The 72,089-nt window shown below is 43.4% G+C and overlaps 4 long non-coding RNA genes across 5 annotated transcripts in view; 2 read left to right on the top strand and 2 right to left on the bottom strand.

Moving 5' to 3' along the window:
- The window catches only part of LOC120396571, a 12,839-nt gene extending 4,840 nt beyond the window's left edge, over window positions 1-7,999 (bottom strand). Inside the window, exon 1 of the long non-coding RNA XR_005593233.1 lies at window positions 7,867-7,999. This is a non-coding gene — a long non-coding RNA (uncharacterized LOC120396571). The remainder of the gene's footprint in view (window positions 1-7,866) is intronic.
- A 20,006-nt stretch (window positions 8,000-28,005) lies between these two features.
- LOC120396572 lies at window positions 28,006-36,551 on the top strand. Its single transcript, XR_005593234.1, has 2 exons — window positions 28,006-28,205; window positions 36,328-36,551. It is a non-coding gene; the product is annotated as an uncharacterized LOC120396572 (long non-coding RNA).
- Window positions 32,417-56,693, bottom strand: LOC120396574. Its single transcript, XR_005593237.1, has 3 exons — window positions 56,388-56,693; window positions 47,145-47,258; window positions 32,417-32,877 (listed from the first exon to the last, which is right to left on the bottom strand). It is a non-coding gene; the product is annotated as an uncharacterized LOC120396574 (long non-coding RNA).
- LOC120396573 lies at window positions 50,762-59,227 on the top strand. Of its 2 annotated transcripts, none has more exons than XR_005593235.1 (4): window positions 50,762-50,895; window positions 56,446-56,570; window positions 57,763-57,847; window positions 58,298-59,227. It is a non-coding gene; the product is annotated as an uncharacterized LOC120396573 (long non-coding RNA). The 2 variants fall into 2 exon arrangements; XR_005593236.1 differs by lacking the exon at window positions 50,762-50,895 and adding an exon at window positions 55,721-55,830.
- The last annotated feature ends 12,862 nt before the right edge of the window (window positions 59,228-72,089 follow it).

Below are 72,089 nucleotides of genomic sequence, written 5' to 3'. Positions count from 1 at the left end.
AGTAAGCATGTTGAAATCTGTCTGTAAATGTTTTTCTTGTCAGAGAAAGAAATACTGCAATAGATAACAAACAGTGCTGAAATGGGAAGCAGAATGTGAAATTTACAGCTGTGAAATAGAGGTGAGCGGCCATTTTCTTTGTTGTGATGGTGCCTTCAGACTGAATGCACTTAATGAACAATACAAGCTGTGCCTAAATTAACTGAAAAGACCACATTATATGAACTGAGAGCCTTTTAATCCTTGCAGCAGTGCATGTAATTCAAAGAAGAGTCTTGAAGAGCCATGATAAATGGCGCAAGAAGATGGATATCTAGATCTTATATTATTTGTGTGCCTCAAAGGATGAACAGCAGGAGGAAAAATGTGGACTATAAAAATAAATTACTTTTTTCAAAGAAGCGGACAATTAAGAAAATTAGCCAGAGCTTGAGGAAAATATGATTTAAAAATTATTTTGCATTATGTTTTTCTTTTAAAGTCTACATTGTCCTAAAGATAATTTTATGGTAGATATTGTGGGCTCTGGATTAACATAAGCGACTGACTGAAAATCTTTGTTAGTTTAAGGACACAGTTCTGAAGTTCAGAAAATGCAAAAATAGTTTCAAAGAAATGGCGTGATGAGAACGGGTGACAAAGAAACAAAAGGATTTTCATCTCAACCTTTTTTTTTCCCTAACAGCCAAGAGAGAGGCAAAGGGATGAGGAGGTTTGATCCTGTCATCTGGTTTTAAAAGGATGTAAAACTTTTTGGTTTGGGTTTTTAAAAGATTTGGGGAAAAAATGATAAAAGGATAAAAAGAGTCGTCTGAAAGTAGAGCCAGGGTCCAAATTTATTGCCGGTGTAACTTCATTGACTTAAGTGGAGCTACACCAGGGATGATGTTGGTTCCATGGATTTTATGATGCATTTTGGATCCATATCAAAGATAGAAAGTGAAAGATCTGAACTAGTGGCTAGAGAGCCTGGTATCATGCAGTCAGGATACCAGAAAAGTTATGAGGAGATGGCTAGGTTTGAAGATAAAGCTATTCTATAGAAAACTGAGCCACAGTAACAGGAAAGGGCCAAACTTGGGGACACTCAAAGCCAGTGACAATACAAGAAATTGGGATGGAAGAAATACATCCCAAACTCTCTCAGCCCTACTCCTGCATGAGCTACTTTAACATAACTTGCCTCCTTTCCTTGGAGTCAAAACTCACAGGCCACAAGCATGTTATGAGGAATCCTCTTCATTATCATTAGTGTGTGTTGCGTGCTGCTTTGGGGCTGGAGGCAATAGAGATGTAATCCCTCCAAGAAAGCCAGTAAATGTATGGGGGTGACATTTGTTGAGGTATAGACCACAAACACACACACGTACATGCTGGCGCATAGAACCTAAGCTACAATATACCATGCACTTTAATCCAAATGGAGAGAAATGTAACTAACATCCACTCAGCTGCAGCAGTACCTGTAAATCAAGGATACCAACCATCAGGGCTCACTGAGGTGAAAAGTAATCAGATATTAAAGCCTTGTAAAAGCAGAAGACAAGTTGAAAGGACAAACTGAGTTGATTCACAGCTATGTAATAAAATAACTCCAAATATTACTTGAGATGATTCATAGCTACATAACAAAAAATTCCAAAAGTTACTGTTTGTTATATGTTAAGTTTATGGCCATCTTGAAGAGAAAAATGGCAAATGGACAAATGAACACTTTCATTCTGATGAGTTTGCTAAAAAACACATACTAATGCTCCCTTTAGCCCATTGGTAATTTATTTTGAAATGACATGGCTATTGTTTTAGACAGGTTAAGGCATAGGCATTATAGGCCTGTGTTAAAGCCCCTGATCCTGGAGTCATGTGATTACATCAGAATCTCTTTTCTTTTAAAGAAAAAATATTTCTAGTCCTCATGGTTGGTTGAGAAGAAAAGTTTGAAAATGTGACCCAAGTACAGCTGATGCAAGGGTGACTGCCTGAGTCTGCAGCCAACCTGAAACAATAGCTCTGTCACATTCTTCTCAATGGCACATTAACTCCAAATCCAACTACCCTGGAGGTCACTGCCAACACCACCCTAGTAAAGAACTGCGTGTGTAGTAAAATAAGAGTGCACCAACCAACTCACCTAGGCACACACATTCTGAGTGCTGCGCTAAGTACTATGAGGCCCTGTCCTGCTACTCCTGCCTCTCCAAGAGTGAAAGGGCCCTCTACTGCTATTCCTGATGCTCCTGGAAGTAGAAGGGTGTCTATGTTGCTGCCTCTACTGCCAGGTAGGCTGCCATCACCTCTCTAATTGGGGAGTAGGTCTTTGACTCAGGGATGAGTGCAGGGTCACAGCCCAAGGTTGGGGCCAGAGTCACAGAGGGCTCCATGTTATCGTGTGCCCCAGTCCTCTTTCTCCCGCCTTGCTCCCACTGCAAGAAACCCTTTCTGTGCTTGGCTTCTAGGCACCAACCCTGCAAACACTACAGCATGTCCATGACTTTACTCATGAGAATAAAGATACACACATGCTGGAGTGTTTTGAGGATTAGGGCCATAGTTGTAAATTCCTTCAGGAATGTCCAATCTCCATGTTGTGTTTTATACCAGGCCATTTATTTATAACAGTGAATCACCCCATCAACCAGGAGACTGATCTAACTTCCCAAGAAATCAGTAGGAATCCTTCCACTGTCTTCAGTGGAGCGGGATAAGATCCTGGAAGCAGAATTATTGAAATTCTATTACAAGAGCTGGCCTTGTATTTCTAGTCCAGGGGTAGGCAACCTATGGCACACGTGCCAAAGGCAGCATGCGAGCTGATTTCCAGTGGCACTCACACTGCCTGGGTCCTGGCCACTGGTCCGGGGGGCTCTGCATTTTAATTTAATTTTAAATGAAGCTTCTTAAACATTTTTAAAAACTTATTTATTTTACATACAACAATAGTTTAGTTACTGGTATATATTATAGACTTATAGAAAGAGACCTTCTAAAAACATTTAAATGTATTACGGGCACACGAAACTTTAAATTAGAGTGAATAAATGAAGACTCGGCACACCACTTCTGAAAGGTTGCCAACCCCTGTTCAAGTCTATCTAGAAGCAGGAAAGACCAAAACACTTTGGGAGAGAACCTATTCCCATGCTATTTCCAGCCCAGTTTTGTAGACTCAGGAGGATCAGATGGTCCAGATAAGCATCCTGACTTTTGGATATCCATGTGTACCAAGCCAGAACTCTTTGGACCTTTTGGGAGGTTGACTATTCTGTCTTATACAAGTTATAACAACACTTTTAATGATCAATGTTAAAAATCAATCAGATTCCAAGGCCAGAAGTGATCATCTAGTCTGACCTCCTGTATAGTACAGGCCATAGAACTTCCCCACAATAATCCCTAGAGCAGATCTTTTAGAAAAATATCCCATCTTGATTTTAAAATGACTGGTGATGGAGAGTCTACCATAAACCTTGGTAAGTTGTTCCAAAAGTCAGTTACCCTCACCGTTAAAAATGTGTGTCTTATTTCCCATCTGAATTTGTCTAGCTTTCAACTTCCAGCCACTGGATTGTGTTATGCTTTTGCTAGATTGAAGAGCCCATTATCAAATATTTATTCCCCATGTAGATACTTATAAACCATAATCAAGTCATCCCTTAGCCTTCTCTTTGTTAAGCTGCTCAAATTGAGCTCCTTAAATCTATCACTATAAGACATAAGGGGATGGTTACTGGTTCCAGGTGGCTATTGGGTTCTGGCAAATAAGACCCAGTTAGTGAGGGCTCTTAATAATCTCTGCATGTGTATCACAGAGAACCTTTCACACATTGTATTAAATAATTCAAAACGCTGCATATTTTGTATTAAATAATTCAGGTACAGGACAGGCTCAGTGATTAATGATCCGTATCTGATATTTTTGCAAATATAGCAAGGAGTCAAAGGATGCTCCAGATGCAAGTATAAATAGGCCCTGGGGCAGATACTGTTAGCCAAAGGAATAGTGTACCAGAAAATTGGAAAAGCACCTCCTACTCAATGGAAAACTGACTTAGGTTAATGTTAATGTGGCAGCTCTTGTAAGAACTGGTTCTGTACACTGGCCAATACTAATTTAGCTGAGCGCCTGTATTATATTATGACTCCCACACTTAATCTTTGTGAATAACCCTCTTGCTTGTATAGTGCCTGGTGTGAGAATTAAATAGAGGGATGAGGATTCGTCCTGGTATTCTACCAGCATTGGAGCCAGTGAATGGAAATGAGCTCCTCTTTAGAAAAGTGAGTGAATGAGTTTTGCACATTAACTTAACCCTAAAGATTTTCTGAATTTTCTTGACGCGTCGCTGTGTCAGAAAACCCAGCCAATGTATCTATTGCTCAAACACTGCCTGTCTAAGGAGTGTGGTAGAGTGTTACATCCAGTCAGTCGCTCTTAGAACTCCTGGGTTCTCTTCCCTTATCTGCCATTGACACTAAGTGCCTTAGTTTCCTTTTCGGTAAAGTAGGGATAATACCTACATTACGTGGGGGAGGCGGGCCCTATTTAGTGTCTAGAAAGCAATCTGAGATTCTCTGATGAATGGCACTTTATAGCCCAAAATATGTTTTAGTTTTCACAACGGCTGCCTTGAAGTTGGAATAAAATAGGCAAAAAGTGTTAAAAAACAAGTTCTGAAATAAAAGGCACTGGGAAAAGGCTAATGTAGTGCCCATCTTTAAAAAAGGGAAGAAGGAGGATCTAGGGAACTACAGGCCAGTCAGCCTCACCTCAGTCCCTGGAAAAATCATGGAGCAGGTCCTCAAGGAATCAATTCTGAAGCACTTAGAGGAGAGGAAAGTGATCAGGAACAGTCAGCATGGATTCACCAAGGGCAAGTCATGCCTGACTAACCTAATTGCCTTCTATGATCCTTCTCTGTGGATGAGGGAAAAGCAGTGGATTCCTTGACTTTTTGATACGGTCTCCCACAGTATTCTTGCTGTCAAGTTAAAGATGTACGGGCTGGATGAATGGACTGTAAGGTGGATAGAAAGCTGGCTAGATTGTTGGGCTCAATGGGTAGTGATCAATGGCTCCATGTCTAGTTGGCAGCCGATATCAAGCAGAGTGCCCCAAGGGTTGGTCCTGGGGCTGGTTTTGTTTAATATCTTCACTAATGATCTGGAGGATGGCATGGACTGCACCCTCAGCAAGTTTGCAGATGACACTAAACTGGGAGGAGTGGTAGATACGCTGGAAGGTAGGGATAGGATACAGAGGGACCTAGACAAATTAGAGGATCGGGCCAAAAGAAATCTGATGAGGTTCAACAAGGACAAGTGCAGAGTCCTGCACTTAGGACAGAAGAATCCCATGCACTGCTACAGACTAGGGACCGAATGGCTAGGAAGCAGTTCTGCAGAAAAGGACCTAGGGATTACAATGGACAAGAAGCTGGATATGAGTCAACAGTGTGCCCTTGTTGCCAAGAAGGCTAACAGCATTTTGGGCTGTATAAGTAGGGGCATTGCCAGCAGATCGAGGGACGTGATCATTCCTCTCTATTCGACGTTGGTGAGACCTCATCTGGAGTACTGTGTCCAATTTTGGTCCCCACACTACAAGAAGGATGTGAAAAAATTGGAAAGAGTCCAGCAGAGGGCAACAAAAATGATTAGGGGTCTGGAGCACATGACTTATGAGGAGAGGTTGAGGGAACTGGGATTGTTTAGTCTGCAGAAGAGAAGAATGAGGGGGGATTTGATAGCTGCTTTCAACTACCTGAAAGGGGGTTCCAAAGAGGATGGATCTAGACTGTTCTGAGTGGTAGCAGATGACAGAACAAGGAGTAATGGTCTCAAGTTGCAGTGGGGAAGGTTTAGGTTGGATATTAGGAAAAACTTTTTCACTAAGAGGGTGGTGAAGCACTGGAATGGGTTACCTAGGGAGATGGTGGAATCTCCTTCCTTAGAGGTTTTTAAGGTCAGGCTTGATGAAGCCCTGGCTGGGATGATTTAGTTGGGAATTAGTCCTGCTTTGATCAGGGGCTTGGACTAGATACCTCCAGAGGTCCCTTCCAACCCTGATATTCTATGGATTCTATGGGGCGTAATGTCACAGGGGTGAAGAAGCATGTGAACAAGGGCGATCCGGTGGATATAGTGTACCTGAACTTTCAGAAAGCCTTTAACAAGATCCCTCATCAAAGGTTCTTAAGCAAAGTAAGTTGTCATGGGATAAGAGGGAAGGTCTTCACATGGACCAGTAAGTGGTTTAAAGATAGGAAACCAAAGGTAGGAATAAATGGTGAGTTTATGAAGAGAGATAAATAGCAAGGTCCCCCAAGGATCTGTACTGGGACCAGAGTTGTTCAACATCTTCATAAATGATCTAGAAAAGGGGGGAAACAGTGAAGTGGCCAGATTTGCAGATGATACAAAACTAAAGATCGTTAAATCCAAAGCTGAATAGGCCCTCCTTGTTCCCAGATGTATAACTCTGTGTTGGGCTATGTGAAAATGCATTTTGTTTGAATGGGCCCCATTTGCCAAACAAACTCTCCAGAACTCTCTGCATGACTGCCCAGTCCTCATCGTTATTTACCATTCTGCCAATCTTCGTGTCATCAGCACATTTTTATCAGCAGCAAATTTGTATTTACTTCCAAGTCATTGAAAAAATATTGAATAGCATCAGACCTAGTACTGATCCCTGCAGAGCCCCATTAGAAACACCCACATTCGATGAGCCCTTTGACAATTACTTTTTGAGATCTGTCAGTTAGCCATTAGCCTGTTCTCAATCCGTTTAACCTGTGCTCCATTGATATTGGATAGTGCTAATTTTTAATCCAAATGTCCTGCGGTACTTGGATGCATAAACAGGGAAATCTCAAATTGGAGGAGAGAGGTTATTTTACCTCTGTATTTGGCACTGGTGCAACCACTGCTGCAATCCTGTGTCCAGTTCTGGTGTCTAACATTCAGGAAGGATGTTGATAAATTGCAGAGGGTTCAGAGAAGAGCCATAAGAATGATTAAAGGATTAGAAAACATGCCTTATAGTGATAGACTTTAGGAGCTCAGTCAATGTCGCTTAAAGAGGTTAAGGGTGGTTTGAAGAAAAGTCTATAAATACCTACATAGGGAAGAAATAATTACAAATGGGCTCTTCAATCTAGCAGAGAAAGGTCTCACATGGTCCAATGGCTGGAAGTTGAAACTAGACACATTCAGACTGGACAGAAGGCGTCCATTTTTAACAGTGAGAGGAATTAACCATTGGAACAAGTTACCAAGGTCATGGTGGATTGATTCTCCATCACTGGCAATTTTTAAATCAAGATTGGACATTTTAATTCAAGGTATGCACTAGGCATGATTGTGGGGAAGTTATTTGGCCTGTGCTAGACAGGAGGGTCAGACTAGAAGATCACAATGGGCCCATCTTGCCTTGGAATCTGTGAAAAACAACACCTTACAAAAGTCTAAGTTTGTCACATCTATGTTTGACATGGCCCATTTTCCATAAAACATTGTTAACCTGCTTTGAATATATTCCCGTCCTTTAATTCTTTATTGATTGAATCTCATATCAGTTTATCCATTATTTCAGGCTAACTGGCCTATAAGAAGCTCGGTCAACCTCCTGTACCTTTTTGAATATTGACAAAACATTAGCACACTTCCAGCCTTCTGGAATTCCCTCAGGAATCCTACATTTGTTAAAAAATTAATGTCCGTGGGCCAATAACCTCCTGAGCCAGCTCTTTGAGGACTCTTGGGTGGAGACCATCCGAGCCTGCTGATTGAAAACTACTTATGTTTGGTTCCTGCATTCAGCTGGCATCAATCCAGCCTTTCCATCTCTCTAGGAGTCTCACTTACCTCAGATCTGGCAAGCCTGATCACAGCATAATACACAAGAAAGAGCAGCAGGATCGTTAGGCAGGAGGCAGAGTTGAGATAGAGAAGGATTGAACTCATTTCGCCTGAGGGCAGGTTGCTGCTCTGGCATCAGGCAGGCGCTGATGTCGTCTCTAGGTCACAATGAGGCTGCCCTCCTGCAATCTCCCTCTAGCCTGTGAGGTGTCAATGCTGTACTTAGATCAGGAGATAGGATGGGGCAACCGCCCAAGGGGGCTGAGCTGCTGAGCTCAGAATAAGGCAGGAGAGAGGGCATCAGGTTTCCCAGGAAAACCCTGGGTCTTTTCCGAGCTCTATGACTCTCAAGCCCCTAGGCAAGGGACATTTTTTCCCTACTTGTGGGAACTCCTAAAACCCCTGTGACTGAGGCAGAATCTCCCAGCCTGAAGTGAGAAGCAGCCCTGAAGTGATTATCTAGTGCTACGAGGGCACAAAAACGTTCACAGTATCTCCAGCCCAAGCATTCCAAAACCTTGAGCTGGGCCCCACCAAAATCATGAGATTGGCTTCCAAATAATGAGATCTTCAAAAGACATTCATCTGGGGAACTCTTCATTTGCCTTCTGGTGTCTGAGCCGCTAGGGTGCACTCAGTTCATGTTCTCCAGCTTCTCTTTGCAACCACGAGGGATTAAAATTGGCTAACAAATAAAATAAAATAAAATAAAGAGCAGAGAGTCTCAAATAAATCACTTGACTCCAGCAGTGGGTGCTTTAAGAAAAGCACCCTATATCATAAGATAATAAAGAGCCCTACCTCTTATCTAACATCTTCAATCAGTAGATTTATATCAAAGCACTTTACAAAGGAGGTCTGTAGCATTAGCCCCCTTTTTGAGATGGGAAACTGAGGCACAGAGAAGAGCAGTGACTTGCCCAAGGTCACCCAGCAAGACAGTAGAATGTAGAGAGATAAATAGTGGTATCCCTGAGGGGTCGGTACTGGGACCATTACTGCTCAACATACTCATAAATGATCTGGAAAAATGGGTAAACAGTGAGGTGGCAAAATTTGCAGATGATACAAAACTATTCAAGGTAGTTAAGTCCCAGGCAGACTGGGAAGCGTTACAAAGGGATCTCACAAAACTGGGTGACTGGGCAACAAAAGTGGCAGATGAAATTCAATGTTGATCAATGCAAAGTGATGCACATTGGAAAACAATCTCAACTATATATACAAAATGATGGTGTCTAAATTAGCTGTTAACACGCAAGAAAGAGATCTTGGAGTCATTGTGGATAGTTCTCTGAAAACATCCACTCAATGTGCAGCGGCAGTCAATGATTCCCAACATTCTGTTTGCTTTTTTAAAAAGAACAGGAGTACTCGTGGCACCTTAGAGACTAACAAATTTATTTGAGCATAAGCTTTTCTGGGCTCCAGCCCACTTCATCGGACGTAGCCCACAAAAGCTTATTCTCAAATCAATTTGTTAGTCTCTAAGGTGCTACAAGTACTCCTGTTCTTTTTGAGGATACAGACTAACACGGCTGCTACTCTGAAACCGTTGCTTTTTTAAGAAAGGGATAGATAATAAGACAGAAAATATAAAATTCATGGTACTTGTACACCTTGAATACTGTGAGGAGATCTGATCACCTCATCCCAAAAAAGATATATTGGAAATGGAAAAGGTACAGAGATGGGCAACTAAAAATGATTAGGGGTATGAAATAGGAGGAGAAATTAAAAAGCCTGGGAATTTTCATCTTAGAAAAGAGACGACTAAGGGGGAATATGATAGCGGTCTATAAAATCTTGGCTGGTGTGAAGGAAGTGAATAAGGAAATGTTATTTAATCCTTCACATAACACAAGAACTAGCAGTCACCCAATGAAATTAATAGGCAGCAGGTTTTAAAAAAACAAAAGGAAGTACTTCTTCACACAACATAAAGTTTAACCCATGGAACTCTTTGCCAGGGGATGCTGTGAAGACCAAAACTATAACAGGATTAAAAAAAGAACTAGATAAATTCCTGGGGAATAGGTCCATCAGTGGCTATTAGCCAGGATGGGGAGGGATGCAACACCATGCTCTGACTATCCCTAGCCTGTTTGCCAGAAGCTGGGAATGGGCAAGAGGGGATGGATCACTTGATGATTCCCTGTTCTGTTCATTCCCTCTGACGCACCTGGCCTTGACCGCTGTCGGAAGACAGGATACTGGGCTATATGGACCATTGGTCTGACCCAGTATGACCATTCTTATGTAAAAATTAATTATAATAATACAAATGTTAAGTACAGAAACTCCCCAACATCATGACCTCTCAAGATAGCAACAATGTGAGATAACAACCTTGGCAAATACTGCATTTTAAAAATCTTGGCCTACTAGGAAACATATTTATATAAGTATCAGAGGGGTAGCCGTGTTAGTCTGGATCTGTAAAAGCAACAAAGAATCCTGTGGCACCTTAGAGACTAACAGACGTTTTGCAGCATGAGCTTTCGTGGGTGAATACCCACTTCTTCAGATGCAAGTGGTGGAAATTTCCAGGGGCAGGTTTATATATGCAAGTAAGAAGCAAGCTAGAGATAATGAGGTTAGTTCAATCAGGGAGGATGAGGCCCTGTTCTAGCAGTTGAGGTGTGAAAACCAAGGGAGGAGAAACTGGTTCTGTAATTGGCAAGCCATTCACAGTCTTTGTTTAATCCTGAGCTGATGGTGTCAAATTTGCAGATGAACTGGAGCTCAGCAGTTTCTCTTTGAAGTCTGGTCCTGAAGTTTTTTTGCTGCAGGATGGCCACCTTAAGATCTGCTATTGTGTGTCCAGGGAGGTTGAAGTGTTCTCCTACAGGTTTTTGTATATTGCCATTCCTAATATCTGATTTGTGTCCATTTATCCTTTTCCTTAGAGATTTATATAAGTTTCCATTCCCAGTCACAAATCTAGCATTCTGGAGCAAAGTCACTAAAATATAGTCCAACAAACAAATGTTTATTTAATGTGCCCCTTATTTAAGCCATCGGAGGTACTTTCACGTGAGTACACCTCCCAGGTGGGGGGCAAGAAGGCAGCTTGATCGTTCCTCCCGCTGCTCACTGTTCGCTCTGGCCATGGCTGTTCATTCACTCCACCACTCTGTTGCCAATGGTCCTGCACAGTCACCTTCTGCTGCCACCTGCCACTGTGACCTCTGCGAGTTGGTCTCTTGAGGTTCCACCCACTCTCAGTGATTTCAGCTGAACTTTCAGTGGGGGAACCTCTCTGCTAGTGCAGTCTGGGCCGTCTCTTCCACAGAAACACTGTCCCCACAGCAGGACTAAGCAGGTAGACCTGATTATCTGTGATTTCAGCTGCAGTGGTCACTTAACAGAACAAAAGACTATCTATGGAGCCTAATCAGCTCTGTCTTTAAACAGTGGAGAGGGACAGGTCCCCACCCTCTCTTCTGATGCCCTCAATCAGCACAGGCTAATACAGTTCTACTGCCTTTTACTCATACAATAAGAATAATAACATTTCATTCCCAACCCCACCCCCCGCATTCAAGTAATTTGTAACCCAACCCCAGCCAAAATCTATCACTTGGGCAACACAGCTCTGTTTGCTGGATAGATTAGGATTTGCTGGATTAGATTGGGCAACACAGCTCTGTTTGCTAGGTAGATTAGGTGTGAATGTAAATACAATCTGGTCCTGAAGCCTTTCCCTCCAGCCCCCAGCTCATCATTAGTTGTCAGGGAGAGCTCATTGAGACTTTGCTTACAAATCATCATTTGAAATTATTAGGTTGGCCAACATCATGGAAATGAATGCACTGACATTGTTATAAAAACAACAGCTGTATAAGGAAGCTAGTCTATGTTCATATTTTTCAAATCTATTATACTTTCAGATACACGTATTTTATCTTACACTGTATATGCTTTTAAAGTATGTATTAATGTTTCAATTTCAATTCAAATTTCCAAACAGTCACTAAATTGGCATGTTTCAGAAGAGCAGCCGTGTTAGTCTGTATCCGCAAAAAGAACAGGAGTATTTGTGGCACCTTAGAGACTAACAAATGTATTTGAGCATAAGCTTTCGTGGGTCCACTTCATCGGATGCATAGAATGGAACTTATAGTGAGGAGATATATACACATACAGAGAACATGAAAAGGTGGGAGTTGCCCAACCAACTCTAAGAGGTTAATTAATTAAGATGAGCTATTATCAGCAGGAGAAAAAAAAACTTTTGTAGTGATAATCAAGATAGCTCAAGGGATCATGTGGTATGTCCTGGATGGAAGCTGGAGGCATGTAGGTAAGTATAGCAGTCAGTAGGTTTCCGATATAGGGTGGTATTTATGTGACCATAGCTTATTAGCACAGTAGTGCCAAGGAAATGGACCACTTGTGTGGATTGGTCTAGGCTGAGGTTGATGGTGGGATGGAAATTGTTGAAATCATGGTGGAATTCCTCAAGGGCTTCTTTTCCATAGGTCCAGATGATGAAGATGTCATCAATGTAGCACAAGGAGAGTAGGGGCATTAGGGGATGAGAGCTAAGGAAGCGTTGTTCTAAATCAGCCATAAAAATGTTGGCATACTATGGTGCCAGGCGGGTACCCATAGCAGGGCCACTGATTTGAAGGTATATATTGTCCACAAATGTGAAATAGTTGTGGGTGAGGACAAAATCGCAAAGTTCAGCCACCAGGTTTGGCATGTAACTAGTTCACAAAACTGGGTGGGGGGGTGTTGGGGAAATTCAGGCGGGATGTAGGGAAATCCCTGGAGGCACCATTTGAAAACTAACAACTCTCTGGTCAATAAGATCATAATGCAACATTACATAGAAAGTTATGAGTTCCCCCTGGACAACATTACATGTTAAAACCCAACAGCCCCTCCTAGGCAAACGCTGTTAAAGAGGTCTGTCCTAAACAAAGGAATGAGGGTTTATATAAGCAGCAAACAGGGTCATCAAGACAGCAGGGGAAGGAGATGGTAGTGAACAGAGCAATTTACATTTCAGCAAACACAAGTGGGGAAGAGGGAGAGGAGCACATGTAACCTTGATAGACCCTGGTTGTTGGCAGGAAGGATCAAACCTGGGACTTCTGGAGCTTAGTGCATGCGCCTCTACTGCATGAGCTAAAAGCCAACTGGCTGTTAGCTAGGGCTGTAGAGCAGACTCATTTAACTGTCTCTAAATGGTCTCGGTGCCACTAGATAGGACAGAACACCACACCCAGGAGGTGTGTCCCTATCTGTTCTGACACCGCGCTGCGCCCCAGAAGCGGCCAGCAGCAGGTCCGGATAGTAGGCAGGGGGGCCATGGGGCTCCACACGCTGCCCCTGCCCCGAGCACAGGCCAATGGTTCCTGACCAATGGTAGCGGGGGAGAGAGGTGTGGTGCCTGCAGGCGAGAACCGCACGGAGCCGCTTGCGTGCCTCCGCCTAGGAGCCGGACCAGCTGCTGGTCGCTTCCAGGGTGCAGCACGGTCTGCAGTGCTAGGACAGGCAGGAAACCTGCCTCTGCACCCCGACTGCACTGCTGACTGAGAGCAGCTGGAGGTAAGCCCGCACTCCAATCCCCTGCCCTAGCCCTCAGCCCCCTCCAAACCCGGACCCCCCTCCTGAACCCCTACCCCCTCATCCCTGGCCCCACCCCACCCAGAGCCTGCCACCCCAACCTCTGCACAAAGGACTAACAGGTTTTGTTCTAAATGTACACTAAGAATTTGCATGAAGTCCATGGATGTGATCCCCTCACCCTCACTCCCCCCACCCCCCGCCAGACTCCATGACGATAATTTCAGCAATTTTCAGTATTAGAGAGAGTTGTTAGGGAAACAATCCCTGTGTACTGTGTATATTGAGCATTCAGGTGTGGCACCTGTGAGGCAATGCAATATACAGACAATAACCCGATTTCTGACACTTGGAGTAACTTTCAAGACTAATGATTTTCATCAGTCCACAAACACAGACCCTGCTGCTATAGAAGGTCAAACAGGCCCTTATTTTCCCACTAGCAATGCAAATTCTGATCATTGTGTAGTATACAAGACAATTCATGTCAAAGGTGAAAAAAGCAGCTTCATTTATTGATGTGTTATCGTTTCTAAGTTCATACTTTCTGTTCGTGTCTGTTCATGTAGGTAATAGCAAATGATGCCAGTGTCTTGCATACAGTTGCTCATCAGAGAGCTCATACCCCCTAACTCACAATGGTACAAGTTTGCCATATGGCCAAAAGTGTTTCTGTTTTCCGATCAACAAATTGCAACATTTTATGTAACTGTTTAGTGTATGCGGTGCTTATGAAAGATACCAGGATGGCAGCTGATGGGAGAGAAATTTTTTACTTGTCCACACAACAGGTCAGTAGCAATATAAGCTTCCAGCACACATTCAAGCCTTTCCTACCCTTCTGAGCCAGCTATTGTAACAAAGGTGCCAGTGCTTTTCTGATGAGGACACTACTGTCATAGTAATATCTGACAATGGCCTACACCTAATGCTTCAGAAGAATTCTAATGAAGGTCCTTGATCAATGTTAAGGGGGGTAAAGACCGTTTCTGTGATTCTTTACCCTTGTTGTATGACAGTTACAAGAAGTGCTGTGCTCAGAAGTGATCAGAACCTCCATTTTACATTTCATCCAAAAGCCAGCACTCTTAGCAGCCTGTTGCTACTTAACCCCATGCTAGGGTAGTAGTTCAGCACTGACGAGAAGATGGGTGAGTGCTACCTCCTGAATCAACAATTACAACACAGTTAGTGTTCCTCAGCGTCCCAGCCCAGGACTGACTCGGCCCAGCACTGTTTAGCTTGTGAGAACTGAGGGGCTCCCAGCATAGGATGACATTAGAACCTGAATCAAATCTCCCATCTTGTCTCAGGGTAAGATGGTCGCGGTAATTAAAGGTTGTTTCCGCATTTGACTCGCGTTTTTAACTCTGAGCCAAATGCAAAAGGCAAAAGGATTTCTTAGCAGATATCCCGTAAGATTTCAGTTGCTTACATGCTTGTCCTTACCCTGTCTCTTCCCCCTAGAACATCCAATACCCAGATTCTGAGGATGTTGTACTGGCCTAACATCTGAGGTATCATAGCTCGCTACCATCGCATTTTAGGCTTCAGTAGGCAACAAAGAGATTCTAACTGCACTAACACTAATGCTCAGTGAGCTGTGAGGCAGCCTTAGATGGAACAGGTACCTGCTGTATTTCAGGGGACTGGCAATTTGCTGTTTGCTGTCACCACTGCTTTGTCAGGAACATCAATTTCAGCTCAAAGTGCTCCTGCAAATGAGAGCACTTTTCACCTGCTCTGCCTGTGGAGGTGAAGGGAATCACCTCGGCCAATATTGCTTCACATTTCAAAAAAGAAAATGCCCCAAATGAAAATGTACAGTTCACCAACTCTACTCACAGTCACTCACAGGCCACCCCTGGAGTTTACAGTGGGATGGAGTGGTAATATCTCTTGATTATTGCTATCACAATCACAGGCCTCATGCAAAGGTGGCATAGGCCTTAAATGGGGAATTGCCAACATGCTTAGATCTTACTCCTTAAAAGTGGAAATGAGCCTGCAGCAAGCTCCCCAGATCTGAGTTTGCCAGAGTGCAGAGGAAGAGGGGAGGATGAAAATCCAGAGCCAGACTTTTATTCTGCAGCTGATGCCGGTTTATATCATGGGCCAATCCAAAGCCTCAGGTCAGAACAACCCTGAACTCTGGCATGTGGGGAGTCAGAGTCCAAATTGCACAGCTGGTTCTCTCTATTACAGACCAAAGACTCAGATCTGAATCCCCAACCATTGGTGTGTTGGACCTCTGAATCTGAACTCTGTAGCTGGCACCTGTGTAGACTGTTATGGGATGAACCAAATCCTGCATAGGACTTTCCTGAATCTCTGGGAGGCTCAAGATCTGGACACATCTCTACTTAAAAGTATGGCCTAGTGCACTAGATAGAGTATGGCCTAGATAGAGCACTGCACAGGGACTCGGGAAACCTGAGTACTCTTCCCAGCTCAGCTACTGGCTTATTGGGTGACCTTGGGCAAGTCACTTCCCTCTCAGGTCTCAGTTTCCCCATCTGTAAAATGGGGATAACAATGCTGATCTCCCTTATAAAGTGCTTTGAGATCTGCTGATGCAAAGTGCTAGATAAGAGTATCATACGGTAAATAAACCCTTATATAACGTGCATTTATACAGTGCATTTTTGACATAATGCGGTTTTCCTTTAGCGACCCATTTTTATATAGCATGCTCCCGGGAGGGAATTTGGGTGTGGGAGGGGGCTCGGGGTAGAGGGTTGGGGGAGGGGGCTCAGGGTGCCGGATCCAGGGGGGGCACTCACCTCAGGCAGATCCCCGCAAGTGGCTCCCCATGGCTGCTATTCCTGGAGGAGGTGGAGGTGTGGCTAGGCAGCTCTGTACGCTGCCTCCGCCTGCAGGTGCCGCTCCCGCAGTCAGCGCTCAGGGAGGGATGGGGGCAGTGCCTCCGTCAGGAACAGCAAGCACAGGGAGCCACTTGTGGGGAGCAACCATCGGATCTGGCACCCCAAGCTCCCTCCCATGCCCCAGCTCCCTGTCCTGAGCACCCAAACTCCCTCCCAGAGCCCACGCCCTGCACCCCATCCCACGCCCCCCAACATGTACAACTTTGTCATGTCTGGGAATGTAACCCTATTTTCCCCATTTATTCTTCAGTTTATATAACACATTTTTATATGACATGGTTTTCCAGGAACGTAACTACCAGGTTACATAAGGATTTATTCTATTATTATTACAATGATGAGGGCAGTATGGGACTCTATATAAAATAGAATAAAAAGATGCTAAAACTAATATAGTATCCCTGGGATATATAAGTGATTTCCCAAAGATGATGCACTCAGGATTTACCTTCAGCTTTAAGAAGAGAAACGTCAGGGCTCAAATAGGCTGTCATTCCCCCTTTATATGAAACATTGTTTCTCGATACACCTATTCTCAGTCTGACACCAGTGAGGTGAGTATGAGAATGCAATAGATTAACCTTTAAAATGTTTCAGATAAACAATTCACAAGTCCGTGTGTGCAGCACAGTAAGAACCAATAGTCCGGGGCCAACCATCTCAAATTCTATATTTAATCTATCCAGCTCTGCCAACAAGACCCTCCTGAAGAGTGTCCCAGCCTGTGCTGCTGTACCCATTTAAAGACTGGCAGTCCTGGAGTGCCACCAGGAGGCACTGCTGTGCTCTTTAAACCCACACCACGCTGTTCTCATAATTCATATAAAACATTTGATAGTGAAGAAGTTGTATCAAAGGTGCCATGCCGGCAGCTCTCCAGATTGAAGTCCTCACTCCACCCAATAGACATGACATATCAGTGTAACTTTCCCCCGTTGTCCAACCAATGTGACCTTGAGGGACCATCGTTAGGGCTCTGTCTACACTACTACTGTAAGTCGACCTACACTATGAAACTCCAGCTATGTGAATAATGTAGCTGGAGTTGACATACCTTAGGTTGAGTTACTGGATGGTCTACACCACGGGGGGATCGACGGGAGAGTTTCTCCCGTCGACTTACCTTACTCTTCTCATTGGAGTAGAGTACAGGGGTTGACAGGAGAGCGATCTGCTGTCAATTTGGCAGGTCTTCAGTAGCCCTGCTAAATCGACTGCCAGTGGATCAATCTCAGAGCGTCGATCCCAGCTGTAGGGTAGACATAGCCTAGGAGTGAGAAGGTAGTTGTTTCCAGGACCATTTTTTAACCCTTGGCCTCTCTCCTGAGATGAGCAAAAGGGGAGTTATGAGGATGGCTTTTTCTGTTCACTGGAAACAGACCATCAATTCATTTCACATGGTACATTGAGCAGATATTAGCAATTCTTAGTTGCTATTATTCTACAATGGATTTGAACCAGCAACACAGAGATGAAACCTTCAATGCCACTTAGCCAGTCTCCTGCTACATCCTACCCATCCCATTTGTGTTCCTGTCTGTCTATACTGCAGACATTGCAGTCATTTTAGTTCTATACTGCGTATAATGGGAAAAGAAAGAAGGGATGTAGTGACTCTTCTTACAGGTACAAATAGTGTAAAGTGGTTATTATACCTAACAAAGACTATTGCTGTTTGTGTAAGTGCATGGAGCTGTCGCCCATCCCTTGCCTTCAATAGGAGATTTGCCTGAAGAAGGGCTGCAGGATGTAGCTTGTAGGTTTGGGAATCTGGAGGAATCTCTCACTTTTGCTAAGTAACACATTTAACAGGGTCTCATCTACTGCATGTGCCAGTTATGCAACTGACAAGCCTGCTGGAAGCAGCTTTTATTTGTTGCCGCTACACTAACTCTTTCTCAATTTTCCTAGGTTTGTGTAGCTTAAAGTGGAAGGGATGTTTATTGCCACTTTTATGTGTAAGCTGCCCACAGCTCCAAGTTATTCAGGGTTTAAGGCAAGCCAGCAAATGGGCCTTTAAACTAGTGGTGTTGCACCCCTGATCATGAATGATGTTGACACCAATTAGCAGAAAGGGAATCTATCAGATAAAGGGAAAGAAGGTTTATCAAGCCCTAAATGCCAGGAGTCAGAATTCAGTGCAAAATTCATTAGTGCTTATGGCAGGAGCTCCTACCAACTATTGCCAAGGGGCTAAAGGAAAATAAAAATTACTTAAATAAAGTTTTCAGGCCTCTTAAATTTTGGCTTGCACAAAACCAGAGTTTCAGTAATTGTAATATTCTGTTGTATGTCCTTATACAGAGATTCTGCTGTGTGACACCAATATGAATCAGGAACAATTCGAGTGAAGTCAATGAAGTTTCCCTGGAGTTACACTGGAAGAACTGGAAGTAGAATCCAGCACAAATTTGCTACACGGCATTCCTAGACCATCTATACTAAATCTAGCACTTACTAGGTAGTGGGATGGATCTTTACAGGGTGTAAATTGGTGTACCTGCCAGCTTAAGCAAGCTGAAGACTTGGCCAAAAATTTGTAGAAAGAAAGAAAGGAGCCACAATCTCTTGGCTCAAAACAACAGTTCAAAAAAATAAGAGAGCACTGAAAACTGCTTTAGGGTGCATTACAGATAAGCTCCAGTTTAACAAAATGCTAACAGAACATCTGACATCTTTGTATAATTGCGGCTTTGTAAAACCAAATGTTGGCTGAAATATGAGATTTGGATATTGGAGGTTCCAAAAACTGAGATTGTCTTTTGTGCAAAAGATATAGCACAGATGCCTGTTTATTCTCATTTTACAAACTAAGGAAGATGACAACTCTTGCTGAAGCTTAAGGCCTATGTTGCTTTTAGGAGCTGACATTACTGTATGTTTTTCTACACTTAAGCACAACATTAAAACCTGTATTGCTGTTTAGCTGACATCAGAGAATCAAACTGAATTCACCTGTCCTCTCCAGTAAGGTCTGCTGGTCACCTACTGTTTAGCTCTCACATTTGAACTAACCTGCCCAACTACAGCATTCTTAGTACTTATATTTTGGATCCCTGCTATTCCCTTTCTGATCAGTCAAATAAGGTCAAACATATACAAGCTATGGGCAACACATCAGGAATCCTGTTTGCGGCTTGTCATTTGCTAGCATCGTATAGATGATTTACTTACCTATTCAAGATATTAGCGCCATGATTCTCATTTTCTTATGTGAAGCTCTTCGGCTTTCTAAGGAAATGCAAAGGTCACAAATGCCAACAGTTCCCAAAACCAAACACTTGTCAACTCCGACACCCGAAAAAGAGCGATTCTCATTCCTCTCACCATAGCTGGTGTCTGTTCTGTCAGTTCAAAGGGCAGTATGCTAATTTCTTACAACTCTGTTTATCCAATGATCATTTGAACTCAGCACGTCTTAAAACATGTCCTTCCCTAGACACAGAATTTTGATGGCCATCACTTTCCATCTAGTTGTCAGGAACCCTGACGCGAGTGACTCTGAGCTTATCTTCCAGTCTCATGTACGGCATATAATGTCAGAGTTCCTGACAGTATCATGCTGGGCTTACAGCCAAGAATTATTGCCATTTCCTGTTTGCTGTGAATGTTAGGGGCTTGTTTTATTATTTTGCTCTCTCTCCTCTTCCAGAACTAAGTGCTGCAATTCCTGTTTTACAGATCTGGCTCGACTATTGCAAATACAGTTCAGCTCTATGGAAATTTGCCCCAGACTTACTTAAAAAAAAAATCAAACCAGTATGTCGATTGCAGGGTTGTAGCCTTGTTGGTCCCAGGACATTAGAGAAAGACAAGGTGGGTGAGCTAATATCTTTTATTGGACGATGTAGAGGGGCTTAGCTGGGCTCGTCCCTCTCTGAGGTGGCAGGGGACCACACCGCCTCGTTATGTCCTCACCGTTGCTGGCGTGGAATCGGTCCAGTCAGGGGAGTCTTTCACTGGAGTGACCAGGGAGGTACCACAAAACAGTCAGTCATGCCCCATCATGGGCGTTGCATGCCAGTGGGGTGGTGGCTCAGGACCTCAGGCAGGTCTGAGCAACAATTCTACAATTACCAAGCCCAGGCCCTAGCTCAGGGCGGGCAACAGTGAGGCAAAGGCTCAGGTCCTTAGGTGGGGCGGAGCAGCAGTTTAAATAATTGACAGGCCCAGGCCCTGCGTCAGGGCGGGGCGGCAAGGAGTCAGCAGCTCAAGCCCTCAGGCAGGGGCTGAGCTAAGACAGGTTAACAACAAGCCCAGGCTCTTGGCTCAGAAGGGCCTGGGAGAGGGGGAGACTGCCACACACGAGTGGGGTGGCAGGGGGGATGCAGACCCTCCCACTCCACTGCCTCCCAGCCCGGGGCCCTAGCAGCCTGCTGCTGAGTCAGTGGGGCTCCTGACCGCAACACACTGGCATAGGCTCTGGCAGTGCTACAGCCAGACTAGGATCGGCTGCCCCCAGGCCACTTCCTAACTCCCCTCTAGAGGTATCTGGGTCAGGACGATGTTCTCCGGGGAGGGGGGTCAAGCACCATCGGCTCCTCTGGGTAACTTGTGGGGGGTAGTCTTGACAACTCCTTCGGGCTCTGGTCAGTGTTGGGCGTTGGTCAGGGGGTCCAATCTTCAGATCCGCCGCCGGTTGCCGGGGTCTCCCAACCGGGAGCTAGGCTGGAAGCATCTGGCCTCCTCAGCAGCTGCTCCTTGAGTGAGCTCTGGGGCCATGCTTTTCTACTTCCTGTCCTGCGCCTGATCCTCTGGGAGGCGGGCGCAGAGCTCTCTGGCCCCACCCACTCTTGTGTCCAGAGGGTTGGCGGCGGGGGGACCACACCACCTCGTTACAAACCAACCGGTACAAAGCAATAAAACAGTACTAAACCAATAATTGGTACAAAGTACCTTGTGCTCCTGCCACCCACCTACCTTCCTCTGTTTGTTTGGTTTTAGCCACCTATTGTCTTTCATCTTGTATTTAGTTGGAAGCTCTTTGGGTCAGGGACTGACTTTTTTGGTTTTGTTTGTACAGCACCTAGCACAAGGGGACCCTGATCCCTGGCTGGGGTCTCTATGAACTACCTCAATACAGACCAAAACCTTTGACAGTTATGTGTTTTAAAAAGCACAGTGCGTTTTGCCTGTCCGCTGGACACTCTGGAAATGAGAGAGGCTGGAAGTCAAGGGGAATGCGAGATCATGAGTCCTATTTGTGTTGTGGGTGTGGGGAAGGGCAAAATGTGGCTAACAACCCTCCCCGAAAATAAAACTCTTAAAGTACTGCACTGTGGGGATTTTTCTTATTCTGGGATAGGTAAACTTATTGTGCACTGAGGCTTTTGCCTTGGTCTTGCTTTGTCCTGTATTGTGGTCCATAACTAAGGCTAAGATTTTGTCATGGATATTTTTAGTAAAAGTCATGGACAAGTCACGGACAATAAACAAAAATTCATGAAGCCGTGACCTGTCTGCAACTTTTGCTGCTGCAGCTCCATGGTTCCCCCCACCACTGTGGTGGCTGGTAGCTGTGGGGCTCCCCTTCCACCTGTGGCAGCTGCGGGGGGGAGGGCCTCCACCCACGGCAGCTGGGAGCTGCAAGGTCACCATATTTCCCAAAGGGTACGTCCAGACTACCCGCCGGATCGGTGGGTAGCGATCAATTTATCGGGGATCAATATATCAAGTCTCATCTAGAAGCCATATATCGATCCCCGAATGCGCTCCCCATCAACTCCGGAATTCCACCAGAGCGATTGGCAGTAGCGGAGTCGATGGGGGAGCCGCGGCCATCGATCCCGTGCCGTGAGGACGGGAGATAAGTCGAAATAAGATATGTTGACTTCAGCTACGGCATTCCCGTAGCTGAAGTTGCGTATCTTACATCAACACCCCCTTCCCCCCAGTGCAGACCAGGCCAAAGAGAAAACAGGAGACCCCCAGCCGCTCGCCTGAGGCATCCCCCTCTCCCCGTACAAGGCTGTCACCAGTCACTGGAACCCCAAGGAGGGCCCCCTCAGGAAGCTGTCACATGTGGCTGGAACTTTTCAGGGGGCCCCCTGTTGCTCCTGTCGCTGGAACCCTGCCAGGACCCTGCTGGCTGCCAGCTCCAGCGTTCCACAGCCCCAAGGGCCTAAGCAGAAAATGTCATGGAGGTCTCTGGAAGTCACGGATTCCAACTTCCATGACCTCTGTGACATAAACATAGGCTTATCCATAAACCAGCATTAGCCACTGTCTAAGGCACAGATTGTGCTAGGCCTTACACGTGTACACAGTGGCAGAGAGGGTGCAAACAATGTCTCCACGCTTGCAAAGCCCCCATAAGGGCCAGACACAGTTTCAGCTCCTGCACCGAGGGAAGTTCTAATAATTGCTTCTTGGGGGAGGGATAGCTCAGTGGTTTGAGCATTAGCCTGTTAAACCCACGGTTGTGAGTTCAGTCCTTGAGGGGACCACTTAGGGATTGGTCCTGCCTTGAGCAGGAGGTTGGACTAAATGATCTCCTGAGGGACCTTCCAAACCTAATAATCTATGATTCTATGCATCACTACCCCCCAAAGGAGGTGGGAGGGGGAATTGTAAAGGTGGATAAATGTAAAGTAATACACATTGGAAAAAATAACTCCAACTATACATACAACATGATGGGGGCTAATTTAGCTACAACGAGTCAGGAAAAAGATCTAGGAGTCATCATGGATAGTTCTCTGAAGATGTCCACGCAGTGTGCAGAGGCAGTCAAAAAAGCAAACAGGATGTTAGGAATCATTAAAAAGGGGATAGAAAATAAGACTGAGAATATATTATTGCCCTTATATAAATCCATGGTACGCCCACATCTCAAATACTGTGTACAGATGTGGTCTCCTCACCTCAAAAAAAGATATTCTAGCACTAGAAAAAGTTCAGAAAAGGGCAACTAAAATGATTAGGGGTTTGGAGAGGGTCCCATATGAGGAAAGATTAAAGAGGCTAGGACTCTTCAGCTTGGAAAAGAGAAGACTAAGGGGGGATATGATAGAGGTATATAAAATCATGAGTGATGTTGAGAAAGTGGATAAGGAAAAGTTATTTACTTATTCCCATAATACAAGAACTAGGGGTCACCAAATGAAATTAATAGGCAGCAGGTTTAAAACAAATAAAAGGAAGTTCTTCTTCACGCAGCGCACAGTCAACTTGTGGAACTCCTTACCTGAGGAGGTTGTGAAGGCTAGGACTATAACAATGTTTAAAAGGGGACTGGATAAATTCATAGTGGCTAAGTCCATAAATGGCTATTAGCTAGGATGGGTAAGAATGGTGTCCCTAGCCTCTGTTCGTTAGAGGATGGAGATGGGTGGCAGGAGAGAGATCACTTGATCATTGCCTGTTAGGTTCACTCCCTCTGGGGCATCTGGCATTGGCCACTGTCGGTAGACAGATACTGGGCTAGATAGACCTTTGGTCTGACCCAGTACGGCCATTCTTATGTTCTTATTAAGACACAGATCCTAGCTTTTTATTTGCCTGTAAAGCAGGTCCCATGAATGAATGGCATTTATGTCCTTTTTTGCTTCTTGATAAGGAAAAGCTTGAAAAAAAGATCATTGAAGGCTTGTTCTGTTATTTTGTCTTCTGGGGGGTTGCTGGAGAACTCCTTCTGGGGCCAGAGTGTGAGATGTTTCTGAGTTGAAAAGGTAGGGCACTGACTCTTTCACACAAGAGATTAATTTTTCCCCAAGGTGTTAACAAAACAAGACAAAGGGTTTAAAAAGTTTGAGTAAAAATCCCTTCCCACTTGCTCAGATTTCAGACCTTTGATGTTTTGTAATGTCACTAGTCTCCACTAGATCTTCTGTCATCCAAAGAGTGCTGAAGCCAAAATAGGGACGTCAAGACCGGACATTTTACATGTAAATGATCTGGACAAAGGGGTAAACAGTGAAGTGGTAAAATTTGCAGACGATACAAAATTAAGGATAGTTAAGTCCAAAGCAGATTGGCAGGAGTTACAAAGGGATCTCACAAACCTAAGTGATGAGGCAACAAAATGGCAGATGAAATTCAATGTTGATAAATGCAAAGTAGTTTATATTAGAAAACATAATCTCAACTATACATATAAAATTATGGGGTCTAAATTAATTCATTCAATCTCTTCAAGGTTCCCTCTGTCCTTTAAGAAATATGTGTTATATTTATTTATTTTTCAATTTCCCAATCATAAGAATCATATAATTCATTTCAATGCAGCTTCAATTGGCTGGACAATACAGTAGATATATTTCATATGATGTAGTCGTGCTGGATGTATTTCAGTACTGGAGAGGTACCGCCCAGTGTCATGTATGGGCCATAAACCAGCAGTGGTCCATGAATACTTTCTGGGTCTTAGCGAGACCATGCAGAGAAAGCCAGGGGGAATGTAAGGGAGCTGAGAGAGGCTTGGTCCATGAAATTAATTCTCTGTTACAAAGTGATCTGTGGAAAGGCAGCGTGTAAAACACAAATATAATGGTCAGAACACAGCATTGGGAGCCAGGATCTCTTGAATTCCAATCTTCATTCTGAATTCTCAGTCCTAGGCCCTATGTACATCACTTCACATCGCTATACCTTGCTTCTCCAACTTGCAAAATGAAGATAAATTACATTGGCTGAGTTGGTGTGAGCATTCATTACTTAATGCCTTAGAAATACTTTGAAAATTATGAAATTTTAGGGTTATTGCAGACTAGAAAGATGATTCTTGACCTGTTTGCTTTCATGGGCATGAAAGTTGGGGTTCCTGCATCATCGTACTGACAAGGTTAATTGTTTCAAGAAAAAAATCTGTGTGTAAAATGAACAGATGAATTCAGTTATTTTTGCACAGTGAATTGAAAGGGTGCAAAGTATCTTGTTTAAGTGCAAATGTAATCTGAAAGAAGAAAAATTGACACAAAATGCATCACTTACCATCTGCACAGAGGCTGTTGCATCACGTTGCTTTCTAGTGAGATGTAATGCAATATTTTTGTAGACAAACTAGCTGACAATCAGTAACTACCAAGTCTGATTTTTTTGCCCATAAGATGTCTGTGGTTTTATCAGGTTTGACAGAAACCAAGTTCCCATAGAAATGAAAATGGGCTAAGATACATTAAAAAGTATAGGAGAAAAACTTAGTTTTTACTTTTTGGTTGGGTGCAACAGAGTTGGATGCTGGCACTTTGAGTGCAGAAGGTGGAGGCCCGCAAGGTTTGTATTAAAGTCCCAAGGTTACAGCTTTTCTCTGAGCTTGGATGGGTATTTGCTGCCACCACCCAAATGCAAAACCCCTCTGAGAACCCAGGAAGGTGCACTTGGGAATTCCTTCCTCTGGGGTACCCTCAAGAACGAACACACACACACACAAAATAGCTGTTGCCACCAGCTAATTAAACAACATGTGCACAAACCTCTTAGGACACAAAATCCAATCCTGTTCTTAAAAAAGGTAAATATTACTAAAAACAAAAAGAAAGAAAATACATCTGGAAATTTAGGCTATTGCTAGATTTAAAAAAACACTTACAAGGATTAAGCATCAAGAAAAACTTTCTTGAGGTCCAGCTTAAAGGTACAAACAAAACAAAATCATTTGGTGTTAGCACTGAGGAGTCCACAAGCCATAAAGAAATAAAGAGAGATCAACCTAATCGCGTAATCAGACATTTCCTGACCTACTTACATAGCTGGGATTTTAAATAAGTTGTTTCTAGTTTGATACCAATGATTTTTCATACCTGGCCCCAGGCTTCTTACAGCATAATTGCTCCCGGTCTGCCTCTCCCCGAGAACAACCAGACAAAGGGGAAATTTTTTCCTCAATTTTAAAAAGTTCTACCCTTCTCATTGGCTCTTTTGGTCGGGTGCCCACTCCCTTCCTTTTACCTATGCAGGAAGACTTTTTAACCCTTTATAGGTAAAGCAAGTAGAGAACAGCTACTAAGAGGGATTTTATAGCTAACTGGCTGACTGGGTGTCCATATAAGGGAGTTCCCCCCACCCCTTTCATTTATCACACTCTTAATACAGATTTCATATATACATTACATTAGAATATTGATAAGTGTGTTTTTAGTTTTTAAATGATACCTCAAGGCATATTTTGCACAAAAATTATTACAATAGTGTGTAGAGTGTGAATACAAACATGCTTTTGGTCACAGATGCTAATACTAGAATATCCAAGGTCTTCCTTTTTATGCATGGACAAAATCAACATTTACTCCAAACTAGATAATTATTAAAGAGACCATATGTCCCAGTTATATCACAAAAGTTGAAGTGTGAAATATCCCGTTATTTTTTTCATTTCATCACTCAAAACATTTTTGTCTTCCTATAACTACAAAATGTTTTGTTCAGGTCATACTGCTGTGCTGCACAGAAATTGCTCTGTGTTTACCAAGGCCAGGCCAAGAGAAAGAGCCTTCAGTAGGATAAGCTGTTTGGAGGGAAGAGAGAAATCAAATGAGTATAGGCGCTAACTAAGCTGTTCCTCTGCTCCTAATGAACGTTAATGCCAGTTGTTCACTGTTTTTCATTAACTCAGTCTGAACACTAAGTTACGGGGGTGGGGAGAAAATCCTCCAGCTCAAAATATGCACATCACAGAGTCAGAAGCTGGTAGCAATGCCACTAGCCCACATTTATAAAAGAAAATGTATTTCATTTTGTGACCCTAAAATATATAATCATAAACTGTCTCAATTTCTAATGTGAAAATATGGTCACCTAAGTACTCATGTATACAACAACCTGAGTACAGTCAAGTAGTTGCACACCTAACTGTAGAGAAATAAAGATTTTGCACAAGCAAATAAGTAAACATGGAAATGTTGTGCACACACAAAGAGGAGGCTCCTCTAAAACTATGACCTTAATTAGGATTTACGGCAGGGAAGCCATCAGAGACTCCGGCTCTGACGCCACCCACCATAGGACTGGTAAATTCAGTGGGTCACATACATCATCAACTGGTGTAATTTGCTGCAGCTCCATTGATTTGAATGGACCTAAGTCAATTTACACCAGCTAAGGTGTGTGTCAATGTAATGGCATATTCCACATTATGACAGCAAAATGGGTAGGTAGCTCACTATATAACCTTAATTATATATATATATAAAGTGAGCTACCTACCCATTTTGCTGTCATAATGTGGAATATGCCATTACATTGACACACACCTTAGCTGGTGTAAATTGACTTAGGTCCATTCAAATCAAGGGAGCTGCAGCAAATTACACCAGTTGATGATGTATGTGACCCACTGAATTTACCAGTCCTATGGTGGGTGGCGTCAGAGCCGGAGTCTCTGTTTGCTTCCCTGCCGTAAATCCTAATTAAGGTCATAGTTTTAGAGGAGCCTCCTCTTTTGACATTTTCCTTAACAGAATAGCAGTGGCCTGTGTGTGTGTGTGTGTATATATGTGTATGTGTATGTATTTATATATATATATATATACACACACACACACACACACAGGCCACAGCTCTTCTGTTAAGGAAAATGTCAAACTAGGCAGCAGACAAGAGGTTTCTAAATATCAAAAATATATCTATCTATCTATCTCTATCTATGTTTATAGCTATGGGAAAGCTAGATCACCTAAAAAAATCATATCCATAGAATTTAAGGCTAAAAGGCACCATTAGATCATCACAGGCCATTCAATTTCACTCAGTTATCCCTTTACTGAGCCCAGCAATGTGTGTATATTAACCAGAGAGACTCCTTCCCTAGAACTACTTGTAATACAAACATTCCACTGAAATCCATGGCACTCTAGAATGGAACTAGTGCATATGGTCACAAAGCCGATGTGGTGTTCCAGAAAGACACTGCTGGGCGAATTGACAGATGGACCTAAAAAAAGGGTGAGTGGTGCAATAGGTGCCTTGGCAAGGTTTCATCTCTGGAGATTCGGATTCAGATCTGGCTGAAGTCTCCAATCCAGTGATCTGGGAGCCCTGGGAATATGCATTAATAGTAGTGCTAGGGGTCTCACTGTACTAGGCACTATACAAACATAGTCCCTGCCCTTAAGAGTTAAAAACTCAACAGAAAAACAACTCAAGTGTGGGAGGGAAACAGAGGCACAGAGGTGAACTGACTTGCCCAAGGTCTCACAGTAGGTCAGTGGCAAAGTTGAGCACAGAGTCCAGATCTCGACTCCCAGCCTTGTGCTGCCTCAGTTATTCTAATTTATTTAAATGAATCATAATATTTAGTCTGCTTCGTATTATTTTGCACGTCTATTCAAAGCACTTTCCAAAGATCAATTAATGAAGCTTCACAACAACTGTCTGAGGTAGGTAAGGGAGTATTAGCATCTCCATTTCAGAGTGTGGTCAGTCTCACCCCACTGATAACAAGCAAGCAGCAAATTGCCTAGAGTTGCAGTGAATAATTCGTGAAGAGCCCGTCGGCTGACATGTGTTCACATAAAGCGTTAGCTGACCAATTTCAACCAACAACCATCCTCATAAATATCTACGTCTGTTTATGAATAAGTTGCAAGCGGAAGAAAAGGGAAGACATCAATTGAATAGAGAATGTGCTAAGAATAATTTGCCAGGCAATAGTCTCTTGTGAGAGAAGATGGCTACTGAAACAACCAATGGGTTAGCCTGTTGAGACTGAGGTGCACTGTCAAAGCTGTGTGGATGTGTATCTCTTGTAGCTGCCTGCCCTCTGCCTCCATCTAGTATAGTTACTATCAAGAGCACTAAAATTCATGCACAAATTTGAGTTAGCAGAAAAGAAAGATTGGATGTAATAGGGGACATCTGATTTACATCTGCAAGTCTTTGAGTAATTTAGTTTTGAAATTTAAGATTTAAACTAATGTATTCCTTGGCTAAAAGTTATTCTAGCTTCTCCAGGCAGTGTAATAGAAAGAAATGTGATCTTTTTGATTAAGCCGGAACATTTACTGCCTCTGAGAAGTGCTCACGTATTATGCCATGGGGATATGGTACTTTGTGCATCTTCTGCTACATCGGCAATATTCTAGGGTAAATCTTCAAAAATATAGCATATGGGAAACTGCAAATCATCCTCATTAATTACACTGATACAGCGCAGCGCCTATCTACCAGAGTATCTGAGATGCTTCCAATAAAACAAATTCAGCTTAAGGTCAGTTTCTGCTCTCATTTACACCAAGTATTAATGCAAAGGAGTGCCTTGTACATCAGCAGTGTTACTTCAGATTTAGGACCAGTTCAACAAGTACTTAAATGTGTGTATAATTTAAGCACATGAGTATTTCCATTGATATGAATGGGACTGCCCTCATATGCTTTCAGTTTCACATGTTCTTAAGTACCTTAAGACAAAATGAAGGACATAAATATGTGCCTGAGATCAAAGTCTTGTCCTGAATGGCTAAAGAGATACAAAGTTAGCACAACAATGAAAAATCATGTATGAAATGAATGTACTAAAGTGCTCCTGGATAAAAAGGATTTAAAAAATGTTTACAAAATGGCTAAATCCCTAGCTATTAATAATTGGAGATATCCTATCTCCTAGAACTGGAAGGGACCTTGAAAGGTCATCAAGTCCAGCCCCCTGCCTTCACCAGCAGGACCAAGTACTAATTTTTGCCCCAGATCCCTAAGTGGCCCTCTCAAGTGGCCCTGGGTTTAGCAGGCCAATGCTCAAACCACTGAGCTATCCCTCCCCCCAACAGGGTCCAAAAGCAGAGATGAGCTCCTGCTGCAAAACTTGGATCTAGATTTCAAACACCCCCACTGTTAGCCATGGTACGTTTCAGAGCCCATTATAATACTAATAATAAATTATGTATTTATGATTTGTATTGTGATAGTGTTTAGGAGACCCATTCGTGGACCAGAACTCCATTGTGCTAGGTGCTGTACAAGAACAGAGCACAAAGATTGGAAGCTCTTTATGGCAGAAACAATCAGATGCTATGTCTACACATATGGCATTGGGTAGAGTACAGACACTACACATGTAGCTACACACAGCACTGAAAGGCTTCAGCAGTGGGGAGGCAGAGGGACATTACTTTACTAAAGATAGCTGCGCAGCCATGGGAGGCACTGCTTGTGTGTAGAGAGCTGTATAGGGTATATAGCCTGGGGCAGTGGTCCCCAACCTTTTTCATCTGGCAGGCGCCAGACGACGAGCCACGGAGGACCGTGGCGGCGGACGAGCATCCGCCGAAATTCCACCGAGAAGCGGCAACATCAATAGGTGTTGCCGCTGAAATGCCACCAACAAGTAGCATCATCCAGAGGCGTCCTCGCCGAAATACCACCAAAAATTGGCGGCATTTTGGCAGTGACGCCACTGGATGACGCAGCTTGTCGGCAGCATTTGGCGGATGCTTGTCCGCCGGCCAGTATGTGGGAGCACTTAGACACCCCGGCAGACGCCATGGCGCCTGCAGGCACCACATTGGGGACCCCTGGCTGGGGGCTCAGGAGTGTAGGACACTACTCAACTTGCGTAAGCCATGTCTCACTGTCGACACTACTATTTGGCCCCATGTTTGCTGGGTGTGCAGTGTCTATATTCTACTCACCGCCATAAGAGTGAACCTCACCTAAGTAATACTTGGCTCGCATACAGCACTGTTCAGCTGTAGATCTCCAAGCATTCTACAACAGACACGACCATTAGCCACATTTTACAGATTGGGAAACGGAGGCACAGAGTTTTGAAGTGATTTATCAAAGTTCACGCAATGAGTTAACGGCGAAGTCAGGAATAGACCCAGACCTCCTACCTCCCATTCTAATACTCTATCCACTGCACCACATGACTATTAAAACAAAACCATAGAGATAGTTGCAAAATCTGGACAGGAGCTTGTAAATGTAGGGGATGTTTGGAGCCAGGATTCTGGTGTACATTTAAGGCTGAAATGTACAGACTTTATGCTTCCTGCACCTGTCAACCTCAAGCTGAAGTCAGACCCTCAGAGCTAGATAAATTAGGGATATTGAAGCACAGAAAGCTATTGAGGTCCCATTCTGTTAGAGGACTTAAAAGTTAAAACCCAGTCTAATCTTGCCAGCATTCCTGGGCAGGGACCGTACAGTGGTTCTGTGTTTGTTCAGCAACTAGCAAAATGGGGCCGTCGTCCATGTCTGGGACTCTTAAGTGTTAGCATAATATAAATAATGATCTGTGCCCTCACAAGCAGCTAGTGAGGTGAACATAGCAGCCGGGCTGTAGAATTCCCCGCCACACACACACACACCCTCATTCATCTGTGATGGAAGCTGGGTTGCACAAGAACACTAACGCACTATGGACTAGCGGCCGGCATTGGATCAGCCTTTTCAGCAGCATTGGTATCTGCACTTGGCTTGTTACTGTGAACGGGCTGGGTGTGTACATTCCTCACACAACACTTTGAACAATGTACCATCTCCCCTACTGAATAATTGTTCCACTAATTAAGCTGAATGTTTCATTCAAATCAGCCTGTAAAGGTTGCATTCATTATTCAAATATCTGCTGGTCTGAGAGAACCTAAGTGAAGCTAAAGCCGAGCTAGTACTTAACACTCACACTGCTGGTCTGCATGGAGTGAACTTTAGAGGCAGAGCTGCTGTCCAGTGGGTGATATTTATGTAGGGTGACCAGACAGCAAGTTTGAAAAATCAGGATGGGGGTGGGGGTAATAGGAGCCCTTCTAAGAAAAAGACCCAAAAATTGGGACTCTCTCTATAAAATTGGGCCATCTGGTCACCCTATATTTATCACCACATTAACACAGAGGTGGATGAGAAGACATGGCAACAACTTATCTACCCAGTATATATGAGGCTTTCTTGTAGCTCTGCCAGCCAGAGCCAGGTGGTGGAAGAGCATGAGGAGAAGCCAGGAGTAACACCAGAGGCAGAGGCAAGGGCAGTACTTCCCGGTGCTTAGAACTGACACTCCTTTTCAGAAGTGCAGCGTATGCTGGCCACAGTACCAGCCACCAGCTGTTGTGCAGCCATGTGCCTGTAGCTCTCATGTTTTGGAGTGCAAGCAAAGCATTTTGGCTCCCCCAGCATGGCTGCTCACAGGCATTGGCAGGGGCTCCGTGTACCTTCTCCCTGCCTTCCTGGGCTGAAATAACCAAAATCCAGGCCTATTTTTTATTTGCAATTCCCTCAAGACAGGAAAGTTTGAGACCTATAAATCCAGGACACATGATTCAGTGAAACCACCAGTTCCTCTGCTGGGTGACTCAAACACTAAGCTCTGGTTTGGCTGACGGCTGGGATGGGTTTCTGCAGATGGCACCATCCTTACACTGTCTGTCACTCCCTCTGTGTACATCAGTCTTGTGAGTAGGCAGGGTGTTGAAACACCAAAATGTCAGTACTCTTCCTGCTAGTGGAAATGGAGCAGAGGAGCAGCGTGATACAGTAGACTGAGCCAGAGTGATTAGAGATGGAACAGACCTATTAGGTCATCTAAGCATATCTTTGCAAGATAGTTCCCTCCAGTATGCTCTCCAATGCTGTGCACATCATCAGTTTCAGATGACCCAAACAATGGGGTTTCCACCACTCCCTGCAAAAAATCCATATACTCTATTCACACTGCAAGAAACCAAGCTTTAATAAACTTATTAAAGGTTATTTTTTCTGTTCAGATTGTTCAAGAATCAACCCCCATTTTCTTTTAGTGCCATGAGAACGTGTTGAGGAGCTTTAGACAAATGCTTCTCAGACTTTGGGCTATTTGCAAACTGTTCCCATTGGCAATTCCTATAGTGTGGTCACATGGGGTTGTTTCCACTCTGATTGGACAGCTGGAAATTTTTTAAACAAGGGAATAATGACTAGAAAATAATGAAGTCCTGCTACCAATATTCAGACAAGCACTTGCATGCTAAGACTGGTGGAAATGTCAGGAATTGTGAGTATTTTCATGAATACCCAGCAACTGCCTGAATATTTGCAAATAACATATTAAGAACCCACTAAGAATAGTGAATAAAACTCAGGTTTCAGATTTTTAATTTCACCATTTAGATTTTCTATTATGTGACCAGCTGTAATCATCACTCTGGGTTTGCTGCTGACTGGTAGCCCAGCTCAGGAAATGGGGACATTAATAGTGTGGTCAGCCATACTTGCAGATACATTATTTCTGGTGTCTGCCCATGCAGTATAATCTACATTGGTTTATTTGGTGCCTGTCAGATTTGACATTATCGCTTTAAAGAGTTGTTTTTTAAACAAAAGTTTGCAATTTAGGGCTTCTTAAGAAAGAAGACAAATCTATCAGAAACCCAAGATTCCAAAAGGCCAAGCAATTTCAGAATTATGATAATACAACTAGTTTGATACTGCACAATATCATTCTGCAAGCACATGAGCCAAACAGATGAACAACATAAATAATGGGAAGATCAGACTATAGCAGTGTAAATTTATGTGGCGAGAAATAAAATGGCACAAAAGAAGGAACACTGCTCACAGAGTAAAATAGGACAATGTATGAGAGAAATATCAGAACTAAGCAATGCATAGCAACGAAAGGAAGATCAGCACATAATGGAAGGAATCAAAGCTGCACAGAATAGAGGCTGGACTATGAAAAAAAATACTGGGTTAAAGTTTCAAAAGCACCAAACTCCCATTTTCTAAAGTGACTTAGGGCAGGATTTTTAAAGGTATTTAGGTGCCTAAAGATGAAGAGACATGCACTGGGATTTTGAAATGCACCTGGATACATAACTCCCATTGGACTCAGGCACCTGGGCACTTGAGAAAAATCCCATTAAAGGTGCCTAAATATCTTTACAAATCTGGCTGTTAGGAGCCTACGTCTCACTGAAAGTCACTGGGACTTAGGTGCTTTCGAAAATGTTACCCAGCATGTCAGATTCTGCTACTCATAATGAGTGGTATTTACTCCTGGAAGTAAATCTCATTGAACTCCATGTGCACTACTTACTTGAGCAGCTACTTCTCAAGGTGAGTGAGGATTGCAGGATCAGGCCCACAATAATAAGGGTCAAATTGTGTACTGACTTTACTGGCCATGGTGGGGAGGAGAGGCACAAGAAATACACACACACACACGCACATCTGGTGCAGCTGCTCGAGAGCAACACACAGTAGCTCACTTTTGGTCCCCCTTCCTCACCTTCTCCCTGGGGACCAAGGTAGCCAAGAGGCGATGGGGAATAGCAGAGAGAAGGTGGGTCCATGGCCTTATTCCTCTGCATTGGCTCACAGAGTAGGGTTGACACTTTGGGAGAAGGCATTCTGCTCCTCCTGGGGGATGGGGTGGCTCCATGCTGCTCCCTTCTTGGGGCTGGATATCATGATCTAGCCCTCCATGTTCATGTCAGATATCTACCTAATGCCATCGCATACAACTCTCAGCTGCGGTCAACTGTGGTTGGCAAACATGGCTCTGTGATGCTATATAGCTACGCTTTATAGCTATGTTCTAATGCGTTTGTTGCTAGCATGGGTGATGCAGACTTTCCCTGTCTATCTGGGGAAGACATGCTGAGAATGTGTACGATAAACAACAGGACTGCTTCTCAATCAAATGTTTCAGAGCTTGCCCTGAGGTACCTAATGAGTCATTAATAGTGTTCACCCACAACTGGCATTTGGTACCAGTTGATTTATCCCATGTTTGTAGGTCTTGAAAGTTGTCAGTGAGGTGTAAGCCCTTGCTTGTAAGATTAATAAGTAATTCCTCCTGGGCCTCAAACATTAGAAAAGCATTTCTGTTTAGCCCAAAATCTGATCCACCTAGGAAATAAAGACAATAAGAAAACAGTTCATGTCATGTGAGACACTTTGTCTAAGGACCCACACAGCAGCCAAGGTTGGGAGTTCTACTCCCCAAGAATAGAAACAAAAAATTGATTGTTAATTGCCTAGGCAAGAATCTCTCATAATCTGGATACGGATAAAGCCTCTTTCTGCCTCCTAACCAAGCTCAAAAGAACTCCAAACTATTACCAAGCAGAGAAACACGTTGCTCTCAGTGGACAAAGTGACCCATTGCTCACTGAGTGGATCAAGAGATGGATGGGGAAGCTGTGACTTAACCAAACTAAAAGTAACTTGCTGTGAGATTGAAGGTCAGATAGGACAAACTGCCTGTTACCCCCAAGAAATCCAAACCATATATTTTCACCCCAAAATTATAAAACTATACATTTGTTTGCCTTCTAAATCAAATATTCCATGGATAATCTGTTTTGCTCTATCAGTGTGTCTTTCACCCCAAATTGGAACTACACATTTCCTTGCCTTGTGTATCAGATCTATTTCGCCCTTTCTGTGGCTAGTGTCTCTTGTTCTGTTGCTGTCTGGAAACAGATCCTACAGCGGAGCCGTCTCCAGGTAACCTAATGAGCACAGCTGGAATGTAGTAAGCTACCTGATTGGCTACACTGTCTGATTGGTTGGATATGCCCCAGACAGGTTCTTAAGCCAAGCAGCAGCACCAGTTTGGTTTGGGATGGAGGATTTTCTGACCTCAAATGAAGTCACTCTGGAAACCCAAAAAGAGTGTATAAGAGAGGGAGAAAGGTTACCAAGGGGGGGAGGCGGGACAAAAAAGTAGAAGCGGAATCAGATGAGGATAATATCAGCAAACAAGCAAAGCTGAGGAAGGAAACAAACCAAAGTGTTAAAACTGCAAGATCATTAGCCAAAGAAATAAGATTAGGTGATACTATCAGTGTGAAAGTGGCTGCCTGGCTAAAAAAGGTATAGGCAATATGGTAAAATATAGGAGGCTGCTAGAGAGTGATCTTTTAGCTGAATGTAAAATTAAGAGCACACTGATAAACTGCCTAAAGTAACAACCCTCCCCCCACCCAACACTCACCATGCTTTGGATGTTCATTGAGATGTGTGCTTGGCAAAGGTCAGTGAGAAAGTGATTGTTACGTTACCAGAGGTGTATTTCACTGAAATCTTTCAGTACTGTGCATGAACTTAACAATCATGCTTCTGTGCATCATTCCTTGTTCTTCGACAGATGTGGCCTTGAGAAACACCCCACATGCACCGGCCAAGCATCTCCACCAGATAAGAAAGCTCCCAAGACAGAGCAAAGAAGACATGTTCCGGAAGGTACTGCATTTCTCCAGTGCAGAGAAAAGGGAACGCAAGGAGTGCAGGGAAGCCAAAAGGCAGGACAGAAAAGAAAATCAGGACTTTGTTAAGGACGCTGAGTGGAAAATTAAAGTCATGGAGGACCAACGCAGATGTTGAAGTCCTTAATAATGCTGCAGACTGAGCAGATCATGCCCACCCTCCCCTGCAGCACATTAAGAACTCTTTTCCATGCCCTCCTCCCCACAAATTCTGCCTGCACGGTTCTTTCTGCTTTCCAGGACTTCTTGGTTTCTCCTTCACTCCACCCCCTCAAACAATTTTAAAATAATAGCTGGACCTACACACAGCTCTAAAAGTCTGCCCTTCCCTAGTACCTCCCATCCCACCAAGCATCTTTGTGTGTGTGTGTGTGTGTGTGTGTGTTGTTTCTTAGAATCATAGAAGATTAGTGTTAGAAGAGACCTCAGGATGTCATCTAGTCCAACCCCCTGCTAAAAACAGGACCAACATCAATTAAATCACCTCAGCCAGGGCTTTGTCAAGCCAGGCCTTAAAAACTTGATGGAGATTCCACCACCTCTCTAGATAACCAATTCCAGTGCTTCATCACCCTCCTAGTGAAATAGTTTTCCCTAATATCCAACCTAGACCTCCCCTCACTGCAACTTGAAACCATTGCTTCTTGTTCTGTCATCTGCCACCACTGAGAACAGCCTAGCTCCATCCGCTTTGGAACCTCCCTTCAGGTAGTTGAAGGCTGCTATCAAATCCCCCCCTCACTCTTCTCTTCTGCTGACTAAATAACCCGTTCCCTCAGCCTCTCCTCATAAGTCATGTGCCCCAGCCCCCTAATCATTTTCGTTGCCCTCCATTGGACTCTCTCCGATTTGTCCACATCCCTTCTGTAGGGGGCAGGGGATCAAAACTGGACACAATGCTCCAGGTGTGGCCTCACCAGTGTCGAATAGAGGGGAATAATCACTTCCCTCAATCTGCTGGCAATGCTCCTACTAATACAGCCCAATATGCCGTTGGCCTTCTTGGCAAGAAGGTCACACTGCTGACTCATATCCAGCTTCTCGTCCACTGTAAACCCCAGGTCCTTTTCTGCAGAACTTCCGCTTAGCCAGTTGGTCCCCAGCCTGTAGCAGTGCATGTGATTCTTCCTTCCGAAGTGCAGGACTCTGCATTTGTCTTAGTTGAACCTTATCAGATTTCTTTTGGCCCAATCCTCCAATTTGTTTAGATCACTCTGGACCCTATCCCTACCCTCTAGTAAAAGCAAAGTTTTTGAACAGTAACTCATCTTTATTTGTTTCCTACAAATTGAGATAGCAGGCACTACCAATACATACACAGTCAGTTTAATAATTTGCGTACTGGAATGTAAGGACCCAAATGTCACCATTGCATCCTAGGAAAACCTCAGATAATGTAATATTGCAGCACCAATCACAGAAGTATACATGACTGGTTCTCATTTTCAAAGTGTTGTCTCAAAGCCTCCCTGATTCGAATTGCCCCCTACTGTAACCCTTTGATAGCCCTGGTATCTCGCTGCTCAAAATCAGCAGTCAAGCGGTCTGCCTCAATACTCCACTGCGAGCAAACCTTTCACCTTTAGCTTTACAAAGGTTATGCAGCGTACAACATGCCGCTATGACCATGGAATTATTATCCTCATTGAGGTCTAACCTGTCATAAAGGCATCGCCAGCGCACCTTTAATCTGCCAAAGGTACATTCTACTGTCATCTGGCACCTACTCAGCCTGTGGTTGAACTACTCCTTACTACTGTCCAAGTTTCCTGTGTAAGGTTTCATGAGCCATGGCTGTAAAGGGTATGCTGCAATGGAGATGCATGCGTCATGCACCTTCCCGGACCACCCTGCATTGATGTCAGTGAAATGCCCACAGTGATCCACAAACACCTGCAACACATGGAGAAGTACCCCTTCCTATTTATGTACTCTGTCATAAGGTGGTCTGGTGCCAAAATTGGAATGTGTGCGCTATCTATCGCCTCTCCATAGTTAGGGAAACCCATTTCTGCAAAGCCGTCCACTACTTCCCGCACATTTCCCAGAGTCACAGTCCTTCGCAGCAGGATGCAATTAATTACCCTGCACACTTGCACTAACTCAGCCCCAACAGTCGACTTCCCAACTCCAAATTGATTCACGACTGACTGGTAGCATTCTGTAGTCACCAGCTTCCACGCAGTGATTGCCACACGCTTCTCTACCGATACAGCAGCTCTCATTCTGGTGTCCTTGCACTGTAGTGCTAGGGAGAGCACCACACACATTTCCAGGAAGGTGGCTTTCCACATCCTAAAGTTCTGTAGCCACTGCCTGTCATCCCAGAACTGCATGACGATATGATCCCACCATTCAATGCTTGTTTCCCAACCTCAAAAGCAATGGTCCACTGTCTGAAGCTGTTTTGTGAATGCCAAAACAATCTAAAGTTGCTCCTATCCATATCACACGGCATGTCAGGCAACTGGGAGTCTTCTTCAGTTAGGAACTTCGCGATTAACCATGCATGATGTCTTAATTACAGTTTTCAGAGCACAGGATGGATCACACACTGCTCTCCTTTCTCATAGAGATGCCGGGGTGAAAAGCAAAAAGGGCATTCAAAAATGCCAACAAAGAAAGCTGGAACTTCATGGAATACTGAGACAGAAAACAATGCATCATGGGACACTGATCCTGGTCCCAAGATGTGCCGCGATCCGCTCCGCCTTTTCACAAGATCTAGCGACAGAAGGTGTCAAGCTGGACTGTGGGATAGGTACCCATAGTGCATTGCTCACACTGTCAATGATAGTGCCCCCACTATGGACACATTCTGCCGACAGGGGGAGCAAGTGTGAACATGCAATACTGATTTTTATTATAGTGCTTTTTGAGTGTCGACATAACTTGTTGGCAAAACTCTGTAGTGTAGATAAGGCCTAAAATTCTCCCACACTTTTCCACAGGCTGGGGTCATTGTAGTAGATATCTCACTGCTGAGGATAAGCAGGGAAGTGAGGGTACATCTACTACATGCTTGTGGCTTCTGCCCTGGCCCCTATGCTGTGTGCCGCTTTGGTCCCTGCACGAGTGATTGCTGAATGGCACAGGAAAGTTTCCTACAATGGGGGAAGAAACAAAGCTGCTCTGCCAAGGAACCTTTGGCAGAGGATTGCCAAGTACCTCCAGAAAACTTTCCTAGAGATCTCTCTGGAGAATTCCCATGAGATCTTGGCGTGCATCAACACCCTGCTCTGCTGTACTGATTAGCTACAGGGAAATGTCCAGCACATAGAAACACAGCCAGCCTTGTACATTTCTATACCCTAACCCCCCTGCTGAACTACACAATGTACTTACTAGGCATCTCCTCTCTTGCTTTTTGCTCACCGCGGAGAGCGACTGCTGAGACTGGCTAGACGCCTCTGGAGTGGTGAACAGTTCCTGGCTTCCTGCCCTACCAGGCGACCCTGCCAGGAGCTCCACACCATTGTCTAACTCCATCTCTTCACCAATGACTTTGTCCTCCGAGTTAGGTCCTCTTTTCGCTGCCTCCAGGCTCACCGAAGTATCCACGGGGCTCTTGGCAGTGGAGGTGGGGTAGCCACTAAGGATAATGTCCAGCTCCTTATAGAACTGGCAGGTGTTAGGTGCAGCACCAGAGTGACAGTTTGCCTCCCTCTCCTTATGGTACGCCTGCCTCAGCTCCTTTATCTTCATTCTGCACTGCAGCGTGTCCCGATCATAGCCCTGTTCACACGAGCCTCGATAAATCTGCCCATAGGGATCAAAATTCCTATGGCTCAAGCACAGCTGGGACCGCACAGCCTCCTCTCCCCATATACTGAGCATATCCAGCAATTCCGCAGTGGTCCAAGCGGGAGAGCGTTTGCTCGGATAAGACGTCATGGTCACCTGGGAAGATGCAATGAGACCTCTACACGCCAAGCCAACAGGAAACGGAATTCCAAAAATTCCTGGGGCTTCAGGGGAGGGAGGGCGGGGGCAGATGGTTGTTTCCCTGGATGCAGGGCAGTGAAGTTCAAACTGCTGACCAGAGCGGTCAGGATGGGCATTGTGGGACAGCTTCTGGAGGCCAATTAAAGCAATAAAAATCAAGCACAATGTCTACACTGGCACTTTGTCAACAAAAATTTTGTGCAAAAAGCCTTATGTCTCTCGTCAGGGTGGTTTTATTTTGTCGCCAAAACAGGGCATTTTTGCTGGCAAAAGTCACATTGCAGTGTGTACACATTCACTTTTTTGCAGACAAAAGCTGCCGTTTGTCGACAAAGCTTTGTAGTGTAGACAGGGCCTAAGTAAGCAACTCATTAGTCAACAAAGAGGAGAAAGCAAGCCACCCTGTCAGGCTCCTCTGGCCAGAGCACAACACCTTTCTTCACCGTACTGATCCCAGCCAGGAACTGACCTGCTTGGGCCCTGCAGCTCCTTTTAGTTGAGCCTGCTGGGCTCTGATTAGCTGTTTCTATGAGGCACCACTAGGCAGGCCTGGAGAGCCCATTTTTGCTGCTCTTTTCCTGGGGTGGGATGTGGTAGGACAGTAGGGCCTCCATCAGGGGGCCTCAAGGGGCCAGGTACACCCGATCACAAAGTAGTAATTCTAGGGTTGCCACTTTTCTAATTGGTAGTAATCAGACCCATAAAGCCCCACCCCTGCTCTGCCTCTTCCCCCTAAGGCCCAACCCCTGGCACTCCCTCGTCTCCCTCCCTCCCCCATTGCTCACTGGATCATCTCAAGGAGCCTGCCTGCAGATAGGAGGCATTCCAGCTGAACAGGGGCTGGTGCAGGTTAATGACGCAGCACCTCTCCCTGCCCTGCAGTAACCAAACTTCTGGTTCGGGTACCTGAAAACCGGGCACCTAGCAACCCTGAATGGCACCTGGACACACAAGCCAAAAACCGGACTGTCTGGGTAAAAAAAAAAAAAAAATCAGACGGGTGACAACCGTAAGGAACTCCAATATGAAAACCAGGCAAACTATCCACAAAAAGTCGATGCCTAGACACCAATTGCCCTTATGTCCTGTCTGGGTAACATTATGGAGAGACGGGTGAATGAAAGATTGGTTGCCTAGTCGGAAAACAATGCCATTCTAGCTAAAGAACAGAGTGGTTTTAGGAGAGAAAGATGCACCACTGATCACACTGTTAAATTAGAAATTGAAATACAAAAAAGTAAGGCACAAGGGTTTCACAATAGCTGTCTTTCTAAACACTGAAAAGGCATATGATCCAGTATGGAGGGAAGACTTCTGGTACAAAATAGGTGCACTAGGGATAAGGGGAAGAATACATGTGTGAATCAGAGAATTTTTGAGTAAAAGGGCCATGCAGGTCAGAGTTGGGAAAGTTATGTCATATATATATAAAATTCCAAATGGTATACCACAGAGAAGTGTTATCAGCCCAGCCTTATTTAATATTATGATAAATTATTTCCCGAAACTAAAAACAAGAGCTGGGGTAGGTGTCACTCTATTCTCAGATGATTGTGCTCTGTGCGCTGGGAGCAGGAATATTGAGGTGGCAGAAAAAAGAATGAACAAAGCGTTATGAGAGACCTGACTGGGGATATGCATGGGGTTTCAAGTTCTCCATTTCTAAAATGAAAGGATTGATCTTTACACAAAGGAAAGTTACAAAGGAATGTAAACTGTGCCTGTGTGGAGAACAAATAGATACAGTTAAAAGGTTCAAATTCTTAGGAGTAATATTTGATACTAAATTACTTTGGAAAGATCATATGAACTGTGTTTAAAGATAAATGTACAGGAAGAATTAACCTGCTTAAAACTCTTGCTGGGACCAGTTGGGGGGTGAATAAGAAAACACTGTTGGTGGTATACATAGCCTGAAATAGACTATGGACTATAGCTGCCAAACTTTTGGGTCAGCATCAAAATCAGAACTTAAAAAATTAGATTTAATACAAGCACAGGCACTATGAATTGTGTGCAGTGCATTTATTACAACACCTAGAGGCACACTACCGATACACTACAAATGAAACTACTGGATCTAACTTTCTGGGCCAAAGTTAATGGGAACTGCAATGTTGAAAGTACCAAATAAATATGCCGATTGTTGGTAACTTGATAGTATGCTATAGTTTGCCTATGTTAGAACTCCACACATTGTTCAAACTGAAGTGTGGATGCAAGAGTTGAAAGATAAGGAAAAGCTAAATGAAATCAAAACTTTTAGTCATGGGAAAATGAGTTATGGATGGAAAGTTACATGTCCAAACATGGATTTAGATTTATTTTATAATCTGAATGGTAAAAAAGAGAGAGCAGGTATTAAAAAGGAAGCGTACCAGTGTACAGGTTAAAAGTGGAGTTGGTTTTGTCAAATCTATACAGATGGGTCCAAGAAAATAACAGAAAGAGTAGGGATGGCATGTTGTATACCAAAACTGGAGACTAATGCATCTAAAAGACTATTATCTGATTATGTAGCTGCCATGACAGCTGAACTAGTAGGAAGAATGCTAGCATTGAATTGGATTTGGGATGTATGCCCAGCAGCAGCCGTCATTTTTTCAGATTCAATGTCAGGCCTTATGACAATAAAAAGGGTGTCTCAGTATGCAGAAGTGATTTAATCAATGAAATTATATTTCTTATAACAGAGTTAGTACAGATGGGGATACATGTAGCATTAGCTTGGATCCCAACACATATACGGATAACAGGGACTGAAATGGCAGACAAAGCAGCTAAAAATACTGTAAAACATGGAAGGATTGATATAGAAATATCCTGAGGTAAACCAGAATTCAGCATAGTACACCAAAATTTAAGAGGGATGATAAATATTTGGATTTATGAAAAAGGGGAAGAAGATTTTTGAATTGTACCCTAGAGCTGAGGATAATATACTTCAGGGCTTGACCAGGACTAATGAAGTGCTTTTGTTTAAAGTGCCGCTGACCATTTTGGTTTAAACAAACATCATTTTTGAGACACAGAGACACAGAGATGGACTATGTACATTTTGTAAGTTCCTATTGGGAACCAGGAAGTGGGCAGGCGGAACCCATCCACTGCTAAAGGACCCTCCCCCCAGCCTAAGGAGAGGATCCACAGGGCCTGGAAACCAAATAATTCCGGAGGACAACTAATGTAAGTTGGAAGAAACAATTGATCACCTTTTATGGGTATGTAAGAGCTTCGATCAAGGGGAAACTTTCTGAGGAATTTGAATGTCTTAAGATAATAAATTACATGGTTATTTAGTAAAAGCTTTGGGGAAATGGAGAATTATTTAAAAAGGTGCCGTTACATTACCTGAAAGACACGGGGCAAAGTGAGAGGGCATAAATCGCTAAATGTTGAGGAATTATAGTTGGTGGCATTTATAGACTATTCAGTCAAGTCAGCTTCACAAGAAAAAAGAAAGTTTGGTTTGATGGCTGTTCAAAGCAGTTGCTCGTGGCTGTGATAGCTCCTGTGCCTCTTTGTTCTCAGCCTTGGCCTAGCTCTGCTTCTGCCTTGATTCACTCCAGGCACAACCCAGTTCTGAACCTTGGCTCCAATTCCTGACTTCAGTTCTGACTTGTGGTTCTTGCACCTTGCGTCCGACTCCAGCTTTGATCCTGGGCTCCAATTCCTGACTAAGGACTCCTGCTCTGTTAGGCATGACCACCCACATCCTGGTCACTGACAGCTGCAAACCCTAAATAACATCTGGTGCCTATGTAGGTCAAAGAATGTATGAAATATGTCCATCAAATTTGGAAGATTACAAGGAATTTTGTTGGTTCTCTTTGTAAATGCTTGTGGCACTCTTGAAATAACAGGAATTGTATGGCACAGGGAAGAAGGAATGTTGGAAGGTATAAACCAGGCTATAACTTTGTATTATTAAAAGAAATTGCTTTAAGAGGGGGAAATTCTAATTAATAATGTGAGCTAGTGTTGAACTAGAATCTTGAAATGAATCAAACATAAAAAGAAAAAGGATTGAAGAAGTTTGTTCTGCACCAGCACCACATATTGGTTATTGATGGAAGCAGCAGGGAAATAAAACTGAAAAACTTGAGCACTCGGTTGGCACGTGTCCAGAAATCAGAAGGTGGCTACCTCCAGTGAGCCAGGAGAGCAGGACATGTATAGCAGTGAGATCGCCGTGTGGGGCACTAGAGTGGACTGAACACAACTACAAGCTGCAGAATCCTAAGTGCGACCCATGCCCAGATCAGCCATGTTGGACGAACTCCTCCCACTCTCTAGGGTTAAGAGAATAAGTGATAGTGAGATTTCATTTCAAAGACTGTATTTCCCTTTCTATTCCTTAACCTAAGTAACTGTAGGTTTTCTTGCTAAGTCTACACTCTCCAGCGAAACCTCAAATAACCATATTTTAGATTTTAACTCCTTTATAAGTCCAAGCAAATTGGCCTAAGATTTAAATTGTCGGCAATCACTTTTGATATTCTAAACTTGTCCCTTTTGATCCAATCCATTCAAACAGCAGGGACCACACTCTCGAAAGTGCCATTAAAAACTGTAGGAGAGAGAGAAAGCGAGCGAGCCTGAGACACTAGGCCTGGTATAAAAGACCTAGTGTAAGGTCTAAGGCCTAAACAGAGTCAAGACCTGCTAATATAAAGCAGAATTAGCAAGAGTCAGGCACTGCTCTGTTACAGAACATGCCTACTTGCAAGTTCACAGAACCTGGCAAGAACAGGGCTGGCATTGCAAAAATGCAAATATTCCTAAGAAGTGTTAGACACAGGACACTTGTGTAAACACATTCCAGAAGAGTGGTACCAAAACACCCCAATATCAAGTATGGTATAAACAAACTCCCAGAAGATAACAGACACACTGACCCCTCCTAAAGATAAGGCCAGGATGACAGCGTGATGGATAGAGATGTTCTGAGCAAACCAACATGTACAAGGTAAATGGTGGTTACTAAGCACGTCACAGGGGAAATATGTAACTTGTTTGTATCCGTGTATAAAAGAGGGGTCTCAGGAGGGGTATCTTTGCCCAGCTGAGGGCGGAACAGAAAGTCCTGCCATTCACTGAGCTGAGTCCATTGTAATAGGCATGCATGTGTTAGTATCCCTGTAGAGAGTCTGCCGGATGCTATTAACGTGCTCCATCAACAATAAAGTTGGCCGAGTGCCTTTGCTACTGAATGGAGTCTGTGATCCTTGGGCAGTTTGACTGGAGCCTGCTGTGCAGGCTATCTGGCCAGTACAGCACACAGAGAGAACACACACACAGCTAACAACTAACAACAAAGACAAGTGCATCCTTCCTCTTTGGATAAATACTGGAAGGGTGCTAACTGTGTTAGGTACTAAAGAACTGATCATCATAAGTAAATGTAATAAGAAATCTCAGTGATTTGCATTGTTCCTTGGTATAACTGCTGAGTCTCAACCATAGTCATGGACAATAGCTTGTAAGACTACATTGGTTTGTTCAGTAAATACCTAGAATATTGGTTGAGTCTACACTTGAGTGGTGTGAGCTGCTGATAATATACTAATTTGATTCTGAATGAATGAATACATTGTTTATTCATTAAGAAAAAATCAAGTGAATTGATTTGAGAAATACTGTTCAAGTTAAAAGTTGGCCGGAAAGGAACCCAGTGTTAAAATTAGTAAGCTAACACTTGATGGACTCAATAATTAGGAGTTATCCTTGTAGTGGGGTGGTTACCCCGCTCCGGTCCTGAAGGGGTTAAAACCAGCCCTGGGAAAGGGCTGTTCTGGGGATCCAATAGGGTAGGCTGATTGGGGAAGCAGTCACAGCTAGGGCCACGCCCCAATCAGGCCACAGCTGGCCCTATAAAAGGGCTGTGAGGCAGGTGCTGAGGGAGTGTCTCTCTTGCTGGAGAGAGAAGGACCAGGTTGCCTGGGAGCTGAGCAGGGTACCTGAGGCTGAGCAGGGCTGGGGAAGGGCAAAGGAGCTGGGGAACTCCAGCCTGGCAACTCCCCCGGCTGAAGCCCCAAAGCAGGTACTGGGGCTGGGAGGTGCAGCCCAGGGTTAGGCAAAAGTAGCAGGCCCAACCCCTGCACTTGCCAGTGATAAGTGGCCATGACAGACTGCAGTCTGCCCCAGTGAGTGGGAGGCTAGACGATGACTGGCAGTAGCCACTGAGGCAAGGTGGGGATAGAGGGTTGGGGGCTCCCTTGCGAGGGGAGACCCAGAGACTGTGGGAGTACTGCAGAGGGCAGAACCCCAAGGGAAGGGGCACTGGAGTCCAGGAGGGACACGGGGGCCTGAGGCAAGTGGGACATCAGCCAACAGAGGGTGCTCCAGAGCTGGAGAGCTAGTTCCCAGGTCAACCAGCAGGAGGCACCACGCTGGTGAGTCCTTGCATCGTTACAATCCTATTAGAGTCTGTGCTAATATTGGCTATTACACTGATCCATTTGACAAATATACCTCAGCAAATTCATAAAAATTGACATCTCCCCCCACTCATTTCATGCTTACAGCAGGAAGAAAACTGAAACCCTTTACTGCTGCAAGTCACTGACTGATGCTGCTTTATAGTAGAGACCAGAATGGCCGGGTGCAGCTTTACCAGCAGCTCAGACCCAACCCAGAGTAGTCATGACTTAACCCTATTTTACAGATGGAGAAACTGAGGCAGAAAGGTTATAAGTGGCTTGAGCCAAGCTGTCGAGGAAGATGGTTTTATAGCCAGGAATCCATGACTTACCTCCAATGGCTGTTCAGTGTCCTGTGGGAATTGAGTTCGGTGGTTTCCATCATGTTCCCTTAAGGCAGAGGTTTCCAGCACACATACCGCCACCACCATTGGCATCATGGTTGGCTGAAGATGAGTGAGATAGTCACAATAAAAAGTTAAATTTGAACATTTTGGTTTTATTATCAATGCAAAAAAGTCCATTTCATTGAAATATTTTATTCAAAAATGGCCCCTTTTCCTGTGAAAGTAACCCATTTGCAGGCAAAGATAGTCCCATTCCAAGCAAAAGGAGTCTTGAGAATTCACCTCAAATCTGGCATATTGGATGTTTGCATGTTTCCAGTGGGAAAGCAGGAATTTCATCATATTCTGCAGGAATGAAGGTCCAAAGTGCAAAAAATGTTGTTGAAATTTCAACATACATTTCTTCCCAGTGGTTCACACAGCTCAGCTTTTGTCAATCACAGCACATGAAGTTGAATGGACATGAAGATTAAACTATCTTCCCCCATCACGATGGTCTGCAGGCACTCCCACTGCCCATGATGTGTCTCTAGTGTGGATAAATGGAGGACTCCTAAGGCTGACAGTCTAGCTCCTTTTGTCAGCAGTATGTTCACTGAACAGTAGGACGGCTGGTCCAGTGGTTAGGATGCTTTGCTCCACCACAGATGTCTTGTGAGCTTAAGCAAGACCTACCACCAATGTGAGCAGAGAAAATTTGTGATATATTCTTGGCGTTTAAGGCTATGAGAGACTATTAGATCATCTAGGCTTACCAACTGTGTATCACAGGCCCTTAAATTTCACACAGTTACCCCTGTATTGAGCTCAGTAACTGTGCCACTGCTACATAATTTAGTGACGCACAAATGTTACTCATTTGGCTGACTAAACAAGTTGCCAGGCAATGGAGAATTAGACCAAGATTTCATTCTGGTGAACTGTCAGAAAAAGCCAGGCATCACTTGCTGAGTGTGTGCCCTTTACTATTTGTTCCCATGCAGGAAGGAAGGGGAGATTGTTCCTAGGGAGTGCAGAATGAACACACATGCTCCACAGAACTTTTAAATTAACTGAAAAGGTTAAACAGGCTAATTCAGACTCATTAGTGTTGCCCTGACAACATTTTTTAAGCTACAGGGGAAACTGATACAGGCAAACAGCCTAAGAAGATTAAAGGGACACAGTTTAAAATCAGGACATCTAAGAGGAATATAGGTGAAACTAATTCAAACAAGAAGGCAATAGTCATTCGAAAACAATCGACACTGAATCAAATTCAGGTCTGGGTTACAGCCTGTGCAACCCAACTCACGTCAATGTAGTTGTACAGTGAATGTAGAAATCAGTCTTAATCTGACCTATTAAGCAGAATATTCTCCTCTTGCACTTGCATAGAGGATTTGGACCCCAAAATTCAGGTTTTTCTACCTACAAAGCATTTAACTCCTTCATGGAGGGAGAGCAGAGAAGACAATCATTAACTTCAGTGCTGGCCACTTTGGAGTATAAGCTCTTAAGGGGGGGACGGGGAGTCTCTCACTAGGTGTTTGTACATTACCTAGCACGAGGCCCTGATCTTGGTTGGGATCCTCTGGTATTATTAAAATACAAATAAATAATAATAAAGGGTGATTAAGGCTCAGTCTGGCAGTGCTGAACACAAGACTGCAGGATAGGAACTCCTGAGACTTATTACTACTGACAATACTCAGTATAAATGTAGTGGAAAACCCTGAAAAACCTTTAACAAGGTTAATGGCCCTGATGCTGACTCCACCTATTTGCCCCCCTCCCCCATCACCCTAGTATTTGCACACCACACCATCTTTAGTATATACATCCTCACAATAACCCTGTGACAGAGAGCCGTGCTATTATCGCCAGTTGACAGATGGGGAATGGAGAGACTGAGACCTGCCCAAGGTCACAGAAAAAGGCTGTGGCGGAGCAGAGAACTAAACAGGCGTCTTGTGAGTTCTAGGTTACCCCTCGAACCACTGGACCTTCCTTTCTCTGACTCCCTCTGTGTCCAAGGGAATTTGAAGGGTCCAAAGTGCAAAACATGTTGAAATTTCAATGTACGTTTCTTCCCACTGGTTCACACAGCTCAGTTCTTGTCAATCAAAGCACATGAACTTGAATGAACATGGAGATTAAACTATCCTCTCACCCCTCACAATGGTCTGCAGGTCAAGGTGAGGAGGAATCCTCTGTATTAATCCTTCTGCCTCAGTTTCCTTATTTCTAAATTGTTTTTAGCAATAGTCCCTGTAAGCACCTACCTCCGAGAAGGTCTTGTTTAGGCTGATTAACACTCTGCAGAGATCTGGAGAAGGGCCACAGTCTCTGCTGGTGTAATTAATTCCATCTAAGTCAGTGGAGTGAAACCAAAGGAGAATTTGGCCCAGAAAGTACTAAGTATTATTTTCCTAGTAAAAAGGGAATGTATTTTAGTGTAAATGAGTGTCGCTTTCTGAGTAAAACAAGGCAGCATTCAGCCTACTGTGAGCAGCCAGCACAAGAGCTCCTGCACTACTTACCCCCAGCATAGGACAAAGGCAAGCAGCCTTTTCCCTGGGCACTAGACGAGGGCATTGTTGCTAGCCATGCATCGGGCAACATAGAGTGAGGACTCGGAGTGGCCATGGAACCTGTGTTCCTCCGATGGCCCTACCACACTGTACAAGCAGTGCCATGAGGTCCCCAGTCTGCAAGCTGGAGAAATGGCCTCTGGTAGAGCTGCAGTGCAGGCCCCCTGCCCAGCCTTCTTTTGGAAATAGTTCACTTGCCCAAAGCTGGATTGCTTTGATGTGGGGGGCAGTGAATTGCAGCCATAGTGATTTAGGGAAGAATGTAAAACCTTGCCTACCCCAGTTACTACCATTGGTGACCAGCCACCATTGTCACTGGACCAGCGCAAACCCTAGTGTAGGCAAAGCCACTATAAACCCTGATTTGCACCAGTGCATTTTAATCCTGTTTCAAGCAGAGGAAACCTGCACCAATGCAAATTGCCATTATGGCAGCCTGCCCTGTCCGTGCTAAGGGTTTTTCACTGGTGCAGTGATGCCTATGGCTGAAATCCCCAGGGTAGAAAATGCCTAGGATAATCAGAGAAAGAAATGGTATCACATACTACCATTCTCTTTAATAACTATTGCATTATTTCATTCCCTTGGTCAAATAATATTTCCTGTCCACTTTTTGAAAACATATTAGGTACAACCCTTAAGTATTACTAAGGACTGCTCTGCATTAGAAAAGGTGCACCGGAGTAACTCCATTGATCTATTGACAACAATGCAAAAACAAACCAAGGTCTTGTTGGTATTACCATGGTTTTGCTATGGCTGTCACTGAAGGGCTTCGGGTGACACATTGGTTAAAGAGGAAACTGAAAGCAATCCATTTCTGGCAATCCAACCTCGACACCAAGCTGCAGCCATTAACCGGAGAGAAACACGGCCATGACTGTGCTGTTCCCATCCCATATTCTCCTCTCTCATTCACGTCTCGCACTGCCTGAAGGGTGTGGCTAGAGCAGATAACAAGATGATGATTGGAAGGCAGCTTCCATGTGTGGACCACTCCTCTGATCCCCATAGGGCCCCTTGGTTGGGCCTGGTCTTATGCTCCAGGCAGAACAGGTAGCTCTGAGGAGAACAGAGGTGCATTGATGGCAGAAGGTGGATTGCACAGGCAATGTTCAGCATTCCTAAATGGCTTGGGAAAGGGGGCATCCAAGGAATGAGAGGTAGGGGACTCTTGTCCACAGGGATGAACATGTAGACTGCTGGGTTGGGTGGTGCCCAGAGGTTTCTGCAGGCTCTCTACACTATGGTGAATTTCACCCTAAATATGCAAAGTACTATTATTTATTATTTTATTTAAGGTGAGGTTTGGGAAAGCACCTGAACTCTATCAAACCTGTGCTCCTAAGTCATTTAGGGGCTTATGGAAATCCACACCCCTTATTTTATTATCTTTTACATAAGGTCAATTTATGGATTTTAACAAAGTACTGCAGATTGCAAATGTTATGATGAGAGGTGATGCTAGGAGCTGTTTACTCTCTGGAGCGGATGAATGACTGTGCCTGTACATAGATTAGAGGAAGGAGCTGCTGCATTAAATAAAAGGGACTACGAGATGTTTCCTGTTCTGCTGACACTCATTTCAGTATTGAATCATACCTCCAATGGGAGTATAAGTGAGAGCATAACTGGTAATTAGCAGAAATGTGTATATTTGGAGGTGATTCTATGCATGGCTGAGTATGAATGGGCTGATTATGAGTGGGTGTAACTCCATGTAAAGGGACTGAACGAGTAAAGCAAAGGCAACAATGATTAGCTGTCACAGAAGAGAAGTTGTCTCCTACTCTGCTAAAGATATACTGTACCTAATAGTTCATTGGCTGAATGCATTCAAAGAGTTGATATTGCAGCTGCCAGAAATATTCATTCACATAATTAGTTTCCCTTAAAAGTTTAAATGAAATGGAAAAGCTTCCTGTTAGAGTTCTCAGACCTGTTGCTCAACTGGTGTAGATCAGCATAGTGCCTTTAACTTTGCTGAGGCTTCTCTGATTTACATCAGCTGATGATTTGGCCCCTCATTTCCCTGCCACTGGAAGGAGGCTCTAGAATTCTTCCTTCCCCACCAGATAAATTGAAGTGGGATCTGTAACAGCAGTCACTGGGGATCAGTGGAGACTGAGCTTTGTCATGTGACAGGGATATTAACCTTTTATGACCCAGACCCATATCATGCAGCTGGAATCAGGAAATAAAAATCCATCTCTTGCCAGAACTCCTTAATTACAGGGCCATTTTCAAGAGATCCTTCAGTCACTGGTGTATTATAAACGAGTAGCCACATGTGGCCCTCAGATGCAGGCCTACAGCTTCAGTAGGAGTCATGCACAACTATACCTAGCAAAGTAATCCTCACAGTCTCCATGTGAGAGAGATAGCTGGTGTCACCTCCCCTTTACAGATGGGGTAACTGAGGCAGAGAGGACAAAGCCATCGAGGAAAGTTTCTAATTGTCAAATCACTAGGCAATAGGTCAGATCCTCAACTTCAATAGAGCAATATCAGCTACAGCTCTGGTCCATGTCTCTCTGTCACTGGTCTTATCTGGCAGGCAATAGCACACATGGTAACCAAATGTGGGTCTAAACTCAGTGTGAAACCATGTGGCTAAGTAGTATGTCTGACTGCACGTTCCTCCTGGGACTCTGGTATGTGAAGGCAGGAAAGGAGACTAGTCCTCCTTTAATTTTATGAAATAAAACAAAGAATTAAACTGAACACATATTATGAAAATTACCAAAATAACACCTACAAAGAGGGAATAGACCAGTGGTTCTCAAACTTTTATGCTGGTGACCCTTTTCACACAGCAAGCCTCAGACTGTGACCCCGCCCCCCTTATAAATTAAAAACTTTTTTTTATATTTCACACTATTATAAATGATGGCGGTGAAGTGGAGTTTGGGGTGGAGGCTGACAGCTCATGACCCCCCTACATAATAACCTCACAACCCCCTGTTTGAGAACCCCCGGGAGAGAGACTTAACAGAAGCAGTACTCTGCTAGTTCCTGATGCCACAAGGGTGGCTAGTGAAGTACAAAGCTAGCGAGGCATGAAGTCACTGTGATACCACTGCTTGTACTAGACTCATAGCCATGATAACATGCAGGTGGCTGTGGGGGGAGGAGACTGATACGAGTGTCTGGCACTAGTATCATGACTCATGAACTGCAATTGCGTGGCAGTGCAGTGACAGTCCGTCAGGGCTGGCATCGTGGTTCTGCCATGACTATAGACACTTCCATATACTTGTCTCCATCTTATGGTCAGTATATGCATCTGTACTGCTAAGCCTGAGTCAGCGATAAAGAGCTAGGCCCTTTAAAGGGCAGTATGGGACCCTATAAAGCACAGCACCCCATTTGTGTGCCCATAAGCCACAAAGATGGGCACTCTAAAAATAGACAGCAGTTGATAACAGTTAGTTGCTTTTTCCATTAGCACGTGAGTCATTCAGGGAAAGGAAGATCAGTTTCCCACCTGTGGATTTAAAAGTCCAAACATGGATTAATTCCTTGAGTGACAGGAGCAGCAGCAGCAACATAAGCACCTACGCAAGTGAAGTGACTTTGAATGGCAACGGCAGCAGCTGCCTGTTTCTGGGGTGATGCTACTTTTCCAGTGCAATGGGGGAAACATATTTGTAGAAGATTGTTCTGTACCAAATCCATACAAGGACATGGCCCATGTGTCAATGAAGGAGAAGGGCACCGGCCTGCTGCCCTCAGAATTGTCTATCTACCACCACTTGGGTTCTGTGATCCAGAAATCAGGTCATTCAGCCATAATGCAGATTTTTCAATTTCCTTTTCACTCTTTTTTTTTTTCTCATTATAAACTGGATGCTAAATTATTTTATTCAGAAATTTCATTAAGCAAACATGGCCCAAATTCAGCACTCAACTAGAAAGATTTCACTCCCCTGAACTCAAGGGAGCTGTGAGATTAATGCCAGTAATAAATTTGACCAGGGAGGGTTACACACTCTAGTGCTATTTTGTAGTTTTCCTTTGCACTCCATTGCTGGGTAAAAGAGCCAGCCTATTTGACCTTGCGCCTCAGGTGGGGAAAACTGATAGGGCCCCTTACAGAGGCTTTGCCAGGAGGCAGCAAAGGTCACCCCCTCAAATCAGAGAAGAGGGACCCAAACAGGCAATTGGAGTCAAGTGAGGCCAAAAAGATGGGGTTATAATAAGGGTCAAAGGTGCAAAAGGAGAGGGCCAGTGGGGGACAGCAAGCAAAGAACCCCAGATATAAAGAAGCCAGTCATGTATCCCAGAGAGCAACTGCATACAGAGGACAAACAATGAACAAACAGGAATGGGGGGCAGGTCGTAGGGTCAAAATGAGAGAACCAGAAGCGGCTGCTGAACAGAAAATCTCAGATGGAAAAGAGCCCGACTGACTGTCCTGCAGACTGAAATCCTTATTTTATACCGAGAACATATACAACATGGAATGCAGCACAGCAAACTTCCTCCCTATTGTCCCACCAAAGAGCCTTGACCTAGGTGGGAAAGGGCCTCTTCTCTGGGGTAGAGGTTTGTTCTTTAATTTATTATTAATTATAATTTTGCAGCATTCTAGGCAGCTCACACTACAGATGATTAGCACATGATCCGGTGCCCTGAAGAGCTCACATTCTAGTTTCATGCATGATGTAACAAAGGAGCAACAATGCAGTGGGTAGGGGTGGAGGAGGAAAGAGTAGTCATGGTAACAAGATTACATGGTTATTCAGTAGGGCCTGATCCACACTCCCTTGAAGTCATGTGCACAGCAGGGTTGAATCGTTCTTTTTATTATTCCGAATATAGAAGATAAATGTCGAATAAACTTAGATTGTAGTGGCTGACTCACTTCTTGTGGGTGTCGTAGTAGATGTTGGCCTTTGGGAGGGAAAAATACTATCTCTCTCTCATCTTAATTTGATTTTACCTGTTTCCTGAAGATAATTTACAGCTGTAGCCACAGGTGCCTGACCAAGACCAACAGCCAGGAGAAGTGGACCAGCAGTAGCATAGAAGAACCAGATTGATAATAAAAAGGGAGCTGACAGAGAGAAATGAGTAGAGATGACTGAACCCTTGACACTTTCCTAATTACTCCACAGTATCTAATCTAATACAGTCACTTGTAACCAGAGGTGAAAGTAAGCCGGTTCGGTACAGCGTACCGGCAAGAGCCAGTATGCCGTGTCGGATTGGACCGGCTTCTGCGGCAGTGAGTTAAAGGGCCCAGGGCTCCAGTTGCTGTGGGGAGCCCTGGACCCTTTAAATCCCCGCCAGAGCTCTGGCAGCCAGGCTCCTGCGGTGATTTAAAGGGCCCGGAGCGCCGCAGCAGCCGGAGCCCCAGGCCCTTTAATTCGCCCCTGAGCCCAGGGGCTCCCAGCCACCTCTGCAGCTGGTAGCTCCGGGGGTGATTTAAAGGCCCTGGGACCCCCAGCCACAGCCGGAGCCCCAAGGCCTTTAAATCTTGAAAGGCCCCACCTCTTCCGGTTGAAGCCATGCCCCAGCTCAGGACTCCGGCGTACCGGTAAGTCCTTTAAGTTACTTTCACCCCTGCTTGTAACAGGCGAGGGACTGACACAATTAACTTCCATGTTTCCATTGGACTAGAATCTTGACATCTGGGGCACTCATTCATGACAGGGTGCTGAGCACAGGGAGGGGCAGAACTGTCCAGATACGAACTCTGACCCTTTCATCAGTGGTCAACAAAATGTCAATGGTCCAAACAATTTACAAATATTGAATTGATTTCTTCTGTGAGGTGGTTATAGAAGCTATGCAGCCTTCGATTTTGAAAAAAGAAGATAATCTGAGGTCACTACTTTTTATTATTTTTCATAAAGCCAAGAGACATTTTGAAAACATCTCAGGTGCTGACGGTGATCGCTACATTGACCCTTAGGGTAGGCTGCTGTCAGCTAGACATTTACAGAGCTGCCTCTGATCAGAACCAAAAGGTGATGGAATAAAGTGAGAGATTCTGAACTCACAGCCGGATTCTCTACTGCTTTTCACCTTGCACAGTCATTTACTGGGCAAAGTGGGTGCAAAATGCTACCATCTGATTTCATAGCATTTTGGTAGGTGTTCAGTGACTATGCAAGATATAAGGCAGTGAAGAATCAGGCCCTCTAGCTGGGGCTAGAAGGCTGGAGCCACAGAGACTGTTCCCATGTGATATCCTGCCCACATTTTCAGATTAAAGAGGTTCGGATAGTTTGAATACACATGAATTTCTTGATGCTTATCTGAATCCAACACAAATTCTGAACTTTTTGGATGTTTGTTCTCACCCATCACTACTTAACAATTGTTGTTTTCACCCAGGGATCTGCTTCTCTCTCTGTAAAGCTGGCATTTAAACATCCCCCACAAAACAAAAAACAAGCACATCTTAGTCAGGTTAAGTTAGGCTAATTAGAATGGCAGGAGGTGTTGCAGTTTAAGAATTAAAAAACGTGAGCAAATAGTAAATAAACCCTTATTGGTGTTTCTTCACTTGATTCTCTTGTAATAAGTCCCTTGGAAATCTGTTGTTAGAGGGATCTGAATTTTTGGACCCTCATTTAGATCCTTTACCTTGAAATGTGGTCAGAAAGCTGAATTAAAATGGCACCTAGGAGCTGTAACTACTCACTGTGTTTCCTGACTCATATGTGCTGAGTTTAATGACAATTTTTTTCTCTTTCCTGTAGATGTGCCAGCTGTGTCATACGCTGCTTCGTGCATCTTCCACAGTATTGCCAGTTAACTTCTCATTTCACAAGCTTTCCAGTTGGTGATGTTTTAATAAGCAGAAAGAACATAGCTTGATTTTCAGGTAACAAGTTGAGCTTATAATGCTGGCAGCTAGTAAAAAAAAAACAAAAAACCACACACCCCTGAATTGGCTTGAAGATTGAGTGAATTTGGAAGAAAAATTGTGGAGGAGGACTAAATGAGGCCTACCAGGATGTCAGTTTTACACTTTCCTAATAACTGCATGTCATAAACAGATAGCTAAGGGTTAAAGTCTGTTTTACCTGCAAAGGGTTAACATGCAGTACCTGGTGACCACCTGACCAAAGGACCAATCAGAGACGAGATAATTTCAAATCTCTGTGGAGGGAAGCCTTTGTCTGAGTTCTTTGTCAGAACTCTTTTTGAATCTAAGAGGGACAGTCATGTCTCCAAGCTCTCCTGGAGTAGTTTCTACTAATTAATAGTGAGTATTAATTAGAAAGGTGAATTAGTCTTATGATTTGTTTTCTACATTTGCAATTGTGTGTTTGCTAAAGGAAATGCTTTATTCCTGTTTGCTGATATTGCTTTTTACTGAGAAAGGGGGAGGGGGGATTCTCTCCAGAGATTGATAAGGTTATTCCCTATGAGTGTCCAGCTTGGGCTCATAGAGATTCTGTATTTTCTTTTTAGTCTTTAATAAATTCTTTTCTATTAAGGACTTGTTTGGTCTTTCCTTGGGTGGATTCTCAGGGGAGGGGGAGGTATCCCTCTGTAGTTAGATCCCGGTGTCTCTCCTAGGAAAAGGAAGGGGGGAGGAAGCAGGGGGAATGGTTTGTTTCTCCTGGGTGCAAGAACTCCATGGATTTGGGGCTCTTGGAATCCCCTAGGATTTTGGGGAAGGACTGTGTCTCAATCCACATTTAATGATTGAGTGGTGGCAGCCTACTAGATCTAAACTAGGATTTTAGTTTAGAGGGAAACCAAGTCAGGTCCCCACATTGGAGCCCAACAGTTCCAAGTGGGGGTGAGACCTTTGACATGGTGGCATGCTGGTCCTCACTTTGAAACCGCCCAGTTTCAAGTGAGGGTTCAGACCAGGACACTGCACTTTAAAGTAGAAAATCTGACAGCAAAAGCCTCGCTTAGCCATCCAGCCTCTACACCCTTTCTCAGTCCTCCCTCAATCACTTGCTCGTGCAGCTCCCTTTGACTCCAATGCACTGATACGTCTGCCCTTATGGGATTTATTCTGGTTTGTTTTCATCTTAGAATGATAATTTTATAACTAGGTGCCAAGGTGAAGAGATGAAAAGTTAAGGAGGTTTGTAGTTGATGGACAAAGATGCTGAAGAGAGATTACCAGGACTCAAAGTTGTAAGTTCAGGAGCACATATCTGACTATGCTGTATGATAAAACACTTAGAGACTGTTTTCTTTCCTTTCTCTTCCCTGTAAGATCTCCAAGGATATCAGTAAAACACCAGCATCAAAGATAGAAAAATGCTTCACCACTCTCTACTACATTGTTGCCTAGGAATGCTTAATCCTACAAATTTAACATGCCACCTGGAGACTGGCTGTTTGCCTACCTATCAGGGAGGTTGCTGAGAGGCTCCCTACCAGGGTGTACAGGAGGGTTCTGGCTTTTGAGAAGCAAGGCCCTATTTGGATTCTAGAATGGCATTTTGCCCAGAATGGCTCAATACACTGACAAAGAGAGAGTGGCTGACAGGATGTGAGCAGCGCCTAACATCGTCCTTCAGGAGGGCAGAGTCATCACATGCAGGGAAGCCAGATGGGTTAAAATCATCTTATTTTGTTCAGGAAAGGGTGAAGAGGGGACCAGAAGCCAAGAAGGTGACTCCTCTTGATAAAGGGAAAAAGCAGAGGGGCTGAGTTTCCGAAAATGAGTCGATTTACTATAAGTACCTCCATGCAGAAGTCATCCTCAGTGTTCTAAGACAGTCACCATTTGGAAATCAATATTCTTTGTCAATGCTACAGTCCCTCACCTCTGAATGTCTTCTTATGGATGCTGACTTTGCCAAAGTCCAATACCATTGAACAAAAGGACACTAAAGCCTTTTCCAAAGAAAGTTTGAGGGTACCTTACAGCTGGATAGGTCTCCAACTTGAGCTGAACTAGAATCTCCTCTAATCCTACTGAGAACTACAACTTGTATCCTTTACTAGGTCTCCATCCACCTAAAAAGCACAACGTGACTGCCAAGGGTCTGCCCCATCAGAGCACCCCCTTTGGCTGTTACTTGGAAAGTGCACTCGCACAAGTCCAGTCCTTCTAACAGGAGCATTCAATGCTAGTCTAGCAGGGGCAGGCTCTCAGTCCCTCCTTCCTCCCTCCCATCCAGTCTAAGCCTTCTGGTTATTTCTCCCTTTTCGGAGACTCTGGTGAAACAAACCAACAATCCGAAGTCAGCAAAAGAAGTTAAACAAAAGGTTAAACAAATACTATGCCCCAGGACAAGGCTATAAGAGCCAGAAAGTGAAACTAATGATAAATAAAGCTCTGGCTAGCATCTTCATTTTCCAAGTTCAGTGAAAAGCAACAGTGAACAAATATCCTTAATGGCAAAAAGTAAATTAGATTTTTAAGATTGTGTTAATTATCAATGGTGATGTTATTAATAACACAGCTAGGAAATCTGATTTCTATCTTCACAGTGTCCCTTGAAAAAGGGAAATAATTCCATGTCCCAAGAGAGGAATAAAAAGTTGAGAACATATATGTATCTCAGTGACCAAATCTAAAAATATCCTATTAAAAATTAATAATCTTTGACATAACAAGCACTGGAAAATCTCATTGGCTAATTATAGCTCAAGCCGTGCATTAAAATTAATACAATTCAGGAGATTTTAAAGTGGATGTAGTGCTCCTGAAAGGTGACAGATTGACATCCCTGGAGCCTACAGTAGCTGCATAACCAGTTCAGTGCAGGCAGTGGAAGAGCAGGCTTCCTCCATACCATCTCTTTAATGTGCCCCAACTCTGACCCGGTAGGACCACCTCTAGGGTAATTTATTTTTCTATGGGTATGTAATCTTTGACCTCTGCAGAGACTGCCAAACAGTGCCAGTTGCAATGTGAACCTGTCTACTAGGAGCCGAACTGTGACCACTGGCACATTTCATGTAGACCTCCAAAGAGTGTTCAGATGAGGACAGTTTTTGATCACTATTATTCTGAGCCAGAATCTCACTGGTTCCCAATTCAGAAAAGCACTTAAGCATGTTCTTAAACCTATCCCTATTCTAGGCAGCACTCAAGCACCTGTTTAACATGGAACTTTTTGAATTGGGGCCTTAGTGGCTGGCATCCTATCACACTGCTAATTACCTAAGTACATTTATTCAGTTGTAAGCTAGTTGGGGCAAGGACCATCTGTTTGTTTTGTGTTTGTATAGCACCTAGTATAGGTTGGTCCCCGTCCATGATTAGGCCTCGTAAGTTCTACCACAATACAAATAATAGCAATAATACCCGAGCCATCATGTCCCTCAGTTATATTTTAATCAAATGGAGGTCTACTTTCTGCTTTAGTGTAGCCATACAGTGGCCCAGATCCAACAGGGATACAGCAGTGTCACTGAAAGCAAACTGAGCCACGATCTCTAAAGGGTGTGTGCTTTATTAGCAAATACATACACCCTTATTGATGCACATCAGTTACCATATTTTCTACTGGAACAAAATGTGAGAGATCTAGTGGCTAAAAAGGTCAAAACCCACAAAGCATAGATGTGGAATTTTTATAATCTTATATCGCAGTTGGATCCCAAAGAGAAAAAAAATGGCAATACGGAGTGCAACCTTGAACCTCAAAAACCACTAAGCAAGCTGTCTCAAGGGAGTGGGTTAACTCCACATGCTTGATTTTCTGTATCAAGTATTATTGCTAGTGGAGTACACTGAGCACGCCGCACACTTGTTTGGCATGACACCTTTTAAAAAAACCAAGCCCATGCACTAAAAGGTTAATCACAGATAGTCCCTGATTGGTTTTGATTACAAGGAACAATGCCGTGCAAAAAGTGAACCAAATTGTACTCAGGTTATACAATGCTACAGGATTTTTTTTTTTAGAACGTCAGCTTGATTATTATATTTACCTGTACAGACATGAGCATCTGTTTTCAGACAATCTGGTAGCTGGGCCACAGCAATCATTGCAAGTAATCTGAATTACTGAATGCTGGTGATGAGTCTGTGAATAATTTTGATCCAGCAGAAAGTGGTTTACAGTGTGCTTCTTTAGGTACACAATAAGGGGGGGGGGGGAAGTTGCTGTTGTGACATTAATTATTGACCATATTCTTATGACATGCTACAATTTAAGTTTGCCACTAGCAACATTCATTCAGCTGAATAATGTATTGGGAGTTGGTATATGAGAAATGAGTGCACAGAATATAGAGTAACAGCACAACCCAGTGGCTAATCAAAGAATAAGCCACAGTACCTGCAAAATGTATCACATCTCAGTTCGCAGTGGAGACATTGTGTTGTATTTTGTTGAAAAGACTAGAAACAGGAGTGGGGAACTCACTAACGGGTTGGAGAGGATTAAACAATCAGTAGTCAAACCCTCTCCTTCTCTCCTTCCAAAAACCCTCTGAAAAGCTGTTTCCTCAAGTTATTCTAGCTATAAAGACCACATACCACTGTGTGCTGTATTGTATCAGACCTGATTATGCCATTACAGGCTTGAGCCTGCTATTGTTACTCACCTGTGTAATCTGTACTCACATGATTCAAATGAAATCTATGTTTTTACTAAACTGGCTGACATGATATCTGAGTGCAAAAGGCCCTGGGGATACCCTTTACTCATGGGAATAAAAGTTGCAGGAGAGGGCACGTGGGTGCAGCAGTTCACCTGTGAGTTTAAGATTGCACGCTCCGTGGGAAAGGGATTCTGTCATTTGTTTAGTACAGTTTACCTGTTCTGCAGTGCTGTGTACTCTTATAGCACTGCATAGAACGAGAAGCAAGGTTTGGGTATTACCACACTGGAATCACAATATAGGATTCATGTCCCACATCTGTCAGGGACTTCGTGTATGCTGTTGAACAAGTCACTTTGCTTTTCAACACCTCACTTCCCTGTAAAATGAGCATAAGAATACTACAGATCTGCCTCACAGGAGGCGGGGTGGTGAGACTAAGTTCATTAATGTTTGGTTTAAAAGAAAAATAGTTTTGTGATCCTTGCGTGGAAGGTTCTATAGACATGCAGTGTACTATTTTCAATAGCAGCAAGAAGAAGAGACTTGAATTCATTGTGAGCAGCAAGTATTCACAAAGAGGAATGGGAAATATGAACAACAGAAAACTGCCCTTAGAATAATGTATTTCCATTAGGCCAAATCATGAGGCCCTTATTCATTTCTGTCTTGAGCCTTATTCAGGCAAAACACCCACAGTGACTTCAATTAGAATATCAAGAGGTAAAAACTAAGGACCTGCTCCTACCACCCTTATGCTGAGTAGGATCTTACTGTGCAATTGGTCCCACTGTCTTCATTGGGCTTGCCTAGTAAGGTCCCACTCCATGTGAGTAGGGGTTGCAGATTCCATCCCTGAGCAAGGTCCTCAGGATCTGACCCAATGGGGACTTTGCCAGCGTAAATTATTCCAGGCCTGTATGCAGGTACAGAGGGTCGGGAGGGCACACAAGGAGTCTTCCCACCCCCACCTCACCTGAATGCCCCATGTAAGGAAGGGCCAGCTAAACTTGCAGTCCCTGAACTAGAGGAGCACAGGGACCTCTCCCTCCCTACTCCTCTGAGGGTGCAAGTGCCCCAAAGGGGATGGGGAAAAGGCAAGGCTGTGTCTCCACTCCTTCAGGCAGCACAGAGGGGAGAAAGTTGAGCCCTAGGAAGGGGTATAGCAGTGCACTGCTCCATGTACTAGGGCAGTGGTTCACAAACTTTAACAACTTGTGAAGCCCTTTCACTAAAATGTCAAGTCTCGTGAACCCCTTCCTAAAAATGAATATTTCCAGGGATTTTCTCCTTTACCTGAGTGTAAATTATAAAAGCAGTGATCTTGGAAATATAAAATTTGTTTTTATGACATGCTTATTACTCTATTATTAATTATTTATCATTACAGTATTTTTATTACATTATGAAAACAGCAACACTTTTCCAAGATCTCACTTTTGTAGCTTCTATCACTTTGAATAAGCCTGTTATAAGAAGACAAGGCTCCTATGTTTCATCAAGGAGTATCAGATGTGAAACAGCATGAAGGTATTTAAGAAGCCAACTCAGCGTATGTTATGCATACTTCCACCTTTTCATGTTCTCTGTATGTATAAATATCTCCTGTCTGTGTGTTCCATTCTATGCATCCGAAGAAGTGAGCTGTAGCTCACGAAAGCTCATGCTACAATAAATTTGTTAGTCTTTAAGGTGCCACAAGTATTCCTGTTCTTCTTCCAACTCAGAGAGTTCCTCCTACATAAGCATTCAGGTCTTGAGCAATCCAGGCAAACAACACACATTACACAAAGCTTAAACTTGTTCATCATAATTTTAAAAATACTAGCTGCCTATTTAATTTTAAAAAGAGCAAAAAATATCCACCTCCCTTTCCATTTCTTATAAGGAGTCTTGAAGTTTAAATCTCCTCAGTGTGATAGATATGCTTGCTTTGATCTGCTTAGCTCTTGGAAGCTCAGGAGCTCCAGGCTGCCAGGGATCCCTAAGGACAGCTCTGTCCGCCATTGGGGAATCTTTTTCCCGAGAACCTCCTGTAACATTTCGCGAACCCTAGTTTGGGAACCACTGCACTAGGGAGATCCAGGAAATATTCAGCCTCCTAGTGCTACTGCTAGAGTGTTATAGCTCCACCCACCATGTAGGCTGTGCCTTAAAAGCATCGTCTCAGGGTACAGCTACACTTCTGGTAGCAAGGGTATAAATAGCAGTGTAGATGGAGAAGTATGGCTTAGACAGGTAGAGCAGAGTGTCCTACACTCCTGAACCCCTTGGGTATTAACCTTACACCGACTACCTGCATCCCCAAGCAGCGCCTCCCATGTCTGCACTGCTGTTTTCACCAGCTTAGTGTTCCACTGCTTGAGCTTTTCCTGCCACAGAGAAAGGCTTTGGTAGGGAGGAGAGGTGCTGGCTCCCCTATAGGGCAAGCTTCCTGGCCATACTATGTCTGCCATGAATAGGGACAGCACGGATGAGCAGGTTCTGAGTAACAAAATAGGGATAGGCAAATGACAGTGCACAGTATTTGTCACCTTTTCTCTTTTACTTCTGCCAGGACAGGCTGCCTTTATGTAGTGTGTCCAACTCTGGCAATTCTATCACGATATTTGATGCTTTCTTAAACACTCGTCTGCTGGAATGAACCGTTTGCATGGTGTCAAGTATCAAAGGGGTAGCCGTGTTAGTCTGGATCTGTAAAAGCAGCAAAGAGTCCTGTGGCACCTTATAGACCAACATTCACCCACGAAAGCTCATGCTCCAATACGTCTGTTAGTCTATAAGGTGCCACAGGACTGTTCGCTGCATTTGCATGGGAATCTCAGCTTTCCTTGTAAAAACAATTAAGTTCCTCGTCCTCGTGATTGTGGAAAAAAGATTGAAAACACAAACTGGGAACACCCTAAAGACTTAGGAAACCAGAAGGCAAATACCTGTATTTTTTTTTTTAAAATACATGATTTTTGGGGGCTTGACTCATGATTTTTGAATGCTTGGAGTTGGCAATACTGTTTACATTACAAAGAACTTGGCAACCACTTGACCAAGATCTACTGTTTGTGTCAATCCTTGCTGATCCCTGTCATTCACAATCTTCCATGTGCCTGTCCTGAATCTTTGATTTTCCACTTGCTCTTCAGATTTTCACAATTCACAGGAACTTAAAAGCACATGACAAAGGCCTGAAGGCCTCTGGGTAGACAGCTGTACATTTCCCATTTCACCCTGTTGCTATTCATTCCATTTCAGTGACAACTATGTTCATTTTCTATTGCACTGTTACTGTAAAAGTGACCTGGCCCTCTCAGTCCCCAAATACTAGCACATGGGAACAATAGATAAAAGAACATAGTATCAATAAAAAAATACACCTTTTTGTGTAGTGAACCTGCTGATTGCCATATTTACTGCTAGAGGAAGACAATGATACATATTGTGTCTAGATTTAAAAAGGGCTGGGTAGATGTATTACCCACTAACATATGTAGCTAAACAAGCTACCGGTCAGCTTTTGGCACCCTTACATTGATTTGAGTGGGTTTACTCATAGAATAAGGCACCATTTCATGTGAGCAGGAGTGCCAGAATCTTCGCCTATGGGATTAGGCTTTATACTGTAAATCATCCATCTGCAGGGATACTGAAGATGTTTTTCCTCCAGGTGCCTTAGTAAAGCAGAATTGACAAACTATCAGACTTTTCACCACACCCTCTGAAGCATCAAGTAATAACCACTGCTAAAAGCAGAATATTAGACTAGTTTTCCCAATGTTCTGATCCGGAATGACATGTCTGGTGTGCTATGGAATTTAGAAATAGGAGTCTTCAACCATCCATGAAACATTTACCCTCAGACACCTACATGCTGTAGACTCCTTCCATGGAACATTAATGGATATATTATGTTTTTAAGCAAATTGGTCAAATTTCTGAATGATATAAGATTTATCATTTCTTAGCAGGAGAAATAGAAAGATAAAAATAAATACATTTACTTTCCATTATTTATGTTTTCCGAACACCTTTCACTCAGCATCATCCCATTCAACAACAGCAGGCAAAAGCACTTTGAGAGCTCTAATGTATATCAAGGTGAGCTGCCACTACTACTGTGACAGATTTCTAAGCAAACCTGTTAGTATCAGTCAAATGAACCCTTGGTTATACATGTACTATTGGGCCCTACAGCAAGCAATCCTGCATGCTACAGACCTTTTACAAGATAGAGTGAAATAAAGGCTCTTCCATAAATAACAAGCACTAAAACACCCTCCCATCACTGAAAGCATTTTTATGAAAAGAACTGGAATCAGCAAGTTTTACTGTGGCTAATAAAAAAAGCAAACAATTTGCTCATGACCATTTGCCAAATGGAGAATAGCAGCAAGCCACCCCAGGATAGTTTATCAATTAATAGAACTGTGTCTGTATGGGACAGAGCCTACAGGCAGCCAGGCAACTGCTCCTGGGCCAGGTAACACAGGTACATCAGGCCCAGAAGCAGTAGAAATGATGCATTGCCATCATGACGCTGGCAGGCCAAACGCCAGCTCTTGCCCAGGCTGCAGGCATTAGATAAGAACTGACAACTGGAAACCAGACCAGGAAACCTGCTGGTTTTCTCAAAATAGGTATTAGCCTTATAAGAATGTATTTAGTGTTTAGACTTTATGAAATGCTTGTATGTTGCAGCATGTATTAATCTCACTTATAATCGCTATATCCCATGTTATAAGGTAATATTTGAGTGCTTGCCCTGTAACTGTAAACACTCACAGTAAGGAGAGAAACATTACCAAGTGTGAAATATTAGGGATATTTCTAGTCCACTTTATGTATTTATGTACTATGCCCATCATTGGTGTCTCATTGCCTGAGCATGTCCACTGGGTCTGTGCACAGCACAAATCCATATGGCCTTTTTCCAGTCTATCAGCTGAACCGCAGGTATCTGCTACTTCTGCTGTCTTCCCTAACTGAGTAGTCCCATTGCAGAAATCAACATGTGAAAAGTGTCTTTACACACAGTTCTTCCCATTCATTGGTCTTTATTCTGTTATGACAGGCCATTTTCAGTCTCTCTTATTTGCAATATGCCAGCCCAGCATTGCTACTTCAGTATCATCACAAGATTCCCTGCATCTTGGTATGATCTATTATTTGTAGTTCTTATCGCTTCAGGTGATATCAAGTCTGTGTCTCTGGGTGCTCTCTGTCCACCTTTTAGCTTCTTCCAGGGCCAATCAGAGGGGGGGACAGGAGGGCCATTTGGGCTGGGCCTCAAGCTTAAAGAGGGCCTCAAATTTAGACACTTGTTAATTTTTCAGCATTTGATAAGCTTCACAACTTGTTTTTATGTGCATCCCTATCGGACCAAAATGTGACACACACTCTCAGCTTAGAGCTGCAAATTTAAGCAGATAAGAGATGTGATTTGGTAAAAGACATTTTTTTGTTAACTGATATAGATTGTCATATTAAATTGTTTAAAATGTTCATAAATATTAATAAAATATATTGGTTCTGATAGCACAAGATTAGACCGTGATGAACATGTCCTCTCAGATCAGCTAATTCTATAAACAAACCACTATTAGTGGCTGGTGCTGGATCAAGTGCGTGTTGAAAGTTAGAGAATTGTTACATTTTAGTGTCTTTATAGTTTTACGGCTAGTTGACCAAGGAATTATTTGTGTGTGAAAATTCCTCATTATTATCTTCATATGGGAGCTAAAAGAGGTGACTGGTTGGTTGGTTGAGCCCTAGCTTGGCCATCATCAAAGGCTTTCGTAGTCTATAGGCCCAGATTCAAGGTGAACATTTGTGAGGACAGTCTTGTACAGGGAGTTTTGTGAGGACACATTTGAAATTTTTGGACATTATCCCTCTGTCTGTATCCATGTCTGTGTTTATTATATATGTCATCCCTTAGTTTTCAGCTCAGCCTGGTATAGTATACCTTGTGTGCTTGAGTTTTGATTCAGTGATAAGGATAAACCTGTCTAACTGTTTCATTCTGTGTTCTTAATTAGTATTCCTTTGCTTTAAGTCTTTTCAGCATTTGTGTACCATTCAGCATTTGTGTACATATTTACAGCAGAAGATTTCAAGTGTGGATATGTTACATATTGACCAGAGAGATCGCTATGACGAGGAGATTTGAAAGTGGTGCAAGCAAGAGACGGCAAAAACAACTGAGTGAGGCAGCAGCTAAGAGCTCAAAGCCAATAACTTAATTTCTCAAACCACTGGAAAACACACCCTACCCAACAAACAATGCTACAGATAATGAAAACTCCGCAACTGCAACAGGTGATATTTCAATGCCAATACCTGAACATGAAGGACAGTAGTCAAGAAGGAGATGTGCCAACAGCAGCAGGAAGTTATAGATCTTATGTAGCAAGAGCAATTCATGAGTACTACAGGTTTGACTGTGACTGACACTGGAATTATTGACAAGAGCAATGCTGCCCAAATGCAATCTTTTCTTCAAATTAGTTATTTTGAAATTCCAAGTAACATTCCATGAGATGCTGAAAATCATGCTTTCCCTACTTGTCTGATGACAAAAACTCTTCCAAATGGTGAGACCTGCACAAGAGACTAGTTATGCTGGAGTATGGAAAAAAACAAACAAACAGTATCTGTACTGTGCACCCTGCTTCACTTTGAACAAAAGTGATGCAAATGCATCAGTTCTCTCTGATCAATCAGGATGGAGCATCAACAGAGGTTGGAGGAAGTTGAAAGACCGAATACCATCACATGAGAGTTCAATGTCACACAAAGAAAAAAATATGTTGTATGGAAGTCAGCCAGTAGGGCAGCATCAGCTGAAAGTTCAGTTGAGTATTTACTCTTGACTGAACTCTCTACAGAAACTAATAACTGGAAAAAACTTCTTGAGCACATCCTGAATGTCATCCTTTTTCCTTTCTGAGCAAGGATTGGCTCTCTTTGGTTCCAATCAACGTATCGGTGATCATGCAAATGGAAACTTTCTAGGCATAGTTGAGCTCCTCAGCAAATATGACTCACTTTTATCAGAGCATGTTAAACGTGCTCGAGAATTGCAAGAGAGTCAAAAGCGCATGCAAGTCCATTATGTCTCCACACACATACAAAACGAGTTTATTGAGCTATGTGGGTCATTTGTGCAACCATTCTTGATGAGATTCAAAATGCCAAGTATTTTTCAATCATTGTTGATGCCACTCCAGATTGTTCCATGTGAGAACAGACTACTATGGTTATTCAATATGTTAAGATTGTAGACAGCTCAAAGTTTTCAATTTCAGAAAGGCTTATTTTGTTTGATAATTTCACAAGAAAAACTGAAAAAATTTGCTGCTTGAGTACTAGCAATTCTAGAAGGTTTTAAGTTACATTGGTCAAGTCAAGTCAATGGATCTAACATGGCTGGAAAGTACAAAGGTGTACAAGCAGTTCTGCTTAAGCATAATTCAAACTGTATTTTCTCCGGCTGTGGAAACCACACACTAAACCTTGTAGGTGTTGACTGTGCTGAATCATGCAAGGAGGCAATTAACTTACTCTGGAACTGTTCAATCTCTTCAGTAGCAGTCCACAAAGGTGGGAAATTCTGAAGCAATATCTTCCTGCTTCACTGCATGGGATGTCCAAAACTAGATGGTCTACACGGATTGATGGTGTTCAACCAGTTGTGCAGCATTTGAATTCAGTGAGAAAGGCTTTAAATGAGCTTGACTCTCTCAATCTCACTTCACGGGCTTGAACCGAACTTCAGTCTATTCAGAAGCACATGTCCAAATTTGAATGCATTCTGACGTCATCTTTGTGGATGAAGCTACTTATAATGATCCACCCAACTAATCTGGTAACTGAAGCACGCAATGCTACACTTGATGTGGAGAGGGATAACACTGAAAGTCTTATCAATGACCTTCAATAGATTTGTGAACAATGGGATGCGATCCTGTGTCCAAATTAGTAGCACGGAACATTGGCATTTCATCTGAGTTCTCCACCAATCGCAACGTACCGACTGAATCTGATGCTGAGCAGCATTATAGGGTCGATGACTTCTTTGTCATCATTGACGCTATTCAATCAGGTCTTACACATCGCTTTGAGTCACTGTGACTAATTTGTACCCTTTTGGGGTTTCGTTACTCAGTCTGTTGAACTGCCAAAGAAGATCTACTTTCTGCAGCTGAACAATTTCAGCAACAGAACAACAAAGAAATCTCAAAAGATCTCAGTGACGAGGTCCTCTTCCTCAAACGAATATATTCCACGAACTTTAAATCGGATTGCAAGCCAAAGGAATTGCTTCAAGAAATACCCCAGAGAGTCCAAGTTTTGAGTATTTCCTAATATCACAATTGCATTGCGTATTTTTGTCAGTTTTCCTGCATCAGTGGCTTCAGGTGAACGCACCTTCAATGTGTTGAAGCAGGTAAAGAACTATCACTGTTTAACTATGGGACAAGAGCGTTTGAATGGGCTCACCATTCTTAATATCAACTGTGACATTGGACGAAAGCTAGATTTTCTCAATAATTAGTGCATTTGCACCAAAAAAGGCTAAAAAAGCATTTGTGAAATAAAAAAAATATTCAAATTATGTCTCACTCTTTTTTGGTGTCTTATTTTGTTTTCATGTGTTGCCATTTTTTATTTTTATTATGGCTAAGGGGCTCAAAAGCTGGAAGTGGCCCAGGCCTCTCTGGACCTCTGAAAGGGCCTGGCTTTTGCTAAATCTTCTTGAGGAGTGCTATGATATCCTGGCCATCATATGTTTCAGAACCCTTTCATGTTTTAGGTAGAGAAGGTGCTTGCTCCTCACAATGCCATTCAGCCTTTCAGAAATCATCCATCCAACCTTGATTCTTAGCTTCTATCTATATTCCTTGTGCCAAACAGTGGACATCAGTTAGCACAGGAAGAAACAGTGCTTAATTCCATTTCTCCCCCATCCAATATGAACTTTTCTTTTCCCACAAATACATTAAGTTCAATGTGTGTTTTTTGCATATAGCTCCTGAGTTGATGTACTTCAGAGCTTTTAATGGCTTCAGCAGGGATAAAATATGTCATCAGCAAATAGCTTGGACTTGTCTTGATGACCTTTCCTTCCTCACAGAGAAGGTGAAGAATTCCAATAAAATGACGTCCTTTTTGTTGAATTTCCTGCTTCAACTTGATCTTTTCACTCTCCTTGAAAGCAAAGTGAGTAAGTACTTGGGGACTATGTAATTCATTTTATAATTGAGACAATAGACCATAAAAGCTCCTGGAGAGCAATTAAATCTATTGAGTCAATGAGGCAGTTGTGCATTTCCACTAAGTCCAAGTGGTAAAATATATTTATGAATTTTTTTTTAATAAAAGTTACTGCGCACGCAGTCTTTAGTGGCAGCAAAATGCATCACTGTAGAGGGGATTTAAGTCTGGATGTATAACTCACTTCCCTGGCAGTGTGAATAGTCCCGTATGGAAGAGAGAGCACATCACATTACTCTTTGGGTTCTGGAGGGAGCTGTGTCCTGTCATAGGGTGGGGAAGGCAATGTTAAAAATAAATAGCAAAAGAAAAAACTGCAGGGGAATACAAGAAATCCACCCATCCCAACCAAAGAGTCACTACCACTGCAATGGGGAATATCTGCCTTCCCATTTTTCAAGCTTAGCAGAGGGACCAAGAAATGATTAGGCCTGGAGCCAGATCTACCTTCTCTATCCTAAAGGGGGTCCTTCCAGGTCATGCTGAGAACCATTGGTGCAGTGTCAGGAAAGCTTGGACTGACGATGACTTATCTATACCACTGAGGCTGGTTAAATAAATTTTTCTACCACTGTGGCCATGACAGAGCTGGTGCACTAAGATAGATGTCAGGCCCATTTCCCATGATTATTGCAGTGAAATGACTCATAAGCAGACTTACTAGTACCTGTTCAGTGGTTAAATAAAAAGATAAGTTTTTTGTTGTTTTGTGGTTCAGTCACTGGACTAGAACTCGGGATATTTGGATTCAGTTTCTGGCTTTGTCACAGGCTTCCTGTGGGACCTTGAGCAAGTCATTGAATCTCTCTGTGCATCAGTTCCCCGTCTGTAAAACAGAGATAATAATGCTTCTTTTCTCCCTAGTTTGTATGTCTTGTTTATACAGGCTTTAGGGCAGGGACCGTCTCTTACAGGCCCCAATTCAGGAAAGCATCCCTATTCAGGATAGGTACTTACACATGTGCTTTAAAGTTAAGCACATGCTTAAGTGCTTTCCTTGAATTATAATTATGTGTATGTACAAAATTTAGCACAATAGGGCCCTGTAACAAGGCATCACTGGGCCCCCCCTTGCTTCTGCCCCTGCTGCACCCACAAACCAGCCAGACACCTCTGCATTGGTGTAATCACCCATGCTCGCTCTTTCTTCTCTCTCTCCCCCTTCCTGGCTGCCTTCCTGACAGCTTTTATGTAGGCCCTGGCTAACGAGGCCAACAGCTGTTCCCCATTTGCCACTCAGGCCTGGGCTGACTTAGCCAGCTCCAATTCCCCTTTCTTGATTGGAGCAGACGTGACAGATACCTGGCTCAGAGGTTCTGAGCCAGCACCCTGTCACAGGCCCAAATCCTGAGTGGGCCCAAATGCATATCAAAATACAAGTAAATAATAATCAATTGAATTGCATTTTCCAGAACTCTCAATTTAACATCTTTCACCAGCAATAAATTCAATAAAACAAATTTAAGTACTCCAATCCCCACTTAATGGGCTAATAGCCTACAAGTTAAGGAAACAAAGACATTTGTTATTTTAACACACATAAAATAACCTATACTTACAATTACATGCTTTATAAATACGGTCTTTAGATTGTAAGCTT

This window comes from Mauremys reevesii, linkage group 2, assembly GCF_016161935.1.
Source record: "Mauremys reevesii isolate NIE-2019 linkage group 2, ASM1616193v1, whole genome shotgun sequence".
Lineage (NCBI taxonomy): Eukaryota > Metazoa > Chordata > Testudines > Geoemydidae > Mauremys > Mauremys reevesii.
This window is presented reverse-complemented; position numbering and strand designations above follow the sequence as displayed.